The sequence below is a fragment of the Thalassophryne amazonica genome, chromosome 4 (genome assembly GCF_902500255.1).
Source record: "Thalassophryne amazonica chromosome 4, fThaAma1.1, whole genome shotgun sequence".
In the NCBI taxonomy this organism is placed as follows: domain Eukaryota; kingdom Metazoa; phylum Chordata; class Actinopteri; order Batrachoidiformes; family Batrachoididae; genus Thalassophryne; species Thalassophryne amazonica.
Window position 1 is genome coordinate 104,767,782 of NC_047106.1, and position 72,089 is coordinate 104,839,870.

General features: G+C 42.8%; 1 long non-coding RNA gene across 1 annotated transcript; it reads right to left on the reverse strand.

The window, feature by feature from the left end:
• Positions 1 to 23,332: 23,332 nt before the first annotated feature.
• LOC117509244 lies at positions 23,333 to 49,354 on the reverse strand. The gene is made up of 3 exons (XR_004560329.1): positions 49,343 to 49,354; positions 44,160 to 44,161; positions 23,333 to 23,452 (listed from the first exon to the last, which is right to left on the reverse strand). It is a non-coding gene; the product is annotated as an uncharacterized LOC117509244 (long non-coding RNA).
• Positions 49,355 to 72,089: the final 22,735 nt, after the last annotated feature.

Consider the following 72,089-nt stretch of genomic DNA (forward strand, 5'->3'; position numbering starts at 1 on the left):
CCCAGGAGCAGTTGCTTACCTCCAGCACCACCACCCCTTTTGTGCCAATAACCCACTGGATATGAAGGTAAAACAGCATGGACATAACAAGTACAAATTCATTTTTCACTTTTCAAGTTCAGTATCTCTGCTTTTATGTTCGGTGTTCCTGCTTTTACTCTGCTGGAAAGCAACAAGCACAGAAGGTTACAGAGGCTCTCGGCGTAAAAAGTACAGCTTCACAAATGGAGCTATAATCAATAGCTTCCCAGGCCACTTGTTAAAAATGTCATTTCCATCTCCAAATCACTGAGAGGGCCCTTCACCTGGAGAGAGACACATATCATTCCATCCAGACAACTGGTGTGATGACAAATAGGAGACTGCTGTCACTGACCGATATTGATTATGAGTGAAAATGTGATCATTTTGAATTAACTCACCCTGAGGAGTCCTATTCTGTCAGGTTTGCTGACAGAATTAATGCTTTCACATCATACTTAACAAAAATATGGGTCCTTGATCATTTTACCCTCCAGATGAAGAGGTGTACCGCAATCACAATAATTTAATAGCTTTCACAAGCAGACATGATGACATGAATTAGATTAAAGTCGTTATTAAACACATTTGTTCATATTTTAAAGAGATTTATTATTGCCTCTGACACAAATTTAATGAAGCTGCGGTCATGGTATTTAAAATATAATTTCCTGATGATTAGAATTGTCTGTTTAAAAGGACAAATGTAAAAAAAAGGACGGTCTTTGCAAATTAAATGTCTTGAAGGCATAAAAGATAATTATATCAGTGTTAAACAATTTGACAATGTGAGAAACTTAAAAAGCAAAAGGAAAAATTAAACATGTTGAAAAAAAATGTGATTTAGCATAGCTTGTCTGTATTATTCATGCTCATATCCAATCACACCTGTCACACATATAAGGTGGATATTAATCTTACAAGCTACAGCTCAGTGCCTGAAATATAGTTTTCTTGATGAGTGTATATTGTAAATGTAAGAAGTCAGTAAGACAAGAACAGAAAATTGAGAGTGTAGGTACAATTTATCTTCTGCAGTACATCCACCTCCTCAGAATACAGAAAATATTATGTATACCAAAGGAAATTCATGGTTTTGTATCACTTCAGGATTTTTTTACCCAAAGAGCACCATGTAAATCATGTTGCATTTAAGCAAATCAAATTCTAGGAGAATCTGAAAATGTGTTGCCATGACTCAAACACATAACCAAGACCAGAGTCATTTTGCAGTATGACTCTCTTTGAGCCCCTTTTTTGCATGACATTCGGCATTCATTATTACAACATTGCCTACAGACAAATATACAAACCTGTGCCAGTCATCTCTTATTGAGGCCACATTTCCGCAAGAGACAAAAAGTCATAAATATTGCCCTATAGTAAAATTGCCAGAGGTGTTTTATTAGTTTGAGTGTTTGTCCCCTTTTCCTATTGAAAATTCAATAAACCTTCACCAATTCCCTCACACTCAAACTGCCTTGCACATCTTATCCTTGAAGGCATTTTTCCCAATCCCAGACATTGGCTAGTCAAGTAATGGCAACAGCAGAAATATTACACTCTGTGCCACATATCACAGACCTTATCGAGGCTCATAAGCACCTTTATTCAATATTTCATGCATTAAACATAGACAAAATAAAAGTAATATCATCTGCTTGTTTCTTCGAATAATGTAAATGAAAAGTTTAATAGGCATGATTTCTTGGGAACATAAACATAGAGTATATTTGGATGATAAAAAAAAATCTGAATTTAATACAATTTTTATCTTTTAAATAATTTTCCCACAATTATCTCTGAAAAATGTGTGTGTATTTTATAAGGAAGTATAGATTTATTGTGGTTCTCCAGAAAACAGTATCAGATGAGAAGTCTCAGCCGATGCCAAAACAGAAGTCTATCTGTAGTGCTGAAAAAAATAATTTAACACCAATTAACACACCCACAGCTATATATACATATCCCCTGCAACCCGATCTTGGCTAAGCAGTTGAAGATGAGTGAGTGAGTGAGTGACTGACGTGTATATATATATATATATATATATACACTCAACAAAAATATAAACGCAACACTTTTGGTTTTGCTCCCATTTTGTATGAGATGAACTCAAAGATCTAAAACTTTTTCCACATACAAAATATCACCATTTCTCTCCAATATTGTTCACAAACCAGTCTAAATCTGTGATAGTGAGCACTTCTCCTTTGCTGAGATAATCCATCCCACCTCACAGGTGTGCCATACCAAGATGCTGATTAGACACCATGATTAGTGCACAGGTGTGCCTTAGACTGCCCACAATAAAGGCCACTCTGAAAGGTGCAGTTTTATCACACAGCACAATGCCACAGATGTCGCAAGATTTGAGGGAGCGTGCAATTGGCATGCTGACAGCAGGAATGTCAACCAGAGCTGTTGCTCGTGTATTGAATGTTCATGTCTCTACCATAAGCCGTCTCCAAAGTCGTTTCAGAGAATTTGGCAGTACATCCAACCGGCCTCACAACCGCAGACCACGTGTAACCACACCAGCCCAGGACCTCCACATCCAGCATGTTCACCTCCAAGATCGTCTGAGACCAGCCACTCGGACAGCTGCTGAAACAATCGGTTTGCATAACCAAAGAATTTCTGCACAAACTGTCAGAAACCGTCTCAGGGAAGCTCATCTGCATGCTCGTCGTCCTCATCGGGGTCTCGACCTGACTCCAGTTCGTCGTCATAACCGACTTGAGTGGGCAAATGCTCACATTCGCTGGCGTTTGGCACGTTGGAGAGGTGTTCTCTTCACGGATGATGCGAAGGAGATGTGTTGCACTGCATGAGGCAAATGGTGGTCACACCAGATACTGACTGGTATCCCCCCCCCCCCAATAAAACAAAACTGCACCTTTCAGAGTGGCCTTTTATTGTGGACAGTCTAAGGCACACCTGTGCACTAATCATGGTGTCTAATCAGCATCTTGGTATGGCACACCTGTGAGGTGGGATGGATTATCTCAGCAAAGGAGAAGTGCTCACTATCACAGATTTCGACTGGTTTGTGAACAATATTTGAGGGAAATGGTGATATTGTGTATGTGGAAAAAGTTTTAGATCTTTGAGTTCATGTCATACAAAATGGGAGCAAAACCAAAAGTGTTGCGTTTATATTTTTGTTGAGTATATATACACACAGAGTGAGGAAAATAAGCATTTGAACACCCTGCGGTTTTGCAAGTTCTCCCACTTAGAAATCATGGAGGGGTCCGAAACTTTCATCTTAGGTGCATGTCCAGTGTGAGAGACATAATATAAAAAAAATATCTGGAAATCACAATGTATGATTTTTTTTAATATATTTTTTTTGTATGTATTACTGCTGCAAATAAGTATTTGAACCCCTACCAACCAGCAAGATTTCTGGCTCACACAGACCTGTTAATTTTTCTTTAAGAAGCCCTCTTATTCTGCACTCTTTACCTGTATTAATTGCACCTATTTGAACTTCTTATCTGTATAAAGACACCTGTTCACACACTCAATCAATCACACTCCAACCTGTCCACCATAGCCAAGACCAAAGAACTGTCTAAGGATACCAGGGACAAAACTGTAGACCTGCACAAGGCTGGGATGGACTACAGGACAACAGGCAAGCAGCTTGGTAGAAGACAACAACTGTTATGATTATTTATTAGAAAGTGAAAGAAACACAAGTTGACTCTCAATCTCTCTTTGTCTGGGATTCCATGCAAGATCTCACTTTCTGGGGTAAGGATGATTCTGAGAAAGCTCAGAACTACACAGGGGGACCTGGTCAATGACCTGAAGAGAGCTGGGACCACAGTCACAAAGATTACATTTTAACACATGATGCTGTCATGGTTTAAAATCCTGCAGGGCAGCAAGGTCCCCCTGCTCAAGCCAGCACATGTCCAGGCCCGTTTGAAGTTCACCAGTGACCATCTGGACGATCCAGAATAGATGAGACCAGAATAGAGCTTTTTGGAATCAACTCCACTTACCATGTTTAGAGTATGAGAACAACCCAAGAAAACCATCCCAACCATGAAGCATGGGGGTGGAAACATCATACTCTGGGGTTGCTCTTCTGCAAAGGGGACAGGACGACTGCACCGTATTGAAGGGAGGATGGATGAGGTCATGTATTGCGATATTTTGGCAAACAACCTCCTTCCCTCAGTAAGAGCATTGAATATGGGTCATGGCTGGGTCTTCCAGCATCACAATGACCCCAAACACACAGCCAGGACAACTAAGGAGGGGCTCCGTAAGAAGCATTTAAAGGACCTGGAGTGGCCTGGCCAGTCTCCAGACCTGAACTCAATAGAAAATCTTTGGAGGGAGCTCAAACTCCAAACCTGAAAGATCTAGAGAAGATCTGTAAGGAGGAGTGGACCAAAATCCCTGCTGCAGTGTGTGCAAACCTGGTGAAAAACTACAGGAAACATTTGACCTTTGTAATTGCAAACAAAGGCTACTGTACCAAATATTAACATTGATTTTCACAGGTGTTCAAATACTTATTTGTAGCAGTAACATACAAATAAACCAGAAGCACTCAGAGAGTGCAAATCTCCGCCAAGGCCATGGGGTCACTGACGCCATAACATCTACACGCCATGGAATCATTGAACCTAAAAAAGTCTAACAATGATGTTTGTTCAGTAGTAAAAAAAAGTTTCATCTGCTGTGACTGGATAGCATGTATCCTTAGAGCTTGGCATCACAGTTTATTGCAACTTGCACCTTTCCCAGAAGCTACTGTCATCTGAGCACTGATATTGATATTGTATGTGATTATAGACAAAAACAAATATGAGACAAAATCAATTTATTATTCAACTAAACTGCAAATATATGAATTTTTTAACATTTATGAAAACACTTCTCTAAACAAGGCCATAGGGTCACTGACCCTAAAGAGAGTCCCTCCTTGGCATAGTGATCTATTCAACAATTCAGTGTTACAACCAAAACCATGATACATACACTTTCTTTCCTTTATATTTGAGATCCTTGACCATGAAAATATACAACTAGAACTTGGAATCACTTTTATGTCTTCATTAGTTCAAAAGTTATTGTGTAAAAACTATTTTTCGGTAATGGCGGTTTTCTTCTGGATCTAGCTCCATAACATTTGAAGCTACATCAAATCTGATGACACCTTATTGAATCAGTACAGATTCAGCTACAATTTGGTGTTAGTTGTGCATCTCTAGCTTCATTTCTCAACCTCACACTGACACATTTTCTATTTTCCCTATATTTTTGCATATTCTGGATCACCAGATCCGGAATCCAGAATCCGGATCTGATCATCACCAACTTTGTTGTTTGATAGAACATTTGACTATGTTACAACCCTAATTTTTTCAAGCCTTTCTGCCTTGTTTTTGTGGAGTAAGAAACTAGAGTGTCAAAATTCCCCCTATCCCGCAATGGTGAAAAATCCTTTAAAAAATGCCTGGATCCGGATCGTGATCCGGATCACCACTAAAATGTAATCACTTGTTCCTCTTGTCATTTCCAACCATTCCACAAAAATTTCATCAAAGTCCGTTCAAAACTTTTTGAGTTATCCTGCTGACAAACAGACAAACAAATAACGCGACCGAAAACATAACCTCCTTGGCGGAGGTAATTATTAAAAAAATCATAATTGTGATTCCGGATTTTTTTGTTTTACATTATGTCTCTCACAGTGGACATGCACCTAATATGAAAATTTCAGACCCCTCCATGATTTCTAAGTGGGAGAACTTGCAAAATCGCAGGGTGTTCAAATACTTATTTTCCTCATTGTATATATATATATATATATATATATATATATATATATATATTTACGAGGGCTGTCAATAAAGTAACGGTCCTTTTTATTTTTTTCAAAAACTATATGGATTTCATTCATATGTTTTTACGTCAGACATGCTTGAACCCTCGTGCGCATGCGTGAGTTTTTCCACGCCTGTCGGTGACGTCATTCACCTGTGAGCACTCCTTGTGGAGGAGTCGTCAGCCCCTCGTCGGAATTCCTTTGTCTGAGAAGTTGCTGAGAGACTGGCGCGTTGTTTGATCAAAATTTTTTCTAAACCTGTGAGACACATCGAAGTGGACACGGTTCGAAAAATTAAGCTGGTTTTCAGTGAAAATTTTAACAGCTGATGAGAGATTTTGAGGTGATTCTGTCGCTTTAAGGACTTTTCACGGTGCGAGACGTCGTGCAGCGCTCTCAGGCGGCGTCATCAGCCTGTTCCAGCTGAAAACCTCCACATTTCAGGCTCTATTGATCCAGGACGTCGTGAGAGAACAGAGAAGTTTCAGAAGAAGTCGGTTTCAGCATTTTATCCGGATATTCCACTGTTAAAGGAGATTTTTTAATGAAAGACGTGCAGACGGATCCGCGCATCGGGACGCAGCCGACGCGGTGCGGCGGCACAGGAAAAACACCTCCGTGTTGATAACCATTTGTAAAATCCAGGCGGCTTTTGATGGCTTTCAGTGGAGTGAGTATATGAGAAATTGTTTAACAGGCAGGACATGTTCCAACTTGTCCTTAAGGCTTTCAACAGAGGTGTTTTTCCTGTGGCGGAGCGTCGCGGCGGCTGCGTCCCGACGCGTGGACCCGTCCGCACGTCTTTCATTAAAAAAATCTCCTTTAACAGTGGAATATCCGGATAAAATGCTGAAACCGACTGTTGGAGTTATTCTGTAGATACACTGTTTTATTTTATCATGCATGTTTTGTGTTCTCTGCTCTGGTAGAATGTAGTTCTCTCTGCTCTGATAAAGTGTACTGTACTGATGTGATGGGTGAAGGTTACTTAAGATATGTGACATGACGTGCTTCTGCAAGTTGTGGTATCTCTGTGTGCACGCTAAGCTCTTTTTCAGGACATGTGAAGATGACCCAGGCAGAATGCAGCCATAAGCGGAGCAGTGAGATAAAGAATAGAGAATTGAATGTTCCAACCACAGTGTGATTATGATACTTAGTCCTTGTGTCAGAAGAAGTGTGATTAATCGTTAGATGTCTTAAACACATCTTAATCGAGCCCAAGATTAAAAAGGTTCTGAAAGTCCTGAATGTATTGTGCAATCAGCGGTTCTGCGGCAACAGCTCACGCGCTATCACTCCTCCCCTTAGGAGCTGTACCCGCCCATGTATGTAGGGAAGTCCTAAATAAAAGAGCAGGAGCGCAGGCCAGACTTTAGTGTAGCGTTGGTGTACAGCCTGGCTGCACTCCGCGCGAGATTAATTTGACTTTCTGTCTCACTGGTGTTTCTTGACTCTGTTTGTCTTATCAAGGTTTTAAGAATGTTTGGAGGAGAAAATACCCAACACTGACTTCTTCTGAACTTCTCTGTTCTCTCCACGACGTCCTGGATCAATAGAGCCTGAATGTGGAGGTTTTCAGCTTGAACAGGCTGACGACGGCGCCTGAGAGCGCTGCGCGACGTCTCGCACCGTGAAAAGTCCTTAAAGCGACAGAATCACCTCAAATCTCTCATCAGCCGTTAAATTTTCACTGAAAACCAGCTTAATTTTTCGAACCGTGTCCACTTCGATGTGTCTCACAGGTTTAGAAAAAATTTTGATCAAAAACAACGCGCCAGTCTCTCAGCAACTTCTCAGACAAAGGAATTCCGACGAGGGGCTGGACGACTCCTCCCCAAGGAGTGCTCACAGGCGAATGACGTCACCGACAGGCGTGGAAAAACTCACGCATGCGCACGAGGGTTCAAGCATGTCTGACGTAAAAAACTATGAATGAAATCCATATAGTTTTGAAAAAAATAAAAAGGACCGTAACTTTATTGACAGCCCTCGTATATACATACACACCCACAGACCACACACACACACATAGTAAAACGTACCTAAACCCTTATCGTATAAACCGGATATGCACACTCACTGGACAAACACAAAGTCCCAATGCTTTTGTATGGTTTCCATGTAATAAACACCGTATATAACAGATTTTCGCTTGCATCGGACAAAACGTCCCGCCCCATCTTAATGTATTTCCATTTAAAACCCCTTGCATGTACTGGACAGAGCAGTCTAGACATGTCCAGTAACAGAAGTATGAAATGAAGTTCATCAACTGACACACCGATTATTGGAAAGTGGATATTTACTTGATTAAAAATACCGGTTGTTTTTTTTTTTTTTCAAACCGTGCTCAGACACGGGACCTAAAAGAGACAGGGAGAAACTCAAGGCAGGTGATGATTACAAAATGCTTTGGAGCCTGACGTGCACTTGCTAAATGACAGACCACTACAAAAGGCTGTGATTGTTACAGTAGTGTTCACAATAATAGTAGTGCTATGTGACGAAAAAGATTAATCCAGGTTTTTGAGTATATTTCTTATTGTTACATGGGAAACAAGGTACCAGTAGATTCAGTAGATTCTCACAAATCCAACAAGACCAAGCATTCATGTTATGCACACTCTTAAGGCTATGAAATTGGGCTATTAGTAAAAAAAAAGTAGAAAAGGGGGTGTTCACAATATAGTAGCATCTGCTGTTGACGCTACAAACTATTATGTTCAAACTGCTTTTTTAGCATCCTGTGAATCACCAAACTAGTATTTAGTTGTATAACCACAGTTTTTCATGATTTCTTCACATCTGTGAGGCATTAATTTTGTTGGCTTGGAATCAAGATTTTGCTCATTACTAGTGTGCTTGGGGTCATTGTCTTGTTGAAACACCCATTTCAAGGGCATGTCCTCTTCAGCATAAGGCAACATGACCTCCTCAAGTATTTTGACATATCTAAACTCATCCATGATACCTGGTATGCGATATATAGGCCCAACAGCCATAGTAGGAGAAAACATGCCCATATCATGATGTTTGCACCACGCTTCACTGTCTTCACTGTGAACTGTTGCTTGAATTCAGAGTTTGGGGTTGTCTCACAAACTGTCTGCGGCCTTTGGACCCAAAAAGAACAATTTACTCTCATCAGTCCACAAAATATTCCTCCATTTCTCTTTCGGCCAGTTGATGTGTACTTTGGCAAATTGTAACCTCTTCTGCACATGTCTTTTATTTAACAGAGGGACTTTGCGGGGGAATTCTTGCAAATAAATTAGCTTCACACAGGCGTCTTCTGTCACAGCACTTACAGGTAACTCCAGACTGTCTTTGATCATCCTGGAGCTGATCGATGGGTGAGCCTTTGCCATTCTGGTTATTCTTCTATCCATTTTGATGGTTGTTTTCTGTTTTCACTCCCCGCGTCTCTGTTTTTTTGTCATTTTAAAGCATTGGAGATCATTGTAGATGACCAGCCTATCATTTTTGCACCTGCATGTAAGTTTTCCCCTCTCCAATCAACTTTTTAATCAAACTACGCTGTTCTTCTGAACAATGTCTTTAACGTCCCATTTTACTCAGGCTTACATAGGGGATACCTGATTCACACCTGTTTGTTCCACAAAATTGACAAACTCACTGACTGAATGCCACAATTACTATTATTGTGAACACCCCCTTTTCTACTTTTTTTTTACTAATAGCCCAATTTCATAGCCTTAAGAGTGTGCTATCATGAATGCTTGGTCTTGTTGGATTTGTGAGAATCTACTGAATCTACTGGTACCTTGTTTCCCATGTAACAATAAGAAATATACTCAAAACCTGGATTAATCTTTTTAGTCACATAGCACTACTACTATTCTGAACACTACTGTACATAGTCACTACTTCTTGTCCTGTCATATTTTAATAGTTTTTTCAGTGTGCCCATTGATTACATTTCAATCATGGATCAAATACATTTGGCAGAATAGTCTGCAAATATGACCAACTTCACAAAACAGAGTCAAGATTCTCAAATGACACACAATTCATAGAGAAAAATTATACGTACAGAATGCCAAAGGGTATTCCATGTGACGTCAGTGACCCTATGGCCTTGGTGGAGGTTTGCGCTCTGTAATTGCTTCTAGTTGTTGTTGCTATTATTACTTCCGCCAAGGAGGTTATGTTTTCGGTCACGCCTGTTTGTTTGTTGGTTGGTTTGTTAGTAGGATTACTCAAAAAATTCTCAAAGGATTTCAATGAAATTTTACCAGGGGTGTATCTTGGCCTAACTTAGAAGTTTTGGTAAATTTTGGTAATGATCCAGAACATGATTGTGCCAATTTCAATATTTTTTGCATCCAACTTCATGAAGACGGGTCATAAAGGCTGAACAAAAATTAAGTACGACACACAATAATTTAGCATTGTTTCTCCTCATTGAATAAACTTATTAGAAAAAACTTGTGTAGTTCATGCAGTTTCTCTTTATAAATACATTTGCTGAAGATCTAAGGGCTTAATCCTCTGGGGCCAACGCTGTCATATACAACGGCTGAGACCAAGCTTTACTAAATTATAAATAACTTGATATTGCATGTGGTTATAGACAAAAACAAATAAGAGACAAAATTCAATTTATTATTCAACTAAACTGCAAATATATGAATTTTTTAACATTTATGAAACACTTCTCTAAACAAGGCCATAGGGTCACTGACCCTAAAGAGATTCCCTCCTTGGCACAGTGATCTATTTCTTTTTGTCTCTTTCTCTAAAATTGTATATAATAATCATTAGAATTATTAATATATAAACAAAAAATAAATTTAAGAAATATTACAATTTGAAAACAAATGAACCTGTTGTGGGCTGGGGTGTTTGGCTGGCTTGGTTTTTGTTTTCTGTTTCTCCCACCAGGTGGTATGCATTCAGGACTGAGTGGCTGTGCATTAGGACCTCACCCTGAACACCTGAGGCTTGTTATCACGTGCAGGTCATCAGGACTCACAGCTGTGGTGTATTTTGTCTTGATCAGAGATTGCTGCATTTAAACCTTGAATGCACAGTGTGTGATTGCCAGAGACTCGACTTTGTGAGCAGACGTGTGAGATCGACGTCAGGAGAACAATCTCACCATCACGGACGCAGAGACCGCTCCAGGTTTGATGCCACAGTCTGTGAAGGAGGATTGGGTGAGGTCTCACGCTCTTCAGCACACTTCCTAAGGTATTTGGTTTTGGTGACTTTTATGAAGTAATGACAGTGGATTTGGTGTCCCTCACACCTTGTTGTATTGAGCTGTCACGTTATGCTAATTGTCTAATCAGCTTCTGCTGCAGTGGAGATTTGAACTGAGTTGTTCTGTGCCTGCAGGGTGAGAAGCTGATGTATAGATTTAAGCCAGGAAGTGTTTGCTGATTGCGTGCACCTTTGAGTTGTGTCTCTCTGTGTGGAGTTGGGACTCACCTCCATGTTTTCTTTCTTCACAGACCTCGGTTTGTCGCGGCCACCTGGGGGGTGTCGGCGGGATCCCTGGGCTCCGAACTGCTGTGCTCCGGACCGTTTGCGCTGTTGAGAGCGCGCCGTGTTTCCACCTCACCAGACCGCGGGACTTTTAGTTGTTTAGCACGTCAACTCACTGTTATGTTTATTAAGTTCTGTTACCTTTTGAACCGTGCTCTGCTTATTTTATGCTGGGTCCTTTCAAATGCTGGGTCGGTGCTCCGACCGCGTCCGAAACATAACAGTAGTCTCTGGCCATTTACCAATGGACCAGCGGAAGCAGAGACGGTATTTTTGCCGGGAAGGCTGCAGCAGATGTTGGAGTTGATCCGGGATCAGTTGCGGGTGCTCTCCGCCCGGGTTGTGCACATTGGTGTGCGCATAGGCGGAGTTTACAGCTTGGTCGCGTCGCACCCCGCTGTTACGGCTGTAGCCCCATCTCCTCCCGTGCAGCTGGCTCCGACGCCTATTGTAGCAGCCCCGGTGGTATTAGTTTGCACTTTAAGCTGTTTGTTATAACCTGCTGTCGTTTACAGCAGTGTGAATTGGTTTTTACTCTGTTACCACGGGGATTTTCTTATTTGGCACTTTGGCTCCCTCTGTTGGTGACAGAGTCACATTACCGTCTAGGTTCAAAGGATGGAAAACACAATGTTTTTCCATTCTTTGCACTTGACGATGTAGGCCAATGTTTTTATCAGGGGTTAATTTGTTGTTTTTGTGGATTATAGCACTGTCAGTGGTCTGGTGGAGTTGAAATACAGGCTGTCTGGAGCATGGCATGGACCCAGGTGACTTTATGTTTGTCTGTTGGTCTTTCTTTTTTATTTCTTTTGGTTTCACCTCCCAGGGTTTGATGGGACGGTCCTCTGGGGGGTGATGGGGGGGTAATTGGGTTGTTTTTTCTTTTTTTTTTCTTTTTCTTTTTTTTTGTTTTTGTTGTTCCCTGTCTTCTCCTTTGGCCCCAGCCGTGTGAGCCGTAGGTTGTCGGCGTTGCTGGGGTGGTGCAGTTTGGCTGTGCTGGGCGTTTCCCAGGTAACCTCTGCATCTGGGAGGTGGGGGGGGGGGGTTCGGGGTGTTGTTTTTTTGTTGATTCCCTGTTCCACCTCCGGCTTCAGCGCGCCTTTGAGCCATATGCCATCGGCGTAGGTGAGGTTTGGGGCAGTGGAATATACCCGCAGCTGGTGGCTGGTTTAAAAGTCGGAGGAGTGGCGCCGTCTTGTGCCGTACACCATTACCGCTGTTCCACTCCTCCCGGTTGACTTTTGGGGTATAGTCGTGGTTGGTGACACTGGACGTACTTCCAGTTTCCACTGCGCTGAGGGGGTGGGGTTGGGGTTGTTGTTTTGTTTGTATGTTTTTTTTTTTTTTTCCCCCCAGTTTCCGCCCTCAGGGTGTGACTGTGGTGTCCTCTCCGGGGGAAAGGAATGTGGGTCCATCTAGCCGTAGACGGCCGGTGCTGGGTCTGTTAGTCATGGGGGGGGGCGTCTCCTGGGGTTTGATGGAATGGTCCTCTGGGAGGTGCTGGGAGTCCCGGTGGGTGACTTTGGATCCCAGAGGGACCTCGGCTGTGGTTATTACTCCTGGAGCAGGCGGGATGTCCTCTGGGGGGTGTTGGTCCCTACATGTCGTCCGGGGGGGGTGTAAGATTTTTTTTTTTTTTTTTGCAAGCTTAAGTTTGGGTTGTGTTTTTCTTTTCCCTCTTCCCGGGGTTTGATGGGACAGTCCTCTGGGGGGGGGGGGTTGGTATGCTTGTTTGTGTTTGTCTTTTTTTTTTTTTCTTTTTTTTTTGTCTTATGACTAAGCAGACTTTAACACACAGTCGGAACAAGGCTGAGTGCACAGGTTCAAGAACTCCTGGCCAAAATTATGCAAAGTGAACAACTAAAGTAAGAGTCGACAGGAATGAACGCAAAGATGCAGTCAGAGGTGGAGACTCTAACAGGTTTGCTAAATGAAACAGAGGGCAAAACCATTAAAGTCAACAAAGGATATCTCTGCACTGGAGTGTCAGCTGCGGAGCAGTCTACTGCAGACAGGCTCAGGGTGAGAAAGGATGAGCTCCAGGATGAGAGTGATAGTCTTGGCACAAAGTTCCCTGTTGACAGAAAAGACGGCTGGAAGCGTGCATTATCCAGCTGAAGGAAGAACTAGAGCAGCTCAACACTGAGATGATCAATGACTGCATGAAGAAATTAACATTGCAGGTGGAGCAGTTGATGATGGAGTTGTCGTCAGAGCACAGTAACGCACAGCTCCTGGAGACGGGCCTTTCCCAGCTGGATCGTCAGCACAAGGAGCTGAAACTGAAGCTGCAGGAGGTGTTTTTTGTTCCCAGCCAACATTCCAGCCATGGTCCCTGGAGGGGGGCTTTGTTTTTTCTGGCCCAGGTCCGTGTGGTCGCCAGGAGGCTTCCCGTGAGGGTGGGGTACTGTTGTGGGCTGGGGTGTTTGGCTGGCTTGGTTTTTGTTTTCTGTTTCTCCCACCAGGTGGTATGCATTCAGGACTGAGTGGCTGAGCCTCAGGTGGCTGAACACCTGAGGCTTGTTTTCACGAGCAGGTCATCAGGACTCACAGCTGTGGTGTATTTTGTCTTGATCAGAGATTGCTGCATTTAAACCTTGAATGCACAGTGTGTGATTGCCAGAGACTCGACTTTGTGAGCAGACGTGTGAGATCGACGTCAGGAGAACAATCTCACCATCACGGACGCAGAGACCGCTCCAGGTTTGACGCCACAGTCTGTGAAGGAGGATTGGGTGAGGTCTCACGCTCTTCAGCACACTTCCTGAGGTAATTTGGTTTTGGTGACTTTTATGAAGTAATGACAGTGGATTTGGTGTCCCTCACACCTTGTTGTATTGAGCTGTCACGTTATGCTAATTGTCTAATCAGCTTCTGCTGCAGTGGAGATTTGAACTGAGTTGTTCCGTGCCTGCAGGGTGAGAAGCTGATGTATAGATTTAAGCCAGGAAGTGTTTGCTGATTGCGTGCACCTTTGAGTTGTGTCTCTCTGTGTGGAGTTGGACTCACCTCCATGTTTTCTTTCTTCACAGACTCGGTTTGTCGCGGCCACCTGGGGGGTGTCGGCGGGATCCCTGGGTCCGAACTGCTGTGGCTCCAGACCGTTTGCGCTGTTGAGAGCGCGCCGTGTTTCCACCTCACCAGACCGCGGACTTTTTAGTTGTTTAGCACGTCACTCACTGTTATGTTTATTAAATTCTGTTACCTTTTGAACCGTGCTCTGCTTATTTTATGCTCGGTCCTTTCAAACGCTGGGTCAGTGCTCCGACCGCGTCCGAAACATAACAGAACCCAAACGTGATGACAGCTGCAACTGCTTAATGCTAACTTTTAACATTGAAAATGCCATAGACATGCTAACGCGTTAGCATTGGGATCCGGATCGTGATCCGGATCACCGCTAAAATTTAATCACTTGTTCCTCTTGTCATTTCCAACGACTCCACAAAATTTCATCAAAATCCGTTCAAAACTTTTTGAGTTATCCTGCTGACAGACAAACAAACAAACAACATGACCGAAAACATAACCTCCTTGGCGGAGGTAATAAGTTTCACTTTTTGAATGGAATTACTGAAATAAATCAACTTTTTCATGATATTCTAATTATATGATCAGCACCTGTATGTATGTTCTGGGCTGCATCTAGTTCTGTTAACCTTATATTTCTTTTTCAGATTCTCCCATTTTTTGCATCCAGCCCTATTTCCTTTAGAATTTTCCTTGACAAATAGTGTATTAGGACATCAGGTTATGTGTTACACATACATGTGTGTGTATATATTTTCCAACTTACTCCGATTGATGAAACCTCTCCTCATTTTCTGCCTGAAAGTTTATTAGGAGACGAGTGTGTTCAGGGCTCCCTGTTTGTTTACAAAATACACACGTGTTACAGACCTTGAAATCCAACAGCAGGAATCGCTATTATCCAAAGATTTATGGACATAAAAATTAACATGATTATTCTTTATCACAATGTTCTCCATTGTGAGATATAAAAGTGTCTTATTGTAGCGTTCATGTGTATGTGCATTATAACGCCTCAGCACACGAGCGAAGTTACGATATTCTTCAGAACGACAATATATGCAACATGCATCCAGCAGCACAGATGTTGCTGTCATAGGCAATTGTCTGTAAAGTTTTTTGGCAAGTTATAACTTTCTAAACAGCGTAATTTGTAATGAAAGCCACTTTCATTTGTGTGACTCTGGGCGCCATGTTTGTTTCTTTGGAGACAGCGGTAAGCTCCTCCTACCCCTCCAAACGGAGTGTACATCCAGATTCACTCCGTTTGAAGGGGTTTGTAGCTATCTGCCTACCCCTCCTCCTCGCTCCAAAAAGAGAATTGAGACACCCCTCTGTCTCTCGTGCCCACGCAAAACAGAGGGGAAGGGAAGGGGAATGAGGGGCAGAATTGAGATTCAGCCAAAGTAGCCCTGCACTCTGAGAACACAGAGCCCGGGTTGGTACGTAGGGCTTAACCCCTTAACGCCCGAATTTATATAGCTGTATATAAAAAAATGTTTTGTGTGTTTTTGCCTTTAAGTAGATGGTAAATAATGTTGAGATTATTAATTTCACTTTTGCACAAAAACTATATAGTAATATTGGGTATTCTGGTAATGACTTTATGTTTTAATGTTATAATAATAATGATGGTATGTTGCAAATTTGCGACAACAGGCATACAGGTCAATTTGGTAAGTTGCACATTTGAGTCAGAGATTGTAGCATATATGCGACGATGGGTGTTAAGGGGTTAATTAGGTCAGCTACATAGGGAGGTGCTTGTCTGTGAATAATTTTTTAGGTTAATACCAGAACTTTAAACTCTGATCTCACAGGGACAGGATGCGAGTGAATAGACCCCAAAATGGCTGTAATGTGGTCAAACATTTTTTTCCTGCCAAATCATTAACATGATCTCTAAAAGTATTTATTTTGTCATATGTTATATCTATTATATGTTGGTGTTCTCTAAAACATTTTAGTGGACAAATGTGGGGCCCCCCTGAAACACTGGAACCTGGTCTTTTTCTGGTCTAACACGCATGCACACACCCATGTACGAGGTCTGTCCATAAAGTATAGGTCCACGCCTGTCGGTGACGTCATTCGCCTGTGAGCACTCCTTGTGGGAGGAGTCGTCCAGCCCCTCGTCGGAATTCCTTTGTCTGAGAAGTTGCTGAGAGACTGGCGCTTTGTTTGATCAAAATTTTTTCTAAACCTGTGAGACACATCGAAGTGGACACGGTTCGAAAAATTAAGCTGGTTTTCAGTGAAATTTTAATGTCTGATGAGAGATTTTGAGGTGATACTGTCGCTTTAAGGACTTCCCACGGAGCGAGACGTCGTGCAGCGCTCTCAGGCGCCATCATCAGCCTGTTTCAAGCTGAAAACCTCCACATTTCAGGCTCTATTGATCCAGGACGTCGTGAGAGAACAGAGAAGTTTCAGAAGAAGTCGGTTTCAGCATTTTATCCGGATATTCCACTGTTAAAGGAGATTTTTTTAATGAAAGATGTGCGGCGGATTGCAGCGTCGGCTCACAGCTGCCGTGACGCTCCGCCACAGGAAAAACACCTCTGTTGGAAGCCTTAAGGACAAGTTGGAACATGTCCAGCTGTTAAACAATTTCTCATATACTCACTCCACTGAAAGCCATCAAAAGCCGCCTGGATTTTACAAATGGTTATCAACACGGAGGTGTTTTTCCTGTGCCGCCGCACCGTGCCGGCTGCGTCCCGACGCGCGGACCCGTCCGCACGTCTTTCATTAAAAAATCTCCTTTAACAGTGGAATATCCGGATAAAATGCTGAAACCGACTTCTTCTGAAACGTCTCTGTTCTCTCATGACGTCCTGGATCAATAGAGCCTGAAATGTGGAGGTTTTCAGCTTGAAACAGGCTGACGACGGCGCCTGAGAGCGCTGCGCGACGTCTCGCACCGTGGGAAGTCCTTAAAGCGACAGTATCACCTCAAAATCTCTCATCAGCCGTTAAAATTTTCACTGAAAACCAGCTTAATTTTTCGAACCGTGTCCACTTCGATGTGTCTCACAGGTTTAGAAAAAATTTTGATCAAACAAAGCGCCAGTCTCTCAGCAACTTCTCAGACAAAGGAATTCCGACGAGGGGCTGGACGACTCCTCCCACAAGGAGTGCTCACAGGCGAATGACGTCACCAACAGGCGTGGAAAAACTCACGCATTCGCACGAGGGATCAAGCATGTCTGACGTAAAAACATGTGAATGAAATCCATATAGTTTTTGAAAAAAATAAAAAGGACCTATACTTTATGGACAGACCTCGTATTAATCCATTCTGGTTCCTGACTTATCCAATATTATTTCATTCACAACCCAACAGTTTACTCGCCATTTTAAGAACCTCACTATGAAGAGTTGAAGGGAATAGATTACTTAAGTTATCTATTAATGAGGTAGGACACTGACATTATGCATACACACATGCACACTTCAACAGAAAGTGGAGCTGTGCATAATATTTTAAAGAAAACTCTGTGCCAATCCATGCTTTTCATAAAACGTACATAAAATATCAAATCTGGTGAATCTCAACTTTTGTAAGGATATGCATTCACACAGGCTCAACTGGGATGTGATTAATCATGCAGCCTTAATTATGATTATGATGATCACACATATCGAACATCGAGTGAGGCTGAAGACTGAATAGTCACATGTGCCATCCTCCTCATCCACCATGAGGACCCCTAGAACTGAAAGGCTGCCATTTTAAATGGTCACATCATGTGATCTAAAATAGCATGGGGGAAGAATTGATTTGGTTGCAGTAACATCATTTCTGGTTTTCTTCCGCATCAGACCAGTCACTGGCATGATAATACGTGGCTGTCGATGTGTTTTACCATAGAGACACATTGTGTATTTGGGAGCTGTCTTTGCTCTTGGATTCCAGATTTAAGTGATTATTTGTTTGAACTGAGTTATATTTCTGTTGTTGGGGCCTTATTGTGGCCTTCAACTATTCAGAGGGTTTGGATAATATCGCCCGGGAGCGATACCAAACCAAATTAGCAGCATCAGGACTGGCATCTCGTCTGTACCAACTCGAAGTAAGACAATGGAAAAATGAACCCACACAATGGCCCGATGTTCGATATCCTGATATTTATTCCTATCTCATCGACATACACCAGGTATTTATGAAAGTAATTTGTATTTCAAATAATTTATGTCATGTATACATTGTGAATTGCTGGTCTGCCCCAGGAGGGGCCATGCTGCTGATTATTTTCGCCCAAAGTAACACATGATAGATCAATGTGATGTATAATCCTCTTGGTGTGTCATCATTATCCTTTATGAAATACTGGCCTGTGGCGTGGAGGGCCATGCTGGCCAAATTTTGCATGTTTTGTTTTTAATATTGTGATGGATTTTAATTTTCTTTCTCACTTTGTTGGTACAACCCACTGCCTCGCATTGCTGAGCCATTTTAAAAAGCAAAAACTAAATGTAAAAAACACATCTAATTAAACTCTCTGCTACTTAAACAATCCATCCAGCTCAATTATTGTCACTACAGCCAGTGTTGATAAGGACATTGCTAAGACCTCACAGACAGAGGGTCAGGATGTGCAACCAAGTCAATATACCAAAAACGATTCTCGGACTTCAAAGTAAGTAGTGCATAGTGCCGAAGTTGGCCACTTAGTGCACCACTGAAATTTCTGTTGGCTGTTGTCTGCAACAACACCAAAATTTATTGAGAATCGGCGATATTCTTTAAATCTGAGGCAGAATATTTGCATAAGTGTGAAAATAACATACATTAAGAATATTTTATTCTAGGCCATGTTTCCTGCTAATTTATTTCTCTGAATCAAAATTATTTGGCTTTTGTTGTGATCAAGTTGCAATTGCTCCGGAGGCCTGGTCCATGCTCACAGCCCCTGGCTGTTGGGACGTGGAACGTCACTTCGCTAGGGGGGAAGGAGCCTGTGCGGGCTCACCTCCACGCACAGCTTGGGCTCTGGTACCCAGCTCCTGGAGAGGAGCTGGACGCTTCATTATTCTGGCGTCGCCCGGGAGAGGCGGAGAGCTAGGGTCACATTGCTTATTGCTCCCCAGCTCAGTCGCCAAGTGTTGGAGTTCACTCCGGTGAACGAGAGGGTCGCATCCCTACGCCTTCGGGGACAGGTCTCTCACTGTTGTCTTGGCCTACGGGCCGAGCAGCAGTGCAGAGTACCCGACCTTCCTGGAGTCCCTGGGAGGAGTACTAGATAGCGCTCCGACTGGGGACTCCATTGTTCTCCTGGGGATTTCAACACCCACGTGGGCGGTGACAGTGAGACCTGGAGGGGGGTGATCGGAAGCACGGCCTCCCCATCTGAACCCAGTGGCATTCAGTTTTTGGACTTCTGTGCTACTCACAGTTTGTCCATCACGAACACCATGTTTGAGCACAAGGGTGTCCATAAGTGCACGTGGCACCAGGACACCCTGAGCCGGAGGTCGATGATTGACTTTGTAGTCGTATCATCTGACCTTCGGCCATGTGTCTCGGACACTCGAGTGAAGAAGGGGCAGAGCTGTCGACTGATCACTACCTGGTGGTGAGTTGGATTCACTGGGAGGGTAGGAAGCCGGTCAGACCTGGCAGGCCCAAACGTATCGTGAGGGTCTGCTGGGAACGACTGGTGGAACCCTCTGTCAGCGAGGTCTTCAACTACCACTTCCGGGAGAGCTTCTCCCAGATCCCGGGGAGGTTGGAGACATGGAGTCCGAGTGGACCATGTTCTCCACCACCACTGTCGATATGGCTGCTCGTAGCTGTGGTCGCAAGGTCTCTGGTGCCTGTCGCGGCGGCAATCCCCAACCCGGTGGTGGACACCGGAAGTAAGGGATGCTGTCAAGCTGAAGAAGGAGTCCTACTTATCTTTGTTGGTAGGTGGGACCCCAGAGGCAGCTGACAGGTACCGGCAGGCCAAGCGTGCCGCAGCCCGTGCGGTCGCAGAGGCAAAAACTCAGGTCTGGGAGGAGTTCGGGGAGGCTATGGAGGAGGACTATCAGTCGGCCTCGAAGAGATTCTGGCAAACTGTCCGACGCCTCAGGAGGCGGAAGCAGCTCTCCACCAGCACTGTTTACGGTGCGGTGGGAAGCTGTTGACCCTGACTGGGTACTTCAAGGATCTCCTCAATCCCATTGTCACGTCTTCCGAAGAAGCAGAGACTGGGGACTCAGAGGCGGACTCATCCATTACCCAGGCCGAAGTCACCGAGGTGGTTAGAAAGCTCCTCGGTAGCAAGGTTCCTGGGTGGATGAAATCCGTCCTGAGTACCTTAAGTCTCTGGATGTTGTGGCGCTGTCTTGGCTGACATGCCTCTGCAACATCGCGTGGCGATTGGGGACAGTGCCTCTGGATTGGCAGACCGGGGGTGGTCCCTCTGTTTAAGAAGGGGGACCGGAGGGTGTGTTCCAACTATAGGGGGATCACACTCCTCAGCCTCCCCGGTAAGGTCTATTCCAGAGTACTGGAGAGGAGAATGCGACCGATGGTCGAACCTCAGATTCAGGAGGAGCAGTGTGGTTTTTCATCCTGGGTCGCAGGCCCACTGGACCAGCTCTCACACCCTCAATCGGGTGCTCGATGGGTTCATGGGAGTTCGCCCACAGTCCACCTGTGTTTGTGGATCTTGGAGAAGGCCGTTCAAACCGTGTCCCTCGGGGCACAGTGTGGGGAGTGCTCCGGAGTACGGGTCTGGGGTCCTTTGCTAAGGCTATCCGGTCCTGTACGTCCGCAGCAGGAGCTTGGTTCACATTGCTGGTAGTAAGTCAAACCTGTTTCCAGTGCACGTTGGCCTCCACCGGGCTGCCCTTTGTCACCGGTTCTGTTCATTATTTTTATGGACAGAATTTCTAGACGCAGCCAGGGTGTAGAGGGGGTCTGGTTTGGAAACCACAGAATCTCGTCTCTGCTGTTGCGGACGATGTGGTTCTGCTGGCTTCATCAAATCAGGACCTTCAGCGTGCACTGGGGCGGTTTGCAGTCGAGTGTCCGGGATGAAAATCAGCACCTCCAAATCCGAGGCCATGGTTTTCAACCGGAAAAAGGTTGCTTTGCCGTCTTCAGGTCGGTGGAGTGTCCTTGCCTCAAGTGGAGGAGTTTAAGTATCTCGGGGTCTTGTTCACGAGTGAGGGACGGATGGAGCGTGAGATCGATAGACGGATCGGTGCAGCATCTGCAGTGATGCGGTCACTGTATCGGACCGTCGTGGTGAAGAGAGAGCTGAGTAGGGGGGCAAAGCTCTCAATTTACCGATCAATCTACGTTCCGATCCTCACCTATGGTCATGAGATTTGGCTCATGATCGAAAGAACGAGATCGCGAGTACAAGCGGCCGAGATGAGTTTCCTCCGCAGAGTGGCTGGGCGCTCCCTTAGAGATAGGTTGAGGAGCTCGGTCACTCGGGAGGAGCTCGGAGTCGAGCCGCTGCTCCTCCACATCGAAAGGAGTCAGTTGAGGTGGCTCAGGCATCTTTTCCGGATGCCCCCTGGACACCTCGCTGGAGAGGTGTTCCAGGCATGTCCCACTGGGAGGAGGCCCCGGGGAAGACCCAGGACACGCTGGAGGGACTACATCTCTCGGCTGGCTTGGGAACGCCTTGGGTTCCCCGGAGGAGCTGGGGGAGGTGTGTGTGGATCGGGAGGTCTGGGCGGCTTGCTTGAGCTGCTGCCCCCCGCGACCTGACTCCAGATAAAGCGGAAGAAAATGGATGGATTAATAGGAACAGTTTTCATCCCATCAATGTACAAATCATATGTGATGCTTTGGGTTAGGAACAGTCTACATGCTGGTACAGTGCATGATGGGTGGTTGGTTAGTGAGTTTTACAGTTTATATATTTAATTGGTCCCGAATGAAAACCAGCTCAGGCACATATGGGCATGCGCGCATTCAATTTTTTTTATTTTTTTTTTTACTTTTGCTGGTGAAACTAGAGCTGCAGAACAAACCCCAACACCGACCAAGGGAGGCGGTGCAATGAACTCCATTCCCCCACTTGGACAGTAGTGGAGAGGGTAATCGGGACACAGCCAAGGAAATGGTAATGTATCCATCCCCTGACTGGTCTCATGAAAATCAGCTGTAAAAGTGATGAGTTTTTATTGATGATGATGATGATGATTTATTGTCATTGTAAGTGCAATGAAATTCCTTCACACCCAATTACCTCAGACAAAAATACAGCAATTAATCCACAATTATTAATAGTTAATGTAATAATGGTACACATCAAAATTAAAACAACCGCACATATACATTTGATTGTTAATGTACACTAAACTTTGAAACAGTCTGTCATCCGAATTGAGGCAATGTGAGTGTGGGTAGCCGCAGCAGCGATGCCGTGCAGCTGAGCTTGGGGGGGAGCTGCTGCAACTGTGCTGCGTGGCCTCCTGAGGAGGAAGGAGTGTCAAGTTCGGAGGCCGGGGTGGGGGGTGGGGACAAAAACACAAGGGGAAGTGGGAGTGGGGGGAGCGTGTGTCCATGTGTGCAGGTGGGTTCATATCAGTCTCTGTCCTTGTATGCATACATTCTGAAGTGGCTTTGTCAACAACCATAGACTATGGGGGGAGGGCAGATGAAGAGGGAGCCATATGCATCACCAGGGCTGTTGAAATCTTTCTGGAAGAAAACAAGCAGGGCATTTTGCCCTACAGTAGCTGATAAGGCTGCCGTGTTTTGGGTTTAGGCAGAGAAACACAGAACTCCAATACAGCTTCTCTTAACTGTCCAGATCCAACTGTGTGAATATTCACTGGTCTCCAACATTAATTCCTTTGCAGGGCAGACAACTCCTCCGAGATAGTTTCCATCTTACGTTTCAAAACTTAACGCAGTCTGAGATTGTACAGCCTTGCCAATCTCAGTAATCATGATGGACAGATGTGGGATTGTGGTTTCGGTAGCAGCCATCTTGCCAGTTTTCCAGTACATCAGGGCAGCGCCTAATCCTAGTAGCAGAAGCTCTCCTACCACAATGACAAATAAGAATAAATCCTCTATGTCTTACACAGAGAGTGGCACCAAGCACGCTACACGCCAATTCTTCTAGGTGTCGACAACGTTGCCCGTGGGATAGGTTCCTTCTGGGCACGCAGGGTCCCCCTACCCTGGTTTCAATGTTGAAAAGATGGTGCCAATAGCACTGAGAGACCAGCTGATCAATTCCATGGTTATTCCGAATGTAGTTTGAAGAATTCTCAGTCTGGTGAAGTTGGAAATTTGAAGGTTGAGGCAGAGATAGAGACAAACAGGAGAGAGGAGTCCCTACCAAGTGCCAAGTGTTACTGAAAGTGATCTTGTATTCAGTTTATCCAATTACTTGTGAAAATGGAGGGACTGTGTATAATATAAAAGTGACATAATTCCAATAACTAATGCAATGTTTTTCTTAAATTCACTTGAATTAAAAGAGAAAGTCTGCACTACAAGCACATCCTGTTTCATTTCAACTCCACTGACGTGTAGAGGTGAAAATTACAAAAACTGTGTCACTGTCCAAATACTTATGGACCTAAGTGTTTGAGTCATTTCTCTGTATACTCTGCCTCACCGATAAGGTTGACAGTGTTTCCTGGAGGACTGTCTTGTCCTGGAAGTAAAACAGAAAGTGAAAGGTGCACAAATGGCCAGCTGTCATTATGAAAAGGTACCGTCCAGTTTGAAGTCACCAACTAGCTCCATTAGCCCGCATGCCAGCACCAAGTAACCTCAAAGTAAGTCTTCAATATACTCAGAAGGAGGCTGATGATGTTAAATTAATTTCTGATAATCTGTCACTCAATTGTAAAGAAATAAGAAAAGACATGTCTGTTTTTGATTCCACATACAACAATGTGGTTAGGAAATTTGATTACCTGGAGAATCAGTCTCAACGGAATAATGTGGTGTTTGATGGTATTCAGGAGTTTGAGCATGAGAAATGGTCTGATTCTGAGGACAAGACAAGGAAGATTATCTCTGAAAAACTTAAGCTAGACCCAAGGAATATTGAAATGGAGCATGTGCATCGCAGTGGTAATAAACCAGGACAAGGTGATAAACCTAGACCAATTGTGGTAAAGTTTTTGAGGCATAAGGAACGTATGGCTGTGTTGGAAAAGGCAAAGCTTCTAAAGGGATCAAGCATTTACATTAATGAAGACTTTTCTGAATCTGTGAGACAAAAACACAAGGAGCTGATTCCAGCAATGAAAGAGGCAAGACAAGAAGTTGACATTGCATATTTAAGAACTGACAAACTTATCACCCATCGACCAACACAGCCAACAAAGGTTTGACATGCATTTTTTTTTTTTTTTCCATTTTAGTATCCCTACATGATTTTGGATTAATTGTCCATCAACTCCATGAATAAGTGATAACAAATGCACAAAATGTCAGGAGCAATTAGGTTTACAGCTTATTGGTTGTTCTCGTTGTAAAAATGTATTTCATCTTAAATGTGCACACCTTTCTGACAGAACTAAGAAAATAGATTGTAAATGGTTCTGTGAAAGTTGTTGCTTAATGTTCCCATTCTCTTCACTGAATGATGAAGAGTTTGAAAGACATGTTCTTGATAACTACAATGGCTTCACTGTAAACAAGACTGTTATTCAACCCATTTGAACTTGACCGAGATGATGTACGTAACTCATAGATTACAAGCTGATCCTGATATGAACTTTTTCTGTAATGTAAATAACCCTAATTCATGTGATTATTATGACGAACTCAAATTCAAACATCTGCTACAATCTTAATACTTATAAAACATTTTCAGTATTGCATTTAAATATTCACAGTCTTCGAAAAAATTATGAGAAATTGACACATTTTATATCCTCTTTGAATCATGAGTTTTCTGTAGTTGCCCTTACAGAATCATGGCTGTCTGAGCAGTGCAATGACACTGGCTTGTATGAATTGCCACTTTATAACTCTACTCACTATGTCAGACAATCAAGGTCTGGAGGGGGAGTCTCAATATTTGTACATAAAAATCTGGATTTTAATGTCCGATTTGTTCTTATGAACTCAAGTGGATCTGATTTAGAATCAATTTTCATAGAAACATTGTCTGATAGTAGAACAAAAAATCTTATCATTGGTTGTATTTATAGGCCACCAAATACAGATCTTGTGAATTTCAACCAGTGTTTTTCAAATATTCTGGAACTCATTAACAGAGAAGATAAAATCTGTCAAATTCTTGGCAACTTTAATATAAATTTGTTCAATAAGGAAACACATTGTGCAACAAATGATTTTTTAAATAATCTTCATGCAAATTACTTCTTTCCCTCAATTACCAAACTGACAAGAGTTACAGAACATTCTGCTGCATTAATAGATAATATTTTATTCAATAATTTCAATTATGTAATGAAATCTGGAATATTGTTTATGGACCTTTCAGATCATTTTCCAATATTTCAAATTGTGGAATTGGAAAACTGTTATATGCCAAATAAGAAATCAAAGAAATTTTAATATTACTAATAACATGAAATTCAAGAAACTAATGAAGAGTATTTCCTTTGAAAAATATATATGGAAACAGATCCCAATTTAGCATATCAGGTGTTCATGCAAATGTTCAATGAAGTTTATGAAAAATTATTTCCAATCATTAAATTATCTGGTCATACATATCCAAAAAGCAAAACCCTTGGTTTGCTAGGGGACTACAAAATCCCTATTCAGAAAAAAACAAGCTGTATAAAAAATATCTATCATCTCCTTCACCTTTAAATTTATCAACCTATAAATTCTATAAAAATAAATACACTAGTCTTCTTAGGGCTGCAAAGAAGAAATACTTAAGTGATCATTTTCAAAAATCTATAATAAACAATGTTAAAGGGAACTGGAAACCAATCAATGAACTACTTAAAAAGAAAACATTTTCATCAAAATATCTGTCAACTTTTTCAGATGGATCTCGAAGTTTCTCTGATCCCTCTGACATTGCTTACAAGTTTAATAACTTCTTTCAAATGTTTGTGCTTCTCTTGCAAAGAAACTGACTCCACAAATATGAATCCGGTTGATTACATCAAAGGTTAATTTCCTTCTGTGAGTGAATTTGAACCCACAAATTCCAATGAGGTTTGTGAAATCAATGCTGGACTACGTCCATCTGCAGCTTGCCATGATGGAATAAGTACATCTATTGTTACATGTGTCATACATGAAATCTCTGAACCACTTACACATATTTTTTCTTTGTCTTTGAAAACAGGCATAGTACCTTCTGATTTAATGATTGCTAAAATCATACCTTTGTTTAAAAAAGGTGATTCTGCATGTTTTTCAAATCATCGCCCTATTTCAGTTATCAATATGGATTTTGGAAAAATCATTCAACTTATTCAAGATTCAAAGAAATTTATTGTCATATGCACAGAAGAACATGTTCCCTGCACAATGAAATGTGTCTACTGCATTTAACCCATCCTAATTGCCAGTAGGAGCAGAAGTCGCCATTAGGCACCCGGGGACCAGCTCCAGATGTACATCCCTGCCTTGGTCAACATCAGGGCTGAGCAAACCAACACCGACCCATAAACAACACACACACAACACACAACACATAGGCCGGCCCGGTGCATAAAACATATATATGAAAGCAAAACACGAGGGTAAAGGAGAAAAAAAAAAAAACCCTCATAGCTGCTGCATTACACAGCGGCAATGAGGAAAAAAATCCCCATCAGCACAGAAAACAATAATCACACAGACAAAAACAAGGACACAGGACGACAACCGAGATTTGAAAAGGTCCAGTTTATCAGAACACTCCGGAGGCAGCCTGTTTGGCGCCGTCAACGGCCTTGTCCGACAATCCTGGAGGGGGAGGGGGCAGCCCTGCGCAGTCCTGAGCAGTCCTGAGCTGAACACAGTCAACGTCAGAGCTGGAGAAGCTGAGGGGAGGGGGGAAGACCAGGGAGCGAGGCTTAAGTGTTGATCTTCTGAGGAGGTTTTATCACAGCAACCTTGAAGTGCAGCTGTATTTGCGGAAGCCAAATGAATAGCCAGATTAGCAGACGCCTGAAAGATTCCACAGTTCTGAGAACAGAGATGCTCTCAATGCATCTGAATGTAGAATGTGGTCTTCACAGACGGTCAGAGCGGGTTTCCAGGGCTGCAATTCTGCTCGAGATGTTTTCCAACGCTGCACAGCCACTGCCTTCCCAATCGAATCAATCATGTAGGGCAGCCTGGATGGCCCAATCAAAGCTGCTTCCACTTTCTTGATTTTCCGGTAAACAAGCATAGTACCCGCTCCACACATCAGAAAGCCGGTCACCACCAAGCCGAATATGTACACATCTTCGATGTCCTCCACAGAAAGCATGTAAAGGCACATGACCTGCCATCTCCTCCACGAGTCCATCACGTAACCCATCACATGCATCCCGGCAGGACAGGTCGGGTCCTCCGCCCCCGAATGTCTTGTAGAAAAAATAGTGTCAATTGCGTTCAGAGACCACTTTAACAGATCCATTTTTGTCGTTTTCCAGAAGAGCAAAGCTGCAGCCTCACAGACAACACGCCACAGAAGCAGGAAAGATAGGAGGGAGGGAGAAAAGTGCGTCCGTCTCGACCGAGTGCAAGCTGGCAAAAAAAATATATGGCTTTGATCGAACTATTGGATAGAATCATGAAATTGTGCTCTCAAAGTAAAACAAATATGGATTTAAGGCAACTGTACATACATGGTTTAGTAATTATTTATCTGAGAGAAAAAAGTCTGTTTTCCTAACTCTGGAATCAGATATCAATTCCATGGAGTGTGGAGTACCCCAAGATTCAATTTTGGGACCGTTATTATTTACAATAGATATTATAATGATTTTGCATCTGTTTCTACTACTACATTCCCATTGTTTGCTGATGATACAAATCTTTTTATTCCCAGCAAAGATATAGATGGTTGGTTAGTATCTTAAATAATGATCTTTGAATTATTCAGTTGGTTCAAAGTCAATAGATTACCGTTGAATATAAAAAGTAAAATTTTATGTTATTTGCTGGCAATAAAAAAATGTAATCATGGTGTACTTAAAATTTGCATCGATAATGAAGTAATATCAAGGGTCTCATCTACCATGTTTCTTGGTATGTGGTATAGATGAGCAAACTGTGTTGGACAAGAACATATTGATCATGTTTGTAAAAATAACCCAAGTCAGTAGGAATCATATAGCAAATAAGACATTTATTAGTGTAGTTTAGTTTATCTTACTTAAGTTATTGCAATATTGTATGGGGGAAGTAGTGACTTTGCAATTATATAAACAACAATATTTCTTCTACAGAAAAAAAATGTTTCAAATAGCTCCTCGTTTGAACCTGGTGCTCCAAGTGCACCTCTGTTTTTTTTTTTAAATTGCAGCTCTTAAATATCTTTCCATATACATATTTTTATGACCTGCACTTTGTTTTCAGAGCTCTCTATGATATCAAGTGGCCTTCCTTCATCAAATATTATTTTTGTGCATAAAACCTATCAAATTAATAATTATCTGACAGGCAGGCTGCACATTTGCATTTACCTTTGCATAGAGCGACTCGTTCTCAGCATCACAACAGATATCATGGTGTTAAATCTTGGAATGATACAGTACATCTTACAAATCCATCCATCACTTTATATAGATATAAAGTGGACTAAAAGCAAAGATCCTGCAGGAGTATTTACAATGACTTCTTTATATTATTTGGATAAATTGCTTTAATACTGTGGGAGTGATAAGCCTTTTGGGCTTATCACTCTGAATAAAAACACATTATTGCACATTATTGCACATTATTCATATTATATCTTTTTTCTTTTATGTTATTACATTATTTTAGCTTTTTATTTATTATTTTTATTTTATTTTATTATTTTTGAGTTTTTATTTTGTGCTAAATAAACAAAACAAATCAATCAAAATCAAGCAGTCTGCACACATGCAAAAATAATCCTTTCCTGTCATGCCTAGGGTCAAACCCCAGGAGCAGTTGCTTACCCTCCAGCACCACCACCCCTTTTGTGCCAATAACCACTGGATATGAAGGTAAATACAGCATGGACATAACAAGTACAAATTCATTTTTCACTTTTCAAGTTCAGTATCTCTGCTTTTATGTTCGGGTGTTCCTGCTTTTACTCTGCTGGAAAGCAACAAGCACAGAAGGTTACAGAGGCTCTCGGCGTAAAAGATACAGCTTCACAAATGGAGCTATAATCAATAGCTTCCCAGGCCACTTGTTAAAAATGTCATTTCCATCTCCAAATCACTGAGAGGGCCCTTCACCTGGAGAGAGACACATATCATTCCATCCAGGACAACTGTGTGATGACAAATAGGAGACTGCTGTCACTGACCGATATTGATTATGAGTGAAAGGTGATCATTTTGAATTAACTCACCCTGAGGAGTCCTATTCTGTCAGGTTTGCTGACAGAATTAATGCTTTCACATCATACTTAACAAAAAATATGGGTCCTTGATCATTTTACCCTCCAGATGAAGAGGTTGTACCGCAATCACAATAATTTAATAGCTTTCACAAGCAGACATTGATGACATGAATTAGATTAAAGTCGTATTAACCCATTTGTTCATATTGTTAAAGAGATTTATATTGCCTCTGACACATTTAATGAAGCTGCGGTCATGTATTTAAAATATAATTTCCCTGTGATTAGAATTGTCTGTTTAAAAGGACAAATGTACAAAAAGGACGGTCTTTGCAAATTAAATGTCTTGAAGGCATAAAAGATAATATATCAGTGTTAAACAATTTTGACAATGTGAGAAACTTAAAAAGCAAAGGAAAAATTAAACATGTTGAAAAAAAATGTGATTTAGCATAGCTTGTCTGTATTATTCATGCTCATATCCATCACACCGGTCACACATATAAGGTGGATATTAATCTTACAAGCTACAGCTCAGTGCCTGAAATATAGTTTTCTTGATGAGTGTATATTGTAAATGTAAGAAGTCAGTAAGACCAAGAACAGAAAATTGAGAGTGTAGGTACAATTTATCTTCTGCAGTACATCCACCTCCTCAGAATACAGAAAATATTATGTATACCAAAGGAAATTCATGGTTTTGTATCACTTCAGGATTTTTTTTACCCAAAGAAGCACCATGTAAATCATGTTGCATTTAAGCAAATCAAATTCTAGGAGAATCTGAAAATGTGTTGCCATGACTCAAACCACATAACCACGACCAGAGTCATTTTGCAGTATGACTCTCTTTGAAGCCCCTTTTTTGCATGACATTCGGCATTCATTATTACAACATTGCCTACAGACAAATATACAAACCTGTGCCATTCATCTCTTATTGAGGCCACATTTCCGCAAGAGACAAAAAGTCATAACATATTGCCCTATAGTAAAATTGCCAGAGGTGTTTTATTAGTTTGAGTGTTTGTCCCCTTTTCCTATTGAAAATTCAATAAACCCTTCACCAATTCCCTCACACTCAAACTGGCCTTGCACATCTTATCCTTGAAGGCATTTTTCCCAATACCCAGACATTGGCTAGTCAAGTAATGGCAACAGACAGAAATATTACAGCTCTGTGCACATATCACAGACCTATCGAGCTCATACAGCACCTTTATTCAATATTTCATGCATTAAACATGACAAAATAAAAGTAATATCATCTGCTTGTCTTCTTCGAATAATGTAAATGAAAAGTTTAATAGCATGCTTTCTTGGGAACATAAACATAGAGTATATTTGGATGATAAAAAAAAATCTGAATTTAATACAATTTTTATCTTTTAAATACTTTTTCCCACAATTATCATCTGAAACATGTGTGTGTATTTTATAAGGAAGTATAGATTTATTGTGGTTCTCCAGAAAACAGTATCAGATGAGAAGTCTCAGCCGATGCCAAAACAGAAGTCTATCTGTAGTGCTGAAAAAAATAATTTAACACCAATTAACACACCCACAGCTATATATACATATCCCCTGCAACCCGATCTTGGCTAAGCAGTTGAAGATGAGTGAGTGAGTGAGTGACTGACGTGTATATATATATATATATATATACACTCAACAAAAATATAAACGCAACACTTTTGGTTTTGCTCCCATTTTGTATGAGATGAACTCAAAGATCTAAAACTTTTTCCACATACAAAATATCACCATTTCTCTCCAATATTGTTCACAAACCAGTCTAAATCTGTGATAGTGAGCACTTCTCCTTTGCTGAGATAATCCATCCCACCTCACAGGTGTGCCATACCAAGATGCTGATTAGACACCATGATTAGTGCACAGGTGTGCCTTAGACTGCCCACAATAAAAGGCCACTCTGAAAGGTGCAGTTTTATCACACAGCACAATGCCACAGATGTCGCAAGATTTGAGGGAGCGTGCAATTGGCATGCTGACAGCAGGAATGTCAACCAGAGCTGTTGCTCGTGTATTGAATGTTCATGTCTCTACCATAAGCCGTCTCCAAAGTCGTTTCAGAGAATTTGGCAGTACATCCAACCGGCCTCACAACCGCAGACCACGTGTAACCACACCAGCCCAGACCTCCACATCCAGCATGTTCCCTCCAAGATCGTCTGAGACCAGCACTCGGGACAGCTGCTGAAACAATCGGTTTGCATAACCAAGAATTTCTGCACAAACGGTCAAAACCGTCTCAGGGAAGCCATCTGCATGCTCGTCGTCCTCATCGGGGTCTCGACCTGACTCCAGTTCGTCGTCATAACCGACTTGAGTGGGCAAATGCTCACATTCGCGGCGTTTGGCACGTTGGAGAGGTGTTCTCTTCACGGATGATGCGAAGGAGATGTGTTGCACTGCATGAGGCAAATGGTGGTCACACCAGATACTGACTGGTATCCCCCCCCCCCCCCCAATAAAACAAAACTGCACCTTTCAGAGTGGCCTTTTATTGTGGACAGTCTAAGGCACACCTGTGCACTAATCATGGTGTCTAATCAGCATCTTGGTATGGCACACCTGTTGAGGTGGGATGGATTATCTCAGCAAAGGAGAAGTGCTCACTATCACAGATTTCGACTGGTTTGTGAACAATATTTGAGGGAAATGGTGATATTGTGTATGTGGAAAAAGTTTTAGATCTTTGAGTTCATGTCATACAAAATGGGAGCAAAACCAAAAGTGTTGCGTTTATATTTTTGTTGAGTATATATACACACAGAGTGAGGAAAATAAGCATTTGAACACCCTGCGGTTTTGCAAGTTCTCCCACTTAGAAATCATGGAGGGGTCCGAAACTTTCATCTTAGGTGCATGTCCAGTGTGAGAGACATAATATAAAAAAAATATCTGGAAATCACAATGTATGATTTTTTTTAATATATTTTTTTTGTATGTATTACTGCTGCAAATAAGTATTTGAACCCCTACCAACCAGCAAGATTTCTGGCTCACACAGACCTGTTAATTTTTCTTTAAGAAGCCCTCTTATTCTGCACTCTTTACCTGTATTAATTGCACCTATTTGAACTTCTTATCTGTATAAAAGACACCTGTTCACACACTCAATCAATCACACTCCAACCTGTCCACCATAGCCAAGACCAAAGAACTGTCTAAGGATACCAGGGACAAAACTGTAGACCTGCACAAGGCTGGGATGGACTACAGGACAACAGGCAAGCAGCTTGGTAGAAGACAACAACTGTTATGATTATTTATTAGAAAGTGAAAGAAACACAAGTTGACTCTCAATCTCTCTTTGTCTGGGATTCCATGCAAGATCTCACTTTCTGGGGTAAGGATGATTCTGAGAAAGCTCAGAACTACACAGGGGGACCTGGTCAATGACCTGAAGAGAGCTGGGACCACAGTCACAAAGATTACATTTTAACACATGATGCTGTCATGGTTTAAAATCCTGCAGGGCAGCAAGGTCCCCCTGCTCAAGCCAGCACATGTCCAGGCCCGTTTGAAGTTCACCAGTGACCATCTGGACGATCCAGAATAGATGAGACCAGAATAGAGCTTTTTGGAATCAACTCCACTTACCATGTTTAGAGTATGAGAACAACCCCAAGAAAACCATCCCAACCATGAAGCATGGGGGTGGAAACATCATACTCTGGGGTTGCTCTTCTGCAAAGGGGACAGGACGACTGCACCGTATTGAAGGGAGGATGGATGAGGGTCATGTATTGCGATTTTGGCAAACAACCTCCTTCCCTCAGTAAGAGCATTGAATATGGGTCATGGCTGGGTCTTCCAGCATCACAATGACCCCAAACACACAGCCAGGACAACTAAGGAGGGGCTCCGTAAGAAGCATTTAAAGGACCTGGAGTGGCCTGGCCAGTCTCCAGACCTGAACTCAATAGAAAATCTTTGGAGGGAGCTCAAACTCCAAACCTGAAAGATCTAGAGAAGATCTGTAAGGAGGAGTGGACCAAAATCCCTGCTGCAGTGTGTGCAAACCTGGTGAAAAACTACAGGAAACATTTGACCTTTGTAATTGCAAACAAAGGCTACTGTACCAAATATTAACATTGATTTTCACAGGTGTTCAAATACTTATTTGTAGCAGTAACATACAAATAAACCAGAAGCACTCAGAGAGTGCAAATCTCCGCCAAGGCCATGGGGTCACTGACGCCATAACATCTACACGCCATGGAATCATTGAACCTAAAAAAGTCTAACAATGATGTTTGTTCAGTAGTAAAAAAAAGTTTCATCTGCTGTGACTGGATAGCATGTATCCTTAGAGCTTGGCATCACAGTTTATTGCAACTTGCACCTTTCCCAGAAGCTACTGTCATCTGAGCACTGATATTGATATTGTATGTGATTATAGACAAAAACAAATATGAGACAAAATTCAATTTATTATTCAACTAAACTGCAAATATATGAATTTTTTAACATTTATGAAACACTTCTCTAAACAAGGCCATAGGGTCACTGACCCTAAAGAGAGTCCCTCCTTGGCATAGTGATCTATTCAACAATTCAGTGTTACAACCAAAACCATGATACATACACTTTTCTTTCCTTTATATTTGAGATCCTTGACCATGAAAATATACAACTAGAACTTGGAATCACTTTTATGTCTTCATTAGTTCAAAAGTTATTGTGTAAAAACTATTTTTCGGTAATGGCGGTTTTCTTCTGGATCTAGCTCCATAACATTTGAAGCTACATCAAATCTGATGACACCTTATTGAATCAGTACAGATTCAGCTACAATTTGGTGTTAGTTGTGCATCTCTAGCTTCATTTCTCACCTCACACTGACACATTTTCTATTTTCCCTATATTTTTGCATATTCTGGATCACCAGATCCGGAATCCAGAATCCGGATCTGATCATCACCAAACTTTGTTGTTTGATAGAACATTTGACTATGTTACACCCTAATTTTTTTCAAGCCTTTCTGCCTTGTTTTTGTGGAGTAAGAAACTAGAGTGTCAAAATTCCCCCTATCCCGCAATGGTGAAAAATCCTTTAAAAAATGCCTGGATCCGGATCGTGATCCGGATCACCACTAAAATGTAATCACTTGTTCCTCTTGTCATTTCCAACCATTCCACAAAATTTCATCAAAGTCCGTTCAAAACTTTTTGAGTTATCCTGCTGACAAACAGACAAACAAATAAACGCGACCGAAAACATAACCTCCTTGGCGGAGGTAATTATTAAAAAATCATAATTGTGATTTCCGGATTTTTTTGTTTTTACATTATGTCTCTCACAGTGGACATGCACCTAATATGAAAATTTCAGACCCCTCCATGATTTCTAAGTGGGAGAACTTGCAAAATCGCAGGGTGTTCAAATACTTATTTTCCTCATTGTATATATATATATATATATATATATATATATATATATATTTACGAGGGCTGTCAATAAAGTAACGGTCCTTTTTATTTTTTTCAAAAACTATATGGATTTCATTCATATGTTTTTACGTCAGACATGCTTGAACCCTCGTGCGCATGCGTGAGTTTTTCCACGCCTGTCGGTGACGTCATTCACCTGTGAGCACTCCTTGTGGGAGGAGTCGTCCAGCCCCTCGTCGGAATTCCTTTGTCTGAGAAGTTGCTGAGAGACTGGCGCGTTGTTTGATCAAAATTTTTTCTAAACCTGTGAGACACATCGAAGTGGACACGGTTCGAAAAATTAAGCTGGTTTTCAGTGAAAATTTTAACAGCTGATGAGAGATTTTGAGGTGATTCTGTCGCTTTAAGGACTTTTCACGGTGCGAGACGTCGTGCAGCGCTCTCAGGCGGCGTCATCAGCCTGTTCCAGCTGAAAACCTCCACATTTCAGGCTCTATTGATCCAGGACGTCGTGAGAGAACAGAGAAGTTTCAGAAGAAGTCGGTTTCAGCATTTTATCCGGATATTCCACTGTTAAAGGAGATTTTTTTAATGAAAGACGTGCAGACGGATCCGCGCATCGGGACGCAGCCGACGCGGTGCGGCGGCACAGGAAAAACACCTCCGTGTTGATAACCATTTGTAAAATCCAGGCGGCTTTTGATGGCTTTCAGTGGAGTGAGTATATGAGAAATTGTTTAACAGGCAGGACATGTTCCAACTTGTCCTTAAGGCTTTCAACAGAGGTGTTTTTCCTGTGGCGGAGCGTCGCGGCGGCTGCGTCCCGACGCGTGGACCCGTCCGCACGTCTTTCATTAAAAAAATCTCCTTTAACAGTGGAATATCCGGATAAAATGCTGAAACCGACTGTTGGAGTTATTCTGTAGATACACTGTTTTATTTTATCATGCATGTTTTGTGTTCTCTGCTCTGGTAGAATGTAGTTCTCTCTGCTCTGATAAAGTGTACTGTACTGATGTGATGGGTGAAGGTTACTTAAGATATGTGACATGACGTGCTTCTGCAAGTTGTGGTATCTCTGTGTGCACGCTAAGCTCTTTTTCAGGACATGTGAAGATGACCCAGGCAGAATGCAGCCATAAGCGGAGCAGTGAGATAAAGAATAGAGAATTGAATGTTCCAACCACAGTGTGATTATGATACATTAGTCCTTGTGTCAGAAGAAGTGTGATTAATCGTTAGATGTCTTAAACACATCTTAATCGAGCCCAAGATTAAAAAGGTTCTGAAAGTCCTGAATGTATTGTGCAATCAGCGGTTCTGCGGCAACAGCTCACGCGCTATCACTCCTCCCCTTAGGAGCTGTACCGCCCATGTATGTAGGGAAGTCCTAAATAAAAGAGCAGGAGCGCAGGCCAGACTTTAGTGTAGCTTTGGTGTACAGCCTGGCTGCACTCCGCGCGAGATTAATTTGACTTTCTGTCTCACTGGTGTTTCTTGACTCTGTTTGTCTTATCAAGGTTTTAAGAATGTTTGGAGGAGAAAATACCCAACACTGACTTCTTCTGAAACTTCTCTGTTCTCTCACGACGTCCTGGATCAATAGAGCCTGAAATGTGGAGGTTTTCAGCTTGAACAGGCTGACGACGGCGCCTGAGAGCGCTGCGCGACGTCTCGCACCGTGAAAAGTCCTTAAAGCGACAGAATCACCTCAAAATCTCTCATCAGCCGTTAAAATTTTCACTGAAAACCAGCTTAATTTTTCGAACCGTGTCCACTTCGATGTGTCTCACAGGTTTAGAAAAAATTTTGATCAAACAACGCGCCAGTCTCTCAGCAACTTCTCAGACAAAGGAATTCCGACGAGGGGCTGGACGACTCCTCCCACAAGGAGTGCTCACAGGCGAATGACGTCACCGACAGGCGTGGAAAAACTCACGCATGCGCACGAGGGTTCAAGCATGTCTGACGTAAAAACATATGAATGAAATCCATATAGTTTTTGAAAAAAATAAAAAGGACCGTAACTTTATTGACAGCCCTCGTATATACATACACACACACAGACACACACACACACACATAGTAAAACGTACCTAAACCCTTATCGTATAAACCGGATATGCACACTCACTGGACAAACACAAAAGTCCCAATGCTTTTGTATGGTTTTCCATGTAATAAACACCGTATATAACAGATTTTCGCTTGCATCGGACAAAACGTCCCGCCCCATCTTAATGTATTTCCATTTAAAACCCCTTGCATGTACTGGACAGAGCAGTCTAGACATGTCCAGTAACAGAAGTATGAAATGAAGTTCATCACTGACACACCGATTATTGGAAAGTGGATATTTACTTGATTAAAATACCGGTTGTTTTTTTTTTTTTTCAAACCGTGCTCAGACACGGGACCTAAAAGAGACAGGGAGAAACTCAAGGCAGGTGATGATTAACAAAATGCTTTGGAGCCTGACGTGCACTTGCTAAATGACAGACACTACAAAAGGCTGTGATTGTTACAGTAGTGTTCACAATAATAGTAGTGCTATGTGACGAAAAAGATTAATCCAGGTTTTGAGTATATTTCTTATTGTTACATGGGAAACAAGGTACCAGTAGATTCAGTAGATTCTCACAAATCCAACAAGACCAAGCATTCATGTTATGCACACTCTTAAGGCTATGAAATTGGGCTATTAGTAAAAAAAAAAGTAGAAAAGGGGGTGTTCACAATAATAGTAGCATCTGCTGTTGACGCTACAAACTATTATGTTCAAACTGCTTTTTTAGCAATCCTGTGAATCACCAAACTAGTATTTAGTTGTATAACCACAGTTTTTCATGATTTCTTCACATCTGTGAGGCATTAATTTTGTTGGCTTGGAATCAAGATTTTGCTCATTTACGAGTGTGCTTGGGGTCATTGTCTTGTTGAAACACCCATTTCAAGGGCATGTCCTCTTCAGCATAAGGCAACATGACCTCCTCAAGTATTTTGACATATCTAAACTCATCCATGATACCTGGTATGCGATATATAGGCCCAACACCATAGTAGGAGAAACATGCCCATATCATGATGTTTGCACCACGCTTCACTGTCTTCACTGTGAACTGTTGCTTGAATTCAGAGTTTGGGGGTTGTCTCACAAACTGTCTGCGGCCTTTGGACCCAAAAAGAACAATTTTACTCTCATCAGTCCACAAAATATTCCTCCATTTCTCTTTCGGCCAGTTGATGTGTACTTTGGCAAATTGTAACCTCTTCTGCACATGTCTTTTATTTAACAGAGGGACTTTGCGGGGGAATTCTTGCAAATAAATTAGCTTCACACAGGCGTCTTCTGTCACAGCACTTACAGGTAACTCCAGACTGTCTTTGATCATCCTGGAGCTGATTGATGGGTGAGCCTTTGCCATTCTGGTTATTCTTCTATCCATTTTGATGGTTGTTTTCTGTTTTCACTCCCCGCGTCTCTGTTTTTTTGTCCATTTTAAAGCATTGGAGATCATTGTAGATGACCAGCCTATCATTTTTTGCACCTGCATGTAAGTTTTCCCCTCTCCAATCAACTTTTTAATCAAACTACGCTGTTCTTCTGAACAATGTCTTTAACGTCCCATTTTACTCAGGCTTACATAGGGGATACCTGATTCACACCTGTTTGTTCCACAAAATTGACAAACTCACTGACTGAATGCCACATTACTATTATTGTGAACACCCCCTTTTCTACTTTTTTTTTACTAATAGCCCAATTTCATAGCCTTAAGAGTGTGCATATCATGAATGCTTGGTCTTGTTGGATTTGTGAGAATCTACTGAATCTACTGGTACCTTGTTTCCCATGTAACAATAAGAAATATACTCAAAACCTGGATTAATCTTTTTAGTCACATAGCACTACTACTATTCTGAACACTACTGTACATAGTCACTACTTCTTGTCCTGTCATATTTTAATAGTTTTTTCAGTGTGCCCATTGATTACATTTCAATCATGGATCAAATACATTTGGCAGAATAGTCTGCAAATATGACCAACTTCACAAAACAGAGTCAAGATTCTCAAATGACACACAATTCATAGAGAAAAATTATACGTACAGAATGCCAAAGGGTATTCCATGTGACGTCAGTGACCCTATGGCCTTGGTGGAGGTTTGCGCTCTGTAATTGCTTCTAGTTGTTGTTGCTATTATTACTTCCGCCAAGGAGGTTATGTTTTCGGTCACGCCTGTTTGTTTGTTGGTTGGTTTGTTAGTAGGATTACTCAAAAAATTCTCAAAGGATTTCAATGAAATTTTTACCAGGGGTGTATCTTGGCCTAACTTAGAAGTTTTGGTAAATTTTGGTAATGATCCAGAACATGATTGTGCCAATTTCAATATTTTTGCATCCAACTTCATGAAGACGGGTCATAAAGGCTGAACAAAAATTAAGTTACGACACACAATAATTTAGCATTTGTTTCTCCTCATTGAATAAACTTATTAGAAAAAACTTGTGTAGTTCATGCAGTTTCTCTTTATAAATACATTTGCTGAAGATCTAAGGGCTTAATCCTCTGGGGCCAACGCTGTCATATACAACGGCTGAGACCAAGCTTTACTAAATTATAAATAACTTGATATTGCATGTGGTTATAGACAAAAACAAATAAGAGACAAAATTCAATTTATTATTCAACTAAACTGCAAATATATGAATTTTTTAACATTTATGAAACACTTCTCTAAACAAGGCCATAGGGTCACTGACCCTAAAGAGATTCCCTCCTTGGCACAGTGATCTATTTCTTTTTGTCTCTTTCTCTAAAATTGTATATAATAATCATTAGATTATTAATATATAAACAAAAATAAATTTAAGAAATATTACAATTTGAAAACAAATGAACCTGTTGTGGGCTGGGGTGTTTGGCTGGCTTGGTTTTTGTTTTCTGTTTCTCCCACCAGGTGGTATGCATTCAGGACTGAGTGGCTGTGCATTAGGACCTCACCCTGAACACCTGAGGCTTGTTATCACGTGCAGGTCATCAGGACTCACAGCTGTGGTGTATTTTGTCTTGATCAGAGATTGCTGCATTTAAACCTTGAATGCACAGTGTGTGATTGCCAGAGACTCGACTTTGTGAGCAGACGTGTGAGATCGACGTCAGGAGAACAATCTCACCATCACGGACGCAGAGACCGCTCCAGGTTTGATGCCACAGTCTGTGAAGGAGGATTGGGTGAGGTCTCACGCTCTTCAGCACACTTCCTAAGGTAATTTGGTTTTGGTGACTTTTATGAAGTAATGACAGTGGATTTGGTGTCCCTCACACCTTGTTGTATTGAGCTGTCACGTTATGCTAATTGTCTAATCAGCTTCTGCTGCAGTGGAGATTTGAACTGAGTTGTTCTGTGCCTGCAGGGTGAGAAGCTGATGTATAGATTTAAGCCAGGAAGTGTTTGCTGATTGCGTGCACCTTTGAGTTGTGTCTCTCTGTGTGGAGTTGGACTCACCTCCATGTTTTCTTTCTTCACAGACTCGGTTTGTCGCGGCCACCTGGGGGGTGTCGGCGGGATCCCTGGCTCCGAACTGCTGTGGCTCCGGACCGTTTGCGCTGTTGAGAGCGCGCCGTGTTTCCACCTCACCAGACCGCGGACTTTTTAGTTGTTTAGCACGTCACTCACTGTTATGTTTATTAAATTCTGTTACCTTTTGAACCGTGCTCTGCTTATTTTATGCTGGGTCCTTTCAAATGCTGGGTCGGTGCTCCGACCGCGTCCGAAACATAACAGTAGTCTCTGGCCATTTAACAATGGACCAGCGGAAGCAGAGACGGTATTTTTGCCGGGAAGGCTGCAGCAGATGTTGGAGTTGATCCGGGATCAGTTGCGGGTGCTCTCCGCCCGGGTTGTGCACATTGGTGTGCGCATGGCGGAGTTTACAGCTTGGGTCGCGTCGCACCCCGCTGTTACGGCTGTAGCCCCATCTCCTCCCGTGCAGCTGGCTCCGACGCCTATTGTAGCAGCCCCGGTGGTATTTAGTTTGCACTTTAAGCTGTTTGTTATAACCTGCTGTCGTTTACAGCAGTGTGAATTGGTTTTTACTCTGTTACCACGGGGATTTTCTTATTTGGCACTTTGGCTCCCTCTGTTGGTGACAGAGTCACATTACCGTCTAGGTTCAAAGGATGGAAAACACAATGTTTTTCCATTCTTTGCACTTGACGATGTAGGCCAATGTTTTTATCAGGGGTTAATTTGTTGTTTTTGTGGATTATAGCACTGTCAGTGGTCTGGTGGAGTTGAAATACAGGCTGTCTGGAGCATGGCATGGACCCAGGTGACTTTATGTTTGTCTGTTGGTCTTTCTTTTTTATTTCTTTTGGTTTCACCTCCCAGGGTTTGATGGGACGGTCCTCTGGGGGGTGATGGGGGGGGTAATTGGGTTGTTTTTTCTTTTTTTCTTTTTTCTTTTTTTTTGTTTTTGTTGTTCCCTGTCTTCTCCTTTGGCCCCAGCCGTGTGAGCCGTAGGTTGTCGGCGTTGCTGGGGTGGTGCAGTTTGGCTGTGCTGGGCGTTTCCCAGGTAACCTCTGCATCTGGGAGGTGGGGGGGGGGGGTTCGGGGTGTTGTTTTTTTGTTGATTCCCTGTTCCACCTCCGGCTTCAGCGCGCCTTTGAGCCATATGCCATCGGCGTAGGTGAGGTTTGGGGCAGTGGAATATACCCGCAGCTGGTGGCTGGTTTAAAAGTCGGAGGAGTGGCGCCGTCTTGTGCCGTACACCATTACCGCTGTTCCACTCCTCCCGGTTGACTTTTGGGGTATAGTCGTGGTTGGTGACACTGGACGTACTTCCAGTTTCCACTGCGCTGAGGGGGTGGGGTTGGGGTTGTTGTTTTGTTTGTATGTTTTTTTTTTTTTTTCCCCCCAGTTTCCGCCCTCAGGGTGTGACTGTGGTGTCCTCTCCGGGGGAAAGGAATGTGGGTCCATCTAGCCGTAGACGGCCGGTGCTGGGTCTGTTAGTCATGGGGGGGGGGCGTCTCCTGGGGTTTGATGGAATGGTCCTCTGGGAGGTGCTGGGAGTCCCGGTGGGTGACTTTGGATCCCAGAGGGACCTCGGCTGTGGTTATTACTCCTGGAGCAGGCGGGATGTCCTCTGGGGGGTGTTGGTCCCTACATGTCGTCCGGGGGGGGGTGTAAGATTTTTTTTTTTTTTTTTGCAAGCTTAAGTTTGGGTTGTGTTTTTCTTTTCTCCTCTTCCCGGGGTTTGATGGGACAGTCCTCTGGGGAGGGGGGGTTGGTATGGTTGTTTGTGTTTGTCTTTTTTTTTTTCTTTTTTTTTTGTCTTATGACTAAGCAGACTTTAACACACAGTCGGAACAAGGCTGAGTGCACAGGTTCAAGAACTCCTGGCCAAAATTATGCAAAGTGAACAACTAAAGTAAGAGTCGACAGGAATGAACGCAAAGATGCAGTCAGAGGTGGAGACTCTAACAGGTTTGCTAAATGAAACAGAGGGCAAAACCATTAAAGTCAACAAAGGATATCTCTGCACTGGAGTGTCAGCTGCGGAGCAGTCTACTGCAGACAGGCTCAGGGTGAGAAAGGATGAGCTCCAGGATGAGAGTGATAGTCTTGGCACAAAGTTCCCTGTTGACAGAAAAGAGGCGGCTGGAAGCGTGCATTATCCAGCTGAAGGAAGAACTAGAGCAGCTCAACACTGAGATGATCAATGACTGCATGAAGAAATTAACATTGCAGGTGGAGCAGTTGATGATGGAGTTGTCGTCAGAGCACAGTAACGCACAGCTCCTGGAGACGGGCCTTTCCCAGCTGGATCGTCAGCACAAGGAGCTGAAACTGAAGCTGCAGGAGGTGTTTTTTGTTCCCAGCCAACATTCCAGCCATGGTCCCTGGAGGGGGGCTTTGTTTTTTCTGGCCCAGGTCCGTGTGGTCGCCAGGAGGCTTCCCGTGAGGGTGGGGTACTGTTGTGGGCTGGGGTGTTTGGCTGGCTTGGTTTTTGTTTTCTGTTTCTCCCACCAGGTGGTATGCATTCAGGACTGAGTGGCTGAGCCTCAGGTGGCTGAACACCTGAGGCTTGTTTTCACGAGCAGGTCATCAGGACTCACAGCTGTGGTGTATTTTGTCTTGATCAGAGATTGCTGCATTTAAACCTTGAATGCACAGTGTGTGATTGCCAGAGACTCGACTTTGTGAGCAGACGTGTGAGATCGACGTCAGGAGAACAATCTCACCATCACGGACGCAGAGACCGCTCCAGGTTTGACGCCACAGTCTGTGAAGGAGGATTGGGTGAGGTCTCACGCTCTTCAGCACACTTCCTGAGGTAATTTGGTTTTGGTGACTTTTATGAAGTAATGACAGTGGATTTGGTGTCCCTCACACCTTGTTGTATTGAGCTGTCACGTTATGCTAATTGTCTAATCAGCTTCTGCTGCAGTGGAGATTTGAACTGAGTTGTTCCGTGCCTGCAGGGTGAGAAGCTGATGTATAGATTTAAGCCAGGAAGTGTTTGCTGATTGCGTGCACCTTTGAGTTGTGTCTCTCTGTGTGGAGTTGGACTCACCTCCATGTTTTCTTTCTTCACAGACTCGGTTTGTCGCGGCCACCTGGGGGGTGTCGGCGGGATCCCTGGGTCCGAACTGCTGTGGCTCCAGACCGTTTGCGCTGTTGAGAGCGCGCCGTGTTTCCACCTCACCAGACCGCGGACTTTTTAGTTGTTTAGCACGTCACTCACTGTTATGTTTATTAAATTCTGTTACCTTTTGAACCGTGCTCTGCTTATTTTATGCTCGGTCCTTTCAAACGCTGGGTCAGTGCTCCGACCGCGTCCGAAACATAACAGAACCCAAACGTGATGACAGCTGCAACTGCTTAATGCTAACTTTTAACATTGAAAATGCCATAGACATGCTAACGCGTTAGCATTGGGATCCGGATCGTGATCCGGATCACCGCTAAAATTTAATCACTTGTTCCTCTTGTCATTTCCAACGACTCCACAAAATTTCATCAAAATCCGTTCAAAACTTTTTGAGTTATCCTGCTGACAGACAAACAAACAAACAAACATGACCGAAAACATAACCTCCTTGGCGGAGGTAATAAGTTTCACTTTTTGAATGGAATTACTGAAATAAATCAACTTTTTCATGATATTCTAATTATATGATCAGCACCTGTATGTATGTTCTGGGCTGCATCTAGTTCTGTTAACCTTATATTTCTTTTTCAGATTCTCCCATTTTTTGCATCCAGCCCTATTTCCTTTAGAATTTTCCTTGACAAATAGTGTATTAGGACATCAGGTTATGTGTTACACATACATGTGTGTGTATATATTTTCCAACTTACTCCGATTGATGAAACCTCTCCTCATTTTCTGCCTGAAAGTTTATTAGGAGACGAGTGTGTTCAGGGCTCCCTGTTTGTTTACAAAATACACACGTGTTACAGACCTTGAAATCCAACAGCAGGAATCGCTATTATCCAAAGATTTATGGACATAAAAATTAACATGATTATTCTTTATCACAATGTTCTCCATTGTGAGATATAAAAGTGTCTTATTGTAGCGTTCATGTGTATGTGCATTATAACGCCTCAGCACACGAGCGAAGTTACGATATTCTTCAGAACGACAATATATGCAACATGCATCCAGCAGCACAGATGTTGCTGTCATAGGCAATTGTCTGTAAAGTTTTTTGGCAAGTTATAACTTTCTAAACAGCGTAATTTGTAATGAAAGCCACTTTCATTTGTGTGACTCTGGGCGCCATGTTTGTTTCTTTGGAGACAGCGGTAAGCTCCTCCTACCCCTCCAAACGGAGTGTACATCCAGATTCACTCCGTTTGAAGGGGTTTGTAGCTATCTGCCTACCCCTCCTCCTCGCTCCAAAAAGAGAATTGAGACACCCCTCTGTCTCTCGTGCCCACGCAAAACAGAGGGGAAGGGAAGGGGAAGGGCTGAGGGGCAGAATTGAGATTCAGCCAAAGTAGCCCTGCACTCTGAGAACACAGAGCCCGGGTTGGTACGTAGGGCTTAACCCCTTAACGCCCGAATTTATATAGCTGTATATAAAAAAATGTTTTGTGTGTGTTTTTGCCTTTAAGTAGATGGTAAATAATGTTGAGATTATTAATTTCACTTTTGCACAAAAACTATATAGTAATATTGGGTATTCTGGTAATGACTTTATGTTTTAATGTTATAATAATAATGATGGTATGTTGCAAATTTGCGACAACAGGCATACAGGTCAATTTGGTAAGTTGCACATTTGAGTCAGAGATTGTAGCATATATGCGACGATGGGTGTTAAGGGGTTAATTAGGTCAGCTACATAGGGAGGTGCTTGTCTGTGAATAATTTTTTAGGTTAATACCAGAACTTTAAACTCTGATCTCACAGGGACAGGATGCGAGTGAATAGACCCCAAAATGGCTGTAATGTGGTCAAACATTTTGTTTCCTGCCAAATCATTAACATGATCTCTAAAAGTATTTATTATTTGTCATATGTTATATCTATTATATGTTGGTGTTCTCTAAAACATTTTAGTGGACAAATGTGGGGCCCCCCTGAAACACTGGAACCTGGTCTTTTTCTGGTCTAACACGCATGCACACACCCATGTACGAGGTCTGTCCATAAAGTATAGGTCCACGCCTGTCGGTGACGTCATTCGCCTGTGAGCACTCCTTGTGGGAGGAGTCGTCCAGCCCCTCGTCGGAATTCCTTTGTCTGAGAAGTTGCTGAGAGACTGGCGCTTTGTTTGATCAAAATTTTTTCTAAACCTGTGAGACACATCGAAGTGGACACGGTTCGAAAAATTAAGCTGGTTTTCAGTGAAAATTTTAATGTCTGATGAGAGATTTTGAGGTGATACTGTCGCTTTAAGGACTTCCCACGGAGCGAGACGTCGTGCAGCGCTCTCAGGCGCCATCATCAGCCTGTTTCAAGCTGAAAACCTCCACATTTCAGGCTCTATTGATCCAGGACGTCGTGAGAGAACAGAGAAGTTTCAGAAGAAGTCGGTTTCAGCATTTTATCCGGATATTCCACTGTTAAAGGAGATTTTTTTAATGAAAGATGTGCGGGCGGATTGCAGCGTCGGCTCACAGCTGCCGTGACGCTCCGCCACAGGAAAAACACCTCTGTTGGAAGCCTTAAGGACAAGTTGGAACATGTCCAGCTGTTAAACAATTTCTCATATACTCACTCCACTGAAAGCCATCAAAAGCCGCCTGGATTTTACAAATGGTTATCAACACGGAGGTGTTTTTCCTGTGCCGCCGCACCGTGCCGGCTGCGTCCCGACGCGCGGACCCGTCCGCACGTCTTTCATTAAAAAAATCTCCTTTAACAGTGGAATATCCGGATAAAATGCTGAAACCGACTTCTTCTGAAACGTCTCTGTTCTCTCATGACGTCCTGGATCAATAGAGCCTGAAATGTGGAGGTTTTCAGCTTGAAACAGGCTGACGACGGCGCCTGAGAGCGCTGCGCGACGTCTCGCACCGTGGGAAGTCCTTAAAGCGACAGTATCACCTCAAAATCTCTCATCAGCCGTTAAAATTTTCACTGAAAACCAGCTTAATTTTTCGAACCGTGTCCACTTCGATGTGTCTCACAGGTTTAGAAAAAATTTTGATCAAACAAAGCGCCAGTCTCTCAGCAACTTCTCAGACAAAGGAATTCCGACGAGGGGCTGGACGACTCCTCCCACAAGGAGTGCTCACAGGCGAATGACGTCACCAACAGGCGTGGAAAAACTCACGCATTCGCACGAGGGATCAAGCATGTCTGACGTAAAAACATGTGAATGAAATCCATATAGTTTTTGAAAAAAATAAAAAGGACCTATACTTTATGGACAGACCTCGTATTAATCCATTCTGGTTCCTGACTTATCCAATATTATTTCATTCACAACCCAACAGTTTACTCGCCATTTTAAGAACCTCACTATGAAGAGTTGAAGGGAATAGATTACTTAAGTTATCTATTAATGAGGTAGGACACTGACATTATGCATACACACATGCACACTTCAACAGAAAGTGGAGCTGTGCAGTCCATAATATTTTAAAGAAAACTCTGTGCCAATCCATGCTTTTCATAAAACGTACATAAAATATCAAATCTGGTGAATCTCAACTTTTGTAAGGATATGCATTCACACAGGCTCAACTGGGATGTGATTAATCATGCAGCCTTAATTATGATTATGATGATCACACATATCGAACATCGAGTGAGGCTGAAGACTGAATAGTCACATGTGCCATCCTCCTCATCCACCATGAGGACCCCTAGAACTGAAAGGCTGCCATTTTAAATGGTCACATCATGTGATCTAAAATAGCATGGGGGAAGAATTGATTTGGTTGCAGTAACATCATTTCTGGTTTTCTTCCGCATCAGACCAGTCACTGGCATGATAATACGTGGCTGTCGATGTGTTTTACCATAGAGACACATTGTGTATTTGGGAGCTGTCTTTGCTCTTGGATTCCAGATTTAAGTGATTATTTGTTTGAACTGAGTTATATTTCTGTTGTTGGGGCCTTATTGTGGCCTTCAACTATTCAGAGGGTTTGGATAATATCGCCCGGGAGCGATACCAAACCAAATTAGCAGCATCAGGACTGGCATCTCGTCTGTACCAACTCGAAGTAAGACAATGGAAAAATGAACCCACACAATGGCCCGATGTTCGATATCCTGATATTTATTCCTATCTCATCGACATACACCAGGTATTATGAAAGTAATTTGTATTTCAAATAATTTATGTCATGTATACATTGTGAATTGCTGGTCTGCCCCAGGAGGGGCCATGCTGCTGATTATTTTCGCCCAAAGTAACACATGATAGATCAATGTGATGTATAATCCTCTTGGTGTGTCATCATTATCCTTTATGAAATACTGGCCTGTGGCGTGGAGGGCCATGCTGGCCAAATTTTGCATGTTTTGTTTTTAATATTGTGATGGATTTTAATTTTCTTTCTCACTTTGTTGGTACAACCCACTGCCTCGCATTGCTGAGCCATTTTAAAAAGCAAAAACTAAAATGTAAAAAACACATCTAATTAAACTCTCTGCTACTTAAACAATCCATCCAGCTCAATTATTGTCACTACAGCCAGTGTTGATAAGGACATTGCTAAGACCTCACAGACAGAGGGTCAGGATGTGCAACCAAGTCAATATACCAAAAACGATTCTCGGACTTCAAAGTAAGTAGTGCATAGTGCCGAAGTTGGCCACTTAGTGCACCACTGAAATTTCTGTTGGCTGTTGTCTGCAACAACACCAAAATTTATTGAGAATCGGCGATATTCTTTAAATCTGAGGCAGAATATTTGCATAAGTGTGAAAATAACATACAGAATTAAGAATATTTTATTCTAGGCCATGTTTCCTGCTAATTTATTTCTCTGAATCAAAATTATTTGGCTTTTGTTGTGATCAAGTTGCAATTGCTGGTGTCCCCGCCCATTTCAAAAAATATGTTGTTAAAATTTACATCCTGAGCAGTCTTCAAAATTTACATCAACGTATGTCAATGTTCAGTCCAAGGCTTTGCCTCAATTATATTAGGCTATTTTGGTGCTCTTGATGCAGAGAGGACACGCACATCCAAAACACATAAAGGGCATGCTGGATCAAGAAAAATTATACCAAAAATAGAACATTCCGCACCACCAAAGCTCTCCGATGCAAAAAAAAAAGCTTTATTAATAAAGGTGTGACGCTTCAGGCACATTTGCCCAAAGTTTGCCCGAAACGTCACGCCTATTGTTATGTGTCGACGCGGGTTGAGAAGCGGACCTGCGTCTGACTGAACCCAGCGCTAAAATAACCAGAAAGCGGTTCCAATAACAAAACAATTTATTTTCCCCCTTTTGTGCAATACTCGGTGTACAAACATAAAGCGCGTCTGTCTGGCGGAGTGAAGGACGGCGCGCTCTCCAGCACCCAAAGGGATCGAAGCCCGGCGCCTCTGGACCCACGTTCACCACCAAACACCCCCCAGGTGGACACGACAAACTGACTCTGTGAAGGATAGAAAAGGTGAGGTAAGTCAGCAGCTACAACTAATATCCTTCAAAGGCACACACTATCAGCAACACATTCAGGTCTGAATTTAAGCTTTATGTAAATGAGCAGCTTCTCACAACAGGTGGAGGATCATCAGTCCGCATGTCACGGCAGTGAGAAGCAAGCTGCACAACTCTCATCAATATTCACATATACTGCGTAACAAAATACCAAATTACTGTTAACAATTATTCAGACAATCAAATCACCTCTGATGTGTGCTGACAGCATGTGTCCCTCACCCGTCCTCCTTCACAGGCACGATGTGTCAAACCCAGGCGCAGTCCTCAGCGTCTCACAAACGAACATCACAAGGTCGAGTTCCCGGCAATTCTGCTTGAATCACACATGGCTTAAATGCAGAACACCATCTCATTATCTGCTTCAGCTGAAAGTCTTTAAGGTTGCATGTGAGCATCATCCACAGGTGCTGCATATCACGTTGATGAGGGTGAAGGACTCTTCTGCCAGCACCTTCTCCACAGACAATAAATCAGTTTGCATACCACCTGGAGAGCAAAGAAAAGAAAAGAACACCAAAATGTCCAGCCAAACCCCTATATTAATAAAGCTTTTTTGCATGGGAGCGCTGTGGTGGTGCGGATTACTCTTCTTTTGGTGCTCTTCCCATAAAGCGCACGTTTTAAGCATCGTTTGAGTGCGCACTCAAAGGCACAGGCACGATCTACTTAAACGTGGCTACAATTTGTAAAATGTGCATTCAATATTGTTGTGACACATAAATGTTGGTCATATTATGGAATTCATTTTGAACGAATGGAAAACGTGCGCACGTTTTATTAATTCAAGGGCTCGATTAAAGGAAAATGTGTGCACGTTTTATTTATTCAAGGGCTCAATTAAAGGAAAATGTGCACACGTTTTATTAATTCGAGGGCTCAATTAAAGCAAAATGTGTGCACGAATTATCATGGCCAGGAAAACGTGCACACGTTTTATTAATTTGAGAGCACGTTTTATTAATTCGTGGGCTCATTTAAAGGAAAATGTGTGCACAATTTATCATGGCCAGAAAAAAAATCTCTCTAAGTGACCTCTCCCGGGTTCCGTAGGAGCAGCATCTTTGAGTAACAATATCTGAAGGTGTAGGCTGGGGGCCCTACTTTGTGGCGTATTCAGCATACAATACTATGCCAGTGAGTGACATTTCTAAAGTTGTTGAAAGACATAACATTACTAATGAATAAGTCAGAGTCACTCTCCAAGCTCGAAAAAGTTTTTATTTCAAAAGTCTGTCATTATTTGTGTCCCAAGTCAGAAATGCACACATTACAATGACAACACTATCAGCAATTGAGCAGAATCTCAGGAGCCCTTCACAATCTGTGACAATGAGTTCTGGCCAAAAATGTAAGGCTTTCCCCCCCCTAAAATATGTTTCTTCTCTTTTTAATTTGGCTGGACATGCCATGAAGTAAAGTCTAATTAAACAATCAAGCCTGTCCAGTCCTATTCCTCCTCCGCCCTACTGACTTTGTCACAGTGCTCATTCTCTCCTCAGTACAAAGTCCCATGTCTAATGGCAGCCAGGGAGAAGGTCTGTTGTCACACACTGTTTGTCCCCCTATCTCGCTTCGCCTCTGTGAGTGGCAACATCAAAGTAGGAGGCTTACTGAGCTCTGAGAGAACAAACCAAAGGCACGAATGCTGAGGCCAAGCTAAACTGCCAAGCAGAAATATGACTGAAGATGTATTGCACTCTTGCATCTCTAAAAGCATTTTAAATTACTTTGCATTGATGTAGTTGAGACTAGCTATTAACTACTTGAGGGAGCAACTGCTTATCACAAACAAACATTCACCACAAAGAACTTTGCATGTCAGACAAACAATATTCCATAGACCAATTTAATAGTAGTGTCACCCACAGCGCTACTGCAGATTGTCTAGACATATTCTTCAAAAGATTTTTGTAGACATCAGGCTGCCAGTGGTTAAAGACCAGCCCAGTCTCATGTTTTTTTGTTGTTGTTGTTCATGCTCCCGTGATGAAATGAGTCAAATTTTTGTGATGGGGTGTTTTTTAACTCACTATTCCTAACCCTACTCTTACCCCCGCCCCTAACCTTAACCATAACCTAATCTTCCTCTTTCCCCCCACCCTAACCGTAACCCCCACCCCCCCAGCCCCTGCTTCACTTTTAATTTTGTGCAGCCATCACGGAATGAATTAGAATGAATTTGTGCTGCCGTGACGAAAATGAGGCACTTTTCGTCACAATATCACAAGCCAATAGATTAATGTACATTTCGTGCTGCTGAATCATGATTTGCCATGAGACCAGGTTGTGAAGACACACTACCAAACCATTACTGTAGTAGCTAATCAAAGTAAGGGAGCAAGTACAACCCCAATTCCAATTAAGTTGGGACGTTGTGTAAAATGTAAATAAAAACAGAATACAATGATTTGCAAATCCTCTTCAACCTATATTCAATTTAATACACCACAAAGACAAGATATTTAATGTTCAAACTGATAAACTTTATTGTTTTGTGCAAATATTTGCTAATTTTGAAATGGATGTGTTGTGTGGGCCGCTGAAGAGGAGGTACTGCTGGCCCACCACCACCAGAGGGCACCCTGCCTGGAGTGCGGGCTCCAGGCACCAGAGGGCGCTGCCGCCTCACAGGAGTAGCCGGGGTGACAGCTGACACTCATCACCTATGACAGCTGTCACCACTCATCTGATCAGCATCGGTATATCAGCAAGACGTCATCTCCACCTCTTTGCCGAGATATCGCTTTACCAGGAAGGTAACGTTCTCAGCTGGCTGTGAGATTTTTTCGACAGTAACCTTTTGTGACTTTTTGTGTATCGTATAGCAGACTCTTTTTCCAACAAGAGGTGGAGTTGGTTTTCCTGCCGTGTGGATTGCTGGGTGCATACGCGCCCACATTTAATTGTTTTTTTGTTCCTCGCCAGCAGTACCAGGTCCGACACGCGGAGGCAATGGCCACCTGGGAGTTCGGGACTTGGCGGCTCCAGTATTCCCGGGGTCTGGTGGCGGAGGAAATCGTGTGGTTCCGGTTCTGCTTTGGACAGACGTCTTCTATCTTCGAGCCTGCCCACACGACACCTTTTGTGATTTGACCTTTTGTCTATTGTTGTAATCTGTTGTGTTTGTTGTGCCCTTTCACAACAGTAAAGTGTTGTATTTGACTTCCTCCATTGTCCGTTCATTTGCGCCCCCTGTTGTGGGTCCGTGTACCTACACTTTCCCAACAGGATATCTCGGCCAACGTCATGGATCCCGAGGGGCGTCAACCGGCTGTTGAACGGCCAATGGAAGAACAGGGCGCACAGGCGTCCACAGGAGGAATGATTGGTGAGTTGCAGCGGATCCTCACCGCTTTCACGGCTCGGTTGGATTTAATGACCGAGCAGAACGTCCTCCTTAACCGCAGGGTGGAGGCTCTCGCCGCGCAGGTGGAAGCGCGCCCTCAGGGCGCTGCTGCGGCTCTCCCTCCTGTCGATCCTGTGCGTAACAGTGACGTTCCACAGGTCGTTCAACGACCCCTCCCACCTTCCCCGGAAGCATACATAAGCCCTCCAGAGCCGTACGGAGGTTGTGTGGAGACGTGCGCGGACTTCCTTATGCAGTGTTCGCTCGTCTTCGCACAACGTCCTGTCATGTACGCGACTGATGCCAGCAAGATAGCTTATGTAATAAACCTGCTTCGCGGCGAGGCACGCGCTTGGGCTACAGCGCTCTGGGAGCAAAATTCACGGCTCCTTCAGACATATGATGGGTTTGTGAGGGAGTTCAGAACAGTGTTCGATCACCCAAATAGAGGAGAGTCCGCTTCAGCCGTGCTGCTGTCAATGAGACAGGGGCGCCGGAGCGCAGCTGCCTATGCAGTCGACTTCCGCATCGCGGCTGCGAGGTCCGGCTGGAATAGCACTGCCCTCCGCGCCGCCTTTGTAAACGGACTGTCATTGGTTCTAAAGGAGCACCTGGTGGCTAAGGACGAACCGCGGGATTTAGATGGGCTTATTGATCTCGTAATACGATTAGACAATTGGTTAGAAGAACGCCGTCGGGAACGAGACGAAGGGCGTGGCCTGGTCATGCCGTTCGGCCTCACAAACGCCCCCGCGACGTTCCAAGCTTTAGTTAATGATGTCTTGCGGGATTTCCTGCACCGATTCGTCTTCGTATATCTAGACGATATACTCATCTTTTCTCCGGATCCTGAGACTCATGTCCGGCATGTACGTCAGGTCCTGCAGCGGTTATTGGAGAACCGGCTGTTTGTGAAGGGCGAGAAGTGTGAGTTCCACCGCACATCTTTGTCCTTCCTGGGGTTTATCATCTCCCCCAACTCCGTCGCTCCTGATCCGGCCAAGGTTGCGGCGGTGAGAGACTGGCCCCAACCCACTAGCCGTAGGAAGCTGCAACAGTTCCTCGGCTTTGCAAATTTCTACAGGAGGTTCATTAAGGGCTGCAGTCAGGTAGTTAGCCCCCTGACAGCCCTGAACTCACCAAAAGTCCCCTTCACCTGGTCGGATCGTTGCGATGCCGCGTTCAAGGAGTTGAAACGGCACTTCTCGTCTGCACCCGTTCTGGTGCAGCCCGATCCTAGTCACCAGTTAGTGGTTGAAGTGGACGCCTCGGACTCAGGGATAGGAGCTGTGCTTTCCCAGAGCGGGAAGACCGATAAGGTCCTTCACCCGTGTGCCTATTTTTCCCGCAGGTTGACCCCGGCCGAACGGAACTATGACGTCGGCAATCGAGAACTCCTTGCGGTGAAAGAGGCTCTTGAAGAGTGGAGACATCTGTTGGAGGGAACGTCCGTGCCATTCACGGTTTTCACTGACCACCGGAACCTGGAGTATATCAGGACCGCCAAGTGGCTGAACCCCAGGCAAGCCCGCTGGTCACTGTTCTTCGGCCGTTTTGACTTCCGGATCACCTACCGTCCCGGGACCAAAAACCAGAGATCGGATGCCTTGTCCCGGGTACATGAAGATGAAGTCAAAACGGAGTTGTCGGATCCACCGGAACCCATCATCCCAGAGTCCACTATCGTGGCCACCCTTACCTGGGACGTAGAGAGAACCGTCCGGGAGGCCCTGGCACGAAGCCCGGACCCCGGAACTGGGCCGAAGAACAGACTCTACGTCCCACCAGAAGCTAGGGCTGCAGTTCTGGACTTGTGTCACGGCCCTAAGCTCTCCTGTCATCCAGGGGTGCGAAGAACCGTGGCAGTTGTCCGGCAGCGCTTCTGGTGGGCGTCCCTAGAGGCCGACGTCCGGGATTATATCCAGGCCTGCACCACCTGCGCCAGGTGCAAAGCTGACCAGCGCAGGGCTTCGGGACTGCTCCAGCCGCTGCCCGTGCCCCATCACCCCTGGTCCCACATCGGCCTGGATTTTGTCACGGGCCTCCCGCCGTCCCAGGGCAACACCACCATCCTCACGATAGTGGACCGATTCTCCAAGGCGGCCCACTTCGTGGCCCTCCCGAAGCTCCTGACGGCCCAGGAGACAGCGGACCTCCTGGTCCACCACGTCGTCCGGTTGCATGGGATCCCAACAGACATCGTCTCCGATCGCGGTCCCCAGTTCTCCTCGCACGTCTGGAGGAGCTTCTGCCGGGAACTGGGGGCCACGGTGAGTCTCTCATCCGGGTATCATCCCCAGACCAACGGGCAAGCAGAACAGGCCAATCAGGAGATGGAGCAGGCCCTGCATTGCGTGACAGCCGCGCACCCGGCGGCCTGGAGTACCCATCTGGCCTGGATCAAGTATGCCCATAACAGCCAGGTGTCGTCAGCCACCGGCCTCTCCCCTTTTGAGGTATGTCTGGGGTACCAACCTCCTCTGTTTCCGGTGGTTGAGGGAGAGGTCGGTGTGCCCTCGGTCCAGGCCCACCTACGGAAGTGCCGTCGGGTGTGGCGTGCCGCCCGTTCTGCCTTGCTGAGGGCCCGGATGAGGACGAAGGCCCATGCAGACCGTCGGCGGACCCCGGCCCCTACGTACCGGCCAGGGCAGGCAGTGTGGTTGTCTACTAAAGACATTCCCCTTCAAGTGGACTCCCCTAAGCTGCAGGACCGGTATATCGGTCCGTTTAAAATCATCAAGGTACTCAGTCCAGCGTGGAAAACGGGATGGATCCGCAGTGAGGCCGGAAGCTGAAGCCTCACTGCGGATCCATCCCGTTTTCCACGTGTCCCGGATCAAGCCCCATCACACCTCACCCCTCTGTACTCCGGGTCCGGCACCACCTCCTGCCCGGATCATCGATGGCGAGCCGGCTTGGACTGTGCGCCGGCTCTTAGACGTCCGTAGGATGGGCCGGGGCTCCCAGTATTTGGTGGACTGGGAGGGGTACGGACCTGAAGAACGCTCCTGGGTGAAGAGGAGCTTCATCCTGGACCCGGCCCTCCTGGCCGATTTCTACCGCCGCCACCCGGACAAGCCTGGTCGGGCGCCAGGAGGCGCCCGTTGAGGGGGGGGTCCTGTTGTGTGGGCCGCTGAAGAGGAGGTACTGCTGGCCCACCACCACCAGAGGGCACCCTGCCTGGAGTGCGGGCTCCAGGCACCAGAGGGCGCTGCTGCCTCACAGGAGTAGCCGGGGTGACAGCTGACACTCATCACCTATGACAGCTGTCACCACTCATCTGATCAGCATCGGTATATCAGCAAGACGTCATCTCCACCTCTTTGCCGAGATATCGCTTTACCAGGAAGGTAACGTTCTCAGCTGGCTGTGAGATTTTTTCGACAGTAACCTTTTGTGACTTTTTGTGTATCGTATAGCAGACTCTTTTTTCCAACAAGAGGTGGAGTTGGTTTTCCTGCCGTGTGGATTGCTGGGTGCATACGCGCCCACATTTAATTGTTTTTTTGTTCCTCGCCAGCAGTACCAGGTCCGACACGCGGAGGCAGTGGCCACCTGGGAGTTCGGGACTTGGCGGCTCCAGTATTCCCGGGGTCTGGTGGCGGAGGAAATCGTGTGGTTCCGGTTCTGCTTTGGACAGACGTCTTCTATCTTCGAGCCTGCCCACATGACACCTTTTGTGATTTGACCTTTTGTCTATTGTTGTAATCTGTTGTGTTTGTTGTGCCCTTTCACAACAGTAAAGTGTTGTATTTGACTTCCTCCATTGTCCGTTCATTTGCGCCCCCTGTTGTGGGTCCGTGTACCTACACTTTCCCAACAGGATGCCTGCAACACATTTCAAAAAAGCTGGGACAGTGGTATGTTTACCACTGTGTTATATCACCATTCCTTCTAACAACACTCAAAAAGCCTTTGGGAACTGAGGACACTAATTGTGAGTGTCATGATTGGGTATAAAAGGAGCATCCCCAAAAGACTCAGCCGTTCACAAGCAAAGATGGGGCGAGGATCACCACTTTGTGAAAACTGCATGAAAAAATTGTCCAACAGTTTAAGAACAATGTTTCTCAATGTTCAATTGCAAGGAATTTAGGGATTCCATCATCTACAGTCCATAATATAATCAGAAGATTCAGAGAATCTGGAGAACTTTCTACACATAAACAGCAAGGCCAAAAGCCAACATTGAATGCCCGTGACCTTCGATCCCTCAGGCAGCACTGCATTAAAACCAACATCACTGTTAACACAGTTCATTGCTACAAGTGCAAGTTACAACTCTACCATGCAAAGCGAAAGCCATACATCAACAAAATCCAGAAATGCAGCCGCCTTCTCTGGGCCCGAGCTCATTTGAAATGGACAGACGCAAAGTGGAAAAGTGTGCTGTGCTCTGATGAGTCCGCATTTCAAATTGTTTTTGGAAATCATGGACATCGTGTTCTCCAGACAAAAGAGGAAAAAGACCATCCAGATTATTACCAGAGTTAAGTTCAAAAGCCAGCATCTGTGATGGTATGGGGGTGTGTTAGTGCCCATGACATGGGAAACTTACACATCTATGATGGCACCATCAATGTTGAAAGGTACATCCAGGTCCATCCAAGCAGCATCTTTTTCGGGGACGTCCCTGCTTATTTTAGCAAGACAATGGCAAGCCACATCCTGCATGTGTTACAACAGCGTGGCTTTGAAGTAAAAGATTGCGGGTACGAGACTGGCCTGCCTGCAGTCCAGACATGTCACCCATTGAAAATGTGTGGCGCATTATGAAGTGCAAAATACTACAACGGAGACCCCAGACTGTTGAACAACTGAAGTCGTACATCAAGCAAGAATGGGAAAGAATTCCACCTACAAAGCTTCAACAATTAGTGTCCTCAGTTGCCAAATGTTTATTGAGTGTTGTTAGAAGGAAAGGTGATGTAACACAGTGGTAAACATACCACTGTCCCAGTTTTTTTTAAATGTGTTACAGGCATCCATTTCAAAATGAGCAAATATTTGCACAAAAACAAAGTTTATCAGTTTGAACATAAAATATCTTGTCTTTGTGGTGTATTCAATTGAATATAGGTTGACGAGGATTTGCAAATCATTGTATTCTGTTTTTATTTACATTTTACACAACGTCCCAACTTCATTGGAATTGGGGTTTTAGTAGGGACTACAGTCTTACCGATACATGCCCTTACCAAAAAGTAGCACATGCAAGTATGTTTCAAGTATACTTCCAGTTTACTTTTTATATACTTATCAGTACTAATTTTTGGTAAGGGTGGGTTGGCTGATAATATCAGCCAAAACGTGCCTTTCATCCACATATTGTGGCAACATTAATTTTGCTGATATGGGACTTAAACAATGAAATAAACAATGAAGAAAAACACTTTGGCTAATGGAAATAGTATCATTATGTAGTTTTCCAGTACAAGATGCTCAAAGAGAACTGTTTACAATGCTATCAAGCATGACTGGGACCAGTGGTGGGCACAGTTCCACTAATCCGGTAATTATTGAAGATAATGTTTTCATTATCAGATTAGCTTTTCAGATAACTTTGAAAAACATCATCAGACCAATTATCTTCCGATAAGTTTTGGTCAGATAATTTTTAGACCACTAAAATCATTTATGTACCTACCTGTTAAATGTTTTGTAGTAGATGTACAGTTCTATCCTCTAAACAGAGAGGAGAGCTGGTTCCGGGAGAAACAGCTCTATCCTTGCAGACAAAGAACTAGTCACAGAAAAGAAACGAAAACTCATTTCTTTTTACCCCATGTTGATATGTTGGCAATATCACCCAAGTCATCCAGAGGCATACAGTTTTAACTTATGGTTAAAATTTTAACCAAACTAATTTCAGACAAGTTATTTAAATTAACGTCACGTCTGAAGTTTTATAAAGTGAAAATATCAGATATATGTTTTAGTTTAAAAGTAATGCAATAATTTTGAAGGTTTTAGTGTGGACATGCTGTGTCCAGGTGCATTATGGGTAATCAGTACATTCACAACAGAAGAAATGCATTTGAGATACTCTGATCAGGCTCCACATGTACAACTGGATTAAACTCTTTGTATATTGTGCCTGAAACTCTCATGAATATATTCTCTGGGTTTATAGACATTGTTATTGTGTTTGTTTTATGTAAAAATGCCAGAAGAAGCCCAGGTTGCTTCTCCATTATTTTCAATTGGAATCATTGCAATCGATTCCTGTTTGCTTTTTAGAGTCCTGCTCATGTCAAACACTGTCTGTCGTCTTTGTTCCAGAGTAATATATAAGATGTCTGAAATTCAGTTTGCATCTTAAATGTAGCAGACATGGATTATCTGGAATTTTGTTTTGGCAAGTTTTCACAGTCTCTACTGCCATCTTCTGGCCAGTAGTGTTCATGGCAGTATGAGTGTCTGGACGCCAGTAGATGGCAGTGTTCTACTTTATTCTGACCCCGGTTATATCAGATGGTTGTCAATTCACAACTTGAACTTTTGGCTTTTTGCAAAAGGCTTTTTTTTACAAATAAAAAAGGCATACTTTACAAAAGCACATTTATATGTAAACACCAACACGCACACCTCACATTAACGTGTTGGTTGTTACATAGAATGAATGAGTCAACCAGTCAGTGTTAGTGTAGGCTCTTTTACCCATAATCCCTTTGGCATCTGTCTGTGTTTGTTACAAAACTTCAGAATTAGTGCATTATTTAAAATTAAAAGATGTGTTATATTTTAACTTTGTACAAATGACAGAATTGACATTAATGGAGTTATTCTCTCTGTATTAATTTTATTTATAAATCAAAACCATAAGTCAGCACTGCTTTATTTTCCAAGACCTCCGCCTCACAGTGACACTGCTATTGAGTAGAGAGTTGAGTTTTGCTGCTCCTCTCAACTCCTTCACTGCTGTAACCTATGTAGTAAACAGGGGGTTCCAGCAGGGGGCAGGCTGCTCAAAGACAAAAGTGCTGACTCATTGTTTGGGTCTGTGGTCGTCTTTAATGCTACCAGAAGCGATCGTGGTGTTAAAACTCACAATCAGCTTGTTAGTAGTTGCAAGTGTACTGGAAACAATACTGAAATTTATTCGTTAGCTGAAGTGTCTGATAAAAATTTTGGGTGGTTTATCGGTTTAGCTTTATAAAAGATAACTTTTCAGTTAGCTGATTTTCTGTTATTGAAGCTAACTTTTTGGTTAGGTGTGCCGACCACTGGCTGGGACCCCCATCACCTATTGGTCATGCTACAAGAGACAAAGGGAAAGTGACCAACTGCCATTCATTTTCAATGAGAGTGGAGTTTTTACAAGAGACAAGTAGTTGCAATGCCAGCTAGACAAGACCAAAATAGGCTAGACTGCAAGTGAAGAGTGATACAACATGCCACATACCAGTCCGAGTGAAGGCAGCATTATTGCATATGTTGGTTGGATGTATTTGTAGTTATTTATAATGATGTTAAAGTTTAAACACTAAAACATCATAACTCAGTAACATCTCTTTATTATTAGGGTTTGATAACATAATGTTAGGAGTAATTGCCATTTTTATGCATATATTGGCAGATATATTGGTAACATAATGGCCCCTTCACACAGTGTGAAGTTTGGATGGCGTTTGGATGAAAATGGCAAAACAGCGTGAAACAGTTCAAAATTAGCACACAAAACATCGCGCACGAAACATTGTGCCGACGTGCAGGCATGCACAAACCTAGTGCGACAGTTAATGCACGCGCTGGTATCCGTCGAGCAGGAACAGTGCCGGGTGCACCACATAGCGCCGCTTATGTGGAAGAAATAAAAACCAGCTGGTACGTGTGGAACCACATTGCGCTACTTATGTGGAATAATAAAAAAGAAAAAAACACACCTCCCAGGGCGCCAACTCGCGTCATTCAAAACCTCTGATCCGCAGTCAGAGACTTTACCACTAAGCTACAGACCTGTTCTTTAAAAGCTGCAGGAAGCTGCTTCATATCAAGAAGGATATGGAAGTATTACAAAAAAAATAAAATCCTACACCATAGTTGTTGTCCAGCTGGAATGTCCAGAATGACAGATCACCACAGCTGCTTCTGTCGGAAGCCATGCCTCCCGTGCATGGAGCACACTCACCCACATGTCAGTGTGTATGTTTGCAAAGTCACACTCGTGGGGAACTTAGACAAATTTCTCAATAGTACGTCAGTGGTCGTCTGCAGTCGCTTGTCGTGCCAAGAAATTATGAAAACTTATAAGCTCAACCACAATGCATCAAGAGCTTTAAAAGAGCCACCCCATCCCAGCTGTCCAAAGTTTTCTCAATCCACCAAAGTTGTGTATTGTATTGAGGAGTCTTCTCTTTAGCATACTGTCAAACAATGACCCTGGGTGGCAACTTTGGTGGGAATCGACAACAGCATTATCCCTTTTCAGTTTTTGCATTCACTGAGGTTGCTCTTCTTGGGGAAGATAACCAGTAATTTTTCTTGACAACTCTATTGTTCTGCTTGTACTCTTATCTCAACTCCATTTTCATGCTGTCAGTCTCTCTGTTACACCTGTGCTCTTCTTTCCTCTACTGCCTTCCAGGTATCTTTGATAATCCTCACATGTGATAGTGAGCGTCTCTGCACTGAACCCATATTTCTGCAAAGCTCACCTTTTCAGACAATATTGGGAACCTGTTTTATACTGCAACTCATACCTCCTGACTGACATGGGGATCCTGTAACTGCAACCCAAGCGATTTCTTGAATCTGCACAAGAAAAACAAAAAGCTTGGAAAAGGAAAACTTAAACTGGCAAGAGGCTTTATATATATATATATATATATATATATATATATATATATATATATATATATATATATATATATATATATATATATATATATATATATATATATATATATATATATATATGTGTGTGTGTGTGTGTGTGTGTGTGTGTGTGTGTGTAAGTATAAAATATCTAGAAGAAAAAAATAACATAAAATAGCATGCTGGTAAGGACAATAGAATATAACAAAGCAATGTACTAGAATAGAAATATACATTATACGAGGGGAAATATAAAATATACTTGTGTAATAGCCTATGTACATAATAGTGCATCAGTGTGCAACATTCACTGTTTTGTGCAACATTCAGCAGTAAATGGTTTAGTGCAATTGACCCAATGAGTCAATGGATTCAAGTTAACAGGTATTGTAGTGCAATAGAATGAAGTGTCTGTAATATAGTAAGTATATATATATATAAACAATGTAGGTTAGAAATTGCAAGTTTTACTGTTACAGTGCTGTCAACAGTTAAATATGAGGTCAAGAAAGATGTCTTTATTTTACTTTTTATAAAACAAGTATTTATTTTCATTGAAGTAAAGAAAGGCTGACTATAAAGTGAGTTTTGGCAAAACAGGTATTATTGTCATGTTGAGGTGGCAGAGGGTTGTTGTCAGCAGCTGGGGAAAGTAACTAAAAAAGTAACTAGTAATCTAACTTAGTTACTTTTACAATTGAGTAATCAGTAAAGTAACTAAGTTACTTTTTCAAGGAGTAATCAGTAATCAGTAGTTGGATTGTTGGATTGGAACGTGGTGAATAACTCATCCTTGAGTTAACTCTGTTTTTAAGGCTTTTTTTTAACATTGTGCTGCTGAACATGACAGTTCTTTGTCAGCGGTCACTGTTATTCCCACAGTTTGGAGACCACACCTTTTATATCTCAACAGTGACACCAAGTGTGCACCTGTGCCAGCTCTGGGCATCAGAAGAGCGATGGCATAGAGTGTTGAGAACACTCAGTCGCACTACTCAGGATGGATGTTTCCCATCATGCAGCTCAATCAGCCACCCAGTGATTCATTTCACAGACACTTGGATAATTATAAGACTCTGCTCTTCACCTCTGGGGATGAAACTCCAGGAGCCGCGCCGGAGTGGGGAGTACTTGACAGAGGTCGCACAGGCAGAGAGAGATGAGACAGAATGAAAACAAAAGAGGCAGGATTAAGCAGGGTGAAAATCAAATAAGACACACAGTGAAAAACATTTCACCGGCGTCAATACGTGGTCTGTCCATAAATTAACAGTCCTTTTTATTTTTTAAAAAAACTATATGGATTTCATTCATATGTTTTTACGTCAGACATGCTTGAACCCTCGTGCGCATGCGTGAGTTTTTCCACGCCTGTCGGTGACGTCATTCGCCTGTGAGCACTCCTTGTGGAAGGAGTGGTCCCGCCCCCTCGTCGGATTTTCATTGTCTGGAAATGGCGGAATGAAAAGGACTTTTTTTCCATCAGAATTTTTTCAGAAGCTGTTAGAGACTGGCACCTGGAAACCACAAGGCGTGCTCACAGGCGAATGACGTCACCGACAGGCGTGGAAAAACTCACGCATGCGCACGAGGGTTCAAGCATGTCTGACGTAAAAACATATGAATGAAATCCATATAGTTTTTGAAAAAATAAAAAGGACCTATACTTTATGGACAGACCTCGTAGTCCTGTTTCGGAAAACAGTATTTTCCACCGTGATGGTACAGTGAAGTTAACTGCTACAGTGGGACCCTGCAGACATTTACAAGACAAACAGAAACAATGGAAATATCCAGGATATGACCTTTTCAGATGGGAAGTAAAACAAAACCTGTAAAAAGGGCTACATGGACTGGTGTGACCAAGGTGTGACCAAGTCCCTCTGAAAAACTCAGGCAATAGCAAGTGTGTAAGCGCCCCTTGTTGGTGAAGGCAAATGCATTCTCTTCTTCATCTGCAAGTCAAAAAGATGTGGCATTTTAGCCTCAAACTTTCATTTAGTCATACAGCATGGTGTGATTTGAAAAACAAAACAAAACAAGAAAAGCCTTGAGGTGATTTACTTGAACTCAGCCTTTTGATGGTTCACTGTTAAACCGAACACTCCAGTTAATACAGTAATCAAGTTAATGTAACTCAAACTTTGAAAAAAGTTATAGTCACTCATTTCCATTAATTAAACTAACTTAAAAATGAATTGTTGTCATCACAACTCAGTTTAGGGTTAGGGTTAGAGTATTTCCAGTGCATTCCATTCACTCATTTTAATTGAGTTTATGTAACAGAGGCCAGCAGGTGTCGCTGTGCATATGTAATTAGTAAACCTCAGTCCCAACAGCTCAAAAGGATTCTCTGGTCACAGGGTCAGAGCCCTGGGTTTTTGCCTTCTGGTTAGAGAGTCCGACGTCCATGCCGGAGATCATGAGTTCGCGTCCCAAGGGGAGGGAATGGGCAGAGTCATAACAATGCAGAGTACAGCCGCTACATTTATACCATTATGAAAACTGCAAGTTCTGTTCATGGGCTACCATTTAGCATTTTTCATTCTGTTGTAGTCCTTTCAGATTTTGTTATATATATATATATATATATATATATATATATATATATATATATATATACACACACTCAACAAAAATATAAACGCAACACTTTTGGTTTTGCTCCCATTTTGTATGAGATGAACTCAAAGATCTAAAACTTTTTCCACATACACAATATCACCATTTCCCTCAAATATTGTTCACAAACCAGTCTAAATCTGTGATAGTGAGCACTTCTCCTTTGCTGAGATAATCCATCCCACCTCACAGGTGTGCCATATCAAGATGCTGATTAGACACCATGATTAGTGCACAGGTGTGCCTTAGACTGTCCACAATAAAAGGCCACTCTGAAAGGTGCAGTTTTATCACACAGCACAATGCCACAGATGTCGCAAGATTTGAGGGAGCGTGCAGTTGGCATGCTGACAGCAGGAATGTCAACCAGAGCTGTTGCTCGTGTATTGAATGTTCATTTCTCTACCATAAGCCGTCTCCAAAGGCGTTTCAGAGAATTTGGCAGTACATCCAACCAGCCTCACAACCGCAGACCACGTGTAACCACACCAGCCCAAGACCTCCACATCCAGCATGTTCACCTCCAAGATCGTCTGAGACCAGCCACTCGGACAGCTGCTGAAACAATCGGTTTGCATAACCAAAGAATTTCTGCACAAACTGTCAGAAACCGTCTCAGGGAAGCTCATCTGCATGCTCGTCGTCCTCATCGGGGTCTCGACCTGACTCCAGTTCGTCGTTGTAACTGACTTGAGTGGGCAAATGCTCACATTCGCTGGCGTTTGGCACGTTGGAGAGGTGTTCTCTTCACGGATGAATCCCGGTTCACACTGTTCAGGGCAGATGGCAGACAGCGTGTGTGGCGTCGTGTGGGTGAGCGGTTTTCTGATGTCAATGTTGTGGATCGAGTGGCCCATGGTGGTGGTGGGGTTATGGTATGGGCAGGCGTCTGTTATGGACGAAGAACACAGGTGCATTTTATTGATGGCATTTTGAATGCACAGAGATACCGTGACGAGATCCTGAGGCCCATTGTTGTGCCATACATCCAAGAACATCACCTCATGTTGCAGCAGGATAATGCACGGCCCCATGTTGCAAGGATCTGTACACAATTCTTGGAAGCTGAAAATGTCCCAGTTCTTGCATGGCCGGCATACTCACCGGACATGTCACCCATTGAGCATGTTTGGGATGCTCTGGACCGGCGTATTCGACAGCGTGTACCAGTTCCTGCCAATATCCAGCAACTTCGCACAGCCATTGAAGAGGAGTGGACCAACATTCCACAGGCCACAATTGACAACCTGATCAACTCTATGCGAAGGAGATGTGTTGCACTGCATGAGGCAAATGGTGGTCACACCAGATACTGACTGGTACCCCCCAATAAAACAAAACTGCACCTTTCAGAGTGGTCTTTTATTGTGGGCAGTCTAAGGCACACCTGTGCACTAATCATGGTGTCTAATCAGCATCTTGATATGGCACACCTGTGAGGTGGGATGGATTATCTCAGCAAAGGAGAAGTGCTCACTATCACAGATTTAGACTGGTTTGTGAACAATTTTTGCATTTATAAGTTACACTGGCCAATAAGTCGCAGGGCCTCTCTAAGTACTAAAAAAAGTGTGGCTTATATTCTGAATACATGTAAATACGGTACGGTAAATATGATTCTAAATGTGCTATTAACATGAAATTTTCACCAAATGTTGACAATTATGCCTCACATTTGCCCCGATGTCAGGGTGCTGCCATACATGGCGCTCACTACACACCGGGAGTAATAGGGTTAGACCTTGCCCAAGGGCCCTTAGTGATTTTCCAGTCAGGTGGGGATTTGAACCGAGGATTTTCTGGTCTCAAGCCCAACACCTTAACCACTAGACCATCACCTCCCCCATGAAAAAGTCTAATAATGATAAGTTGTACTGGCCGGATGTCACTCAGGATAAAAGGTCCCCAAATCATGCCTTGGCACCACAGTGTGTGAGGAGAGCAATGGTGCAACTTCTCCCGGTGCTGCGGGGAATGATTTCTCCTGTGGCAGCACTCAGCTGGATAATCCACCAGATCAGCATAGTTCTGATCTTGGACTCCAGCAACAACAGCCTCAAAGGGCCAAAAGAAATCTATACCACTGTAAAGTGGACCATAGAGTAGAAGAAAAAGACCTTTTACTGCCTCACTTACTCAAGGCATGAGAAGTGGTGTCAGGAGGGAAAAGGCAGTATTTGAGGAGCAGATAAAATAGCGGGTACACAGATGCTACTTTGTTTTTAATATATTGTGGTAAGCTGCTCTATTTTTACACACCCACAAAAACAGACAGTGGCGGAAGACATCAAATGCTTCCCACTTCCCACTCATGGTAACGGCAACATGACACTAAACTGACTAACCCAATTGAACTACAAAAACACAATCAATCAGTAACACTCGCAACACTATTAAAATAACATGAACCACAATAACAACATTTAAAACCTCAAAACCCCTAACTCCCACGGCACATTGCAGCACAACATCCATTGTTTATCGTTGTTAGCTAATATCACTAATTTCTCCAAAAACATTAGTCCTATCAACTTTCTGTTTTCACAGCATTCATATACATAAGCATATCAAACGGCAAATGTCAGCTCTTTCCAGTTTCTCCGTGATCGGAGCAATACACACGCACGCACGCAGAGGTGGTTTCTCTAAGACTGCAAGGGAAGCTCAGCTTCCTCTAAAATGTCAAAAAAATAAATGGTCAAATATGTACAGTTTGTTATGTATGGATAAAGCCACAATTTTGTCCCGCCCCCGGACACTGAGCTTCTCTGGGGTGAATGGAGCTGTGGGTGGGCCTGGACTCTGGAGTTCTGCACAATGATTGGATGATCAGTCAAAAGGCTGAATCCCGTTTTGATTAACAGCTATAGAAATGTGAGAATTAGTTTGCACATTTTTGCTATTTCTGCATTTTTAAATTTATGCCAGTGTTTTGCATGCACTATAAATCAGTCTGTTTTAAAGGTACACAGAGAAGCACAGTGAATTAGACGTTTATGTAAGAAATGAATATTACTCTCTGCTTTATTCTTCAGTAAGTGTTTAAAAGTCATCGCACATTAATTAACGTCCCGGTTCACAACACAACATCAAAGTATTCCTAATTATAAGTCTATCCAGGCATATGTGGTAATAATTAGTGGTTGCTGATGTATTTTATTCAGGAAAATTAGTGACGGAGAAACTGAAGCAGTGGTTCAGTGTTTTGAAGCTTTGATACATATGATTACCATGGAGCTGAATATAAGGACTAGAGAGCGCAGTCCCATTGCTGCACACTAAATGAAAACGTCCCTTCATGGACAGCGACATGACGTCTCCTAACCAGGCAAAATATTGATGAAGTACCCGGATGTTAATGCATTTTCAATGAAGATTTGCGACTGAACACACTCAGAAAAATGCTCGCAAAATACATGTTAAAATGCCATTTTGACCTGGATATCGAGCCTGTAAAATTAAATTACATTAACTTATGTCAGAAAAGTATTAAACTTACTCGGACACACACCTTCCCAAATATTAGTGTTGAAAGTTACACGGATCTGCGCTGTTAAGCTACGCTGCTCGGCTGAGCTGCTGCTGTGTTCAACACAGCGCGGCTCCTAAAAACATTACAATACATTTATATATGTTATATTTTTACACAATTATCCTTTATTGACTGAGTTTCATTCATGAAGTCAGTGGTGTGGGTACACATCTCTGTGTGAGTGTGACTGTGAGCGGCACAGCGCGGGTCATTATAATCTCATTATTTTAAGGTGCAAATTTGAAAAAATCCCCAGTCTTGTCAAACAATTTTAATCACTAACGACAAGTATTTTAACTAGACATTGGTCTAGCAATGGAAAATATCAACTAGACATAAGTGAAGAGTTAATGGTCCGTGTCATCGGGTGACACAGGTACGGCAGGAAACATACAGCTGTTTATCATCCAAATATCACGGACAAAGTGACAAGAAGAACCAAAACCACTTACTTATGGAAGGAAATATTGTGTCCCTTGTTCCTCCATTTGTGGCTTTGCCAACATGCGCAGCTTTCCAGCATATTCCACCTGTTTCTTGACGAGACTAAGTGAACTTCTATGCATGCAAATCACTAACTTGCCCGGAATTAAAATGGCGACCACACCTCCTTGTCGGCACACGGCTCAGCGCTACTGCACTCTCTAGTTCTGATATACAGCTCCATGATGATTACATATGTTGACATCTGCTTGCCAATCTTTAAAACAACATTTGCATGGAACAATGTGAGGAAAGTTAGGCTTTGTTATGTATGTTTAATAATAAAGGTTTTATGTGCTTCTTGAAATTTTAATGCTATTTTTGTTTAAAAACATTGATAATATTCTTGTAAAAGTAAGTCCCTTTGGCTGCTTCGTTGTTTTTGCTCGGGGTTGCCACAGCAGATCCAAGGTGGACCTGCATGTTGATTCTTGCACGTTTTATGCCAGATGCCCTTCCTGACGTAACTCCACATTACATGGAGAAATGTGGCAGGGGTGGGGTTTGAACCAGGTACCTTCCGCACTGAAACCAAGCACACTAACTACTTGGTAATTGTGCCATCATAAAATACTGTATGTAATAGATAGAGATATAAATTGTGAAATGCTTGTGCAACTAGGGGCTGTTATGACCATTTTACATATAAATAAATTGAGAAATTTTATGATGTAAGCCAACAATGAGGTTCCCCTCTTTCACAGACCAGCAGCTGCCACTGATAATAATTATATATATATATATATATATATATATATACACACACCAAAAAAACACCAATCAAGCATGTAAAGCAGATGTCATTGCGACCGTGTACATTTTAGCAGCAGCACAAATTGTGTTGGGTGTTGTGAAAAAAATAAATGGTTTTCTTTCAGCTTTTCCAAACATGTTACACTGATGGTATGTTTATAGAACTCTGCATGTTTTCAGTGTGTGACTGTCTCTGTCCCTCCACCTTCTTATTCCACCCCTTCAAGCTACCAAAAACATTTTTGTTCTATGTTATGACTATTTCTTTTTTCTTTTTTTTTTTGAGCCTGGAGCTGTGCTCAGAAGTGGGATGCTTTATTAGAAATTCCAAGGCTATGGAGAGCAGGTGCAGGCTTATTGTGACAAGCAGAATTTATCGGCTGCTCCCAAGCATTGAGTGCATTCGGTAATGTCCTGGAAAGATTAATCCACCTCCCACACGGGTCTGGGCTGATAGGGTGTGTTGATGGAGGGAATTTACACATGCAGGTGCAGTCCTGGTCAGTATTATTAGCTCGCCTGAATTTTAAATGCAGAAATGAAAATATCTTCAAAAATAAATGTACAAGAACTCATTCTGCACAATGAAATAAAAAAAAATTACACACATAAAATACACATCTCAGTTATTGGCACCCTTTGAAGAATTTATAGTAAATCATGACTTTTGCAGCCAGTTTTCTTGAGATAAGTCTCAAGGATGGATACGATGGATATGTGAACATTTCCACTGAATATATGTGTTGGACTTCATTTTGATCAATCATTAAGAAACAGAAACCTTTTGGTACTGTATGATAAATCTTTCTGGAGTAGGTAGTTCTTAAAAACTGAGTGACTGTGCAAGAAGCAGACTTGTGAGGGAATCCATCAAAATGTCCAGACAACTCTGAAGGATTTATAGGCATCTGTGAATATGATTGGAGAGACTGTGCACAGTGCACCTTTTGTCTGATGTATCACCAGTTCCATAGCTTCATAATGGAGTGAAACAGAAAAGAATAATCTTTAAAAGACAAATCTAAATCTGCTTTCTGGTCCTTTTCTCCACTCCACCATGAAGCTGTATAACTGCTGATGCATCAGACAAAAGTTGCACTTTGTACAGTTCCTCAGTCCACCCAACTGCAAATGAGTAACGCCTCAGCTGGGGAAGTAACCTGCGCCAGACTGGCATCCTGTCCAGGGGCAATCGTAGACTCTCATCCTATGGAATCTGAAAATAAGCACCTGCACCAGGGCCCATAGAGGAAAATGACACAAATACAAGGACGCACTCACCTGTGGCCAAACACTGAATGTCCATAAATAATTGGTGTGAGGTGGAGAAGGATGTTTCTGTTGCTGAAATCCCAAATGAGACCAAAACGCTCCATTAAAGGAGTCAACTTCCAAGGTGCGTACAGTATTTAGTGGTAGAGAAGACAAAACAGAAAAAAAGATTGCAACCCCAAATCTCACTGTGTGTCTGACATGGAATTAATTTCCATAGTTTGATTAATTTGTGTGCATGAAGCACATACATAAATAATTTTGCCAGCATGTGGCCATTCAAAAAGGTCATATGAGTCACATGATACCAATTTTGTTCATCACAAACATTTATCATGTGCCCATGAACTAATCAAACATGGGAAGTAATTGGATCTTTTGTGCACACAGCAGATATTTATTTTTATTTATTTATATATTTATTTATTTGTTTTCTCTCTCCCACAAGAAAGCTCTGCATCAGCACAGGTTATCCCTCACAAAAAGATTCATAGCAGAATGTAGGGAAAGTAATGCACAAATGTTCATCCATGCCCTATGTATTCGTTGGCTGGTAGGCAGTGGTGATAGCACCAAAAACAAGATAACAGCTTTTTTTTTCCACCTGTCTGCATATATAGTGACTAGCAGGTGTATCCGCTGCAAGCAAGTACATTTATTTAAGGCCGACTGTGTGTGTCACTTCTGTACCTTAATGATTTGATGTCATCTGTACCTTAGTGATTTGATGTCACTTCTATATAAGACCGTCTGTGTGTGTGTGTGTCACTTCTGTTCTTTAATAATTTGATGTCACTTATGTGCTTTAATCTTAGACAAAAAGAATTTTCACTTTTATTCTTTATGGTTACTGGGCAGAGCGATAGATCTATTACAGAATTCAGGTTTAATCATTGCTAGAAATCTTAGACAAAAAAGAACATTCACTTTAAATTCTTTATGGTTACTGGGCAACCAACAATGTAATGCTTTAATCTATTCTCTTTATCTATTTATCTTTTGTTGTTACTGGGTAACCAATAATTTAATGCTTTAATCTGTTCTCTTTATCTATTTATCTATTACAGAATTCAGCTTTAATCATTACTGCTACAAATAATCTATATATCTATTACAGAATTCAGCTTTAATCATTATTGCTAGAAATCTTACACAAAAAGAACTTTCACTTTAATTCCTTATGGTTATTGGGCTAATGCTTTAATCTATATCTATTTATATATTACAGAATTCAGCCTACAAATCGCCCCCCCATCCGCTTTCACTGTGCATGTGTCATTTCCATGCATCAGCCTTTCACCGATTAGCACCTTGTTTCTGCTTCAAACTGCACTCCATTCATCATCTATCTCAGTGACAGATATCTGAAGCTTTTGTACAACAATCATTTCCACATAAATTCAGCATTATTTCATAATAAAAGGTGGAGGCAGCGATCAGAGCGCAGCAGCCAGATGAACTGCTGCTGCTGCCATCACTGCGCCTCCATCATCTCAAAGCGTCAGCCTCATTTCTGCTTAAAACTGACTTTAGAATGATTTAAGAGGTTTTACTTTGTCATCTGATGGTTAATAATCACATTATTCCCTTTGATTCCTGTGGGTGTAGAGTCAGTCTCAGACAAGCTGCTGTTGTCCCAAATGATGCATGCACAGTGAAGGCAGGCAGACCAGTTTTTCGGTTTGTTCTGTGACACTGGGACACTGTTGTTGCGAGCAAGAAAAGAGATTCGGCCACCATTTAATTCACACAGTACTTCTTGTTTTTGTTTTTGTTTTTTTGTTCCTCATAACATGCCTTTTCTGTGGGACAGTGCATGAAGGTTCTCTGGTGTGGAATG